At 37.7% G+C, this 72,089-nt stretch overlaps 3 protein-coding genes across 3 annotated transcripts; 1 reads left to right on the top strand and 2 right to left on the bottom strand.

The window, feature by feature from the left end:
- Positions 1–11,433: 11,433 nt before the first annotated feature.
- On the bottom strand, positions 11,434–24,060 carry LOC115229797 (protein FAM204A). Its single transcript, XM_029800091.2, has 7 exons — positions 23,906–24,060; positions 20,578–20,665; positions 20,359–20,467; positions 18,100–18,298; positions 16,997–17,053; positions 14,615–14,664; positions 11,434–11,990 (listed from the first exon to the last, which is right to left on the bottom strand). The coding sequence occupies exons 1-7, from the start codon at positions 23,942–23,944 to the stop codon at positions 11,948–11,950; spliced, it is 585 nt and encodes a 194-aa protein (XP_029655951.1). The 5' UTR covers positions 23,945–24,060; the 3' UTR covers positions 11,434–11,947.
- A 129-nt stretch (positions 24,061–24,189) lies between these two features.
- LOC115232638 (WD repeat-containing protein 54) lies at positions 24,190–47,291 on the top strand. The gene is made up of 9 exons (XM_029802634.2): positions 24,190–24,746; positions 30,530–30,595; positions 32,968–33,028; positions 34,588–34,644; positions 36,173–36,250; positions 37,487–37,622; positions 40,172–40,334; positions 43,449–43,514; positions 45,207–47,291. Exons 1-9 carry the CDS (start codon positions 24,507–24,509, stop codon positions 45,336–45,338), a joined length of 999 nt encoding a protein of 332 aa, XP_029658494.1. The 5' UTR covers positions 24,190–24,506; the 3' UTR covers positions 45,339–47,291.
- A 4,971-nt stretch (positions 47,292–52,262) lies between these two features.
- LOC115231580 (probable dimethyladenosine transferase) lies at positions 52,263–71,924 on the bottom strand. The gene is made up of 12 exons (XM_029801574.2): positions 71,765–71,924; positions 69,421–69,494; positions 66,939–67,025; positions 66,123–66,184; positions 64,840–64,933; positions 63,027–63,076; positions 61,414–61,537; positions 60,187–60,279; positions 58,041–58,105; positions 55,712–55,775; positions 54,972–55,078; positions 52,263–52,351 (listed from the first exon to the last, which is right to left on the bottom strand). The coding sequence occupies exons 1-12, from the start codon at positions 71,820–71,822 to the stop codon at positions 52,309–52,311; spliced, it is 921 nt and encodes a 306-aa protein (XP_029657434.1). The 5' UTR covers positions 71,823–71,924; the 3' UTR covers positions 52,263–52,308.
- Positions 71,925–72,089: the final 165 nt, after the last annotated feature.

Raw genomic sequence — 72,089 nt, forward strand, 5'->3', positions numbered from 1 at the left:
ATAATCATGAAATATAGACATGTGGCTCTTATGTCAAAACAAGTAATAATAATGATGATAAGCTTATTATGTTATATGGTGCTTAGGTGCACTACAACTTATCAGAAAAAGTAGCTAAAAATGCAGGAACAGCATAGAATAATAGTATTTTATTTTATCAATGTAAATCACAATATTAACAAAGTTACATCATAGGTTACCAGTGGCACAATATAGTCTGCTAGAACCAAATGTAGTTGAAATTAAATTATTAGAAGGTGGCAAGCTAGCAGAATCGTTAGTATGCCGGACGAAATGCTTAGCGGTATTTCGTCTACCGCTACGTTCTGAGTTCAAATTCCGCTGAGGTCGACTTTGCCTTTCATCCTTTCGGGGTTGATTAAATAAGTACCAGTTATGAACTGGGGTGGATATAATCGACTTAATCCATTTGTCTGTCCTTGTTTGTCCTCTCTGTGTTTAGCCCCTTGTGGGTAGTAAAGAAATAGAAATTAAATTCAGTTTCCTTCTACCGAATCCACTCACAAGGCTTTGGTCAGCCCAAGGCTATAGTAGAAGACACTTGCCCAAGGTGCCATGCAGTGGGGCTGAACCCGGAACCATGTGGTTCGTAAGCAAGCTACTTACCACAAACACTCCTACGCCTATACTCTGTGTTCTAGTGTATTGAGGAAGTGAATAAGGAATGAGTCATTAAAAAAAAAGGTGGAGGCATCAGGTGGACTGTTGACAAATATCAGGAAGTGGCTAGTTTATTTCATGCTTCAGCAATTCTGAGAATGAAGGAATGTTTCTGAAAGTCATGGGTGCTGTTGTTGTTATTGTTGTTGTTAAGCAACAAGATGGGTAAGGGTGATTAGGTGATGGTCTAGGGCTTAGGGGCGGGAGACCCCAGTCCTTGGAAACAAAAAAAAAAAAATTTGGTCGTCTTGTTGTAGTCGAGGGCTCTTCGTTGATGCCTGACACCACTGGGAGGTGGCCCTTGAAGTCACTGGAAATGGAGATCTCCAGGTCCAAATTCTTGAACGGCAGTCATGGGTGCTTTGTTGATTTTTGGTTTTGTAAATATGTCCACGAGTGTTAGACAATGAATTCAAAAAGGTGCCTAAGGCTGTTGTTGGAAATATGGTGGGTAATCTTGTGGATGTCTACCACTGTTGTTTGGATCATTACTGCTACTTCTATCTTTCCTCAATCCTCCAATACTGTGGAGATCCAACATTAATCACTTGGTTTAATCCTTGTTAAGGCGGCGAGCTGGCAGAAACATTAGCATGCTGGGCGAAATGCTTAGCGGTATTTCTTCTGCTGCTATGTTCTGAGTTCAAATTCCGCCGAGGTCGACTTTGCCTTTCATCCTTCCGGGGTTGATTAAATAAGTACCAGTTACGCACTGGGGTCGATATAATCGACTTAATCCATGTGTCTGTCCTTGTTTGCCCTCTCTGTGTTTAGCCCCTTGTGGGTAGTAAAGAAATAGAAATTAAATTCAGTTTCCGTCTACCAAATCCACTCACAAGGCTTTGGTCAGCCCAAGGCTATAGTAGAAGACACTTGCCCAAGGTGCCATGCAGTGGACTGAACCCGGAACCATGTGATTCGTAAGCAAGCTACTTACCACAGACACTCCTACGCCTATACTCTGCATTCTAGTGTATTGAGGAAGTGAATAAGGAATGAGTCATTAAAAAAAAAGGTGGAGGCATCAGGTGGACTGTTGACAAATATCAAGAAGTGGGTAGTTTATTTCATGCTTCAGCAATTCTGAGTATGAAGGAATGTTTCTGAAAGTCATGGGTGCTGTTGTTGTTAAGCAACACAACGGATAAAAGTGATTAGGTGATGGTCTAGGGCTTAGGGGCGGGAGACCCCAGACCTTGGGAACAAAAAAAAACTTTGGTCGTCTTGTTGTAGTCGAGGGCTCTTCATTGACGCCTGACACCACTGGGAGGTGGGCCGTGAAGTCGCTGGAAATGGAGATCTCCAGGTCCAAATTCTTGAACAGCAGTCGTGGGTGCTTTGTTGATTTTTGGATTTGTAAGTATGTCCACGAGTGTTAGACATAGAATTCAAAAAGGTGCCTAAGGCTGTTGTTGGAAATATGGTGGGTAATCTTGTGGATGTCTACCACTGTTTGGATCATCACTGCTACTTCTATCTTTCCTCAATCCTCCAATACTGTGGAGATCCAACATTAATCACTTGGTTTAATCCTTGTTAAGGCGGCGAGCTGGCAGAATGGTTAGCACGCCGGGCGAAATGCTTAGCGGTATTTCGTCTGCTGCTATGTTCTGAGTTCAAATTCCGCCGAGGTCGACTTTGCCTTTCATCCTTCGGGGTCGATTAAATAAGTACCAGTTACGCACTGGGGTTGATATAATCGACTTAATCCGTTTGTCGGTTATTGTTTGTCCTTTCTGTGTTTAGCCCCTTGTGGGTAGTAAAGAAATAGAAATTAAATTCAGTTTCCGTCTACCAAATCCACTCACAAGGCTTTGGTCAGCCCAAGGCTATAGTAGAAGACACTTGCCCAAGGTGCCATGCAGTGGACTGAACCCGGAACCATGTGATTCGTAAGCAAGCTACTTACCACAGACACTCCTACGCCTATACTCTGCATTCTAGTGTATTGAGGAAGTGAATAAGGAATGAGTCATTAAAAAAAAAGGTGGAGGCATCAGGTGGACTGTTGACAAATATCAAGAAGTGGGTAGTTTATTTCATGCTTCAGCAATTCTGAGTATGAAGGAATGTTTCTGAAAGTCATGGGTGCTGTTGTTGTTAAGCAACACAACGGATAAAAGTGATTAGGTGATGGTCTAGGGCTTAGGGGCGGGAGACCCCAGACCTTGGGAACAAAAAAAAACTTTGGTCGTCTTGTTGTAGTCGAGGGCTCTTCATTGACGCCTGACACCACTGGGAGGTGGGCCGTGAAGTCGCTGGAAATGGAGATCTCCAGGTCCAAATTCTTGAACAGCAGTCGTGGGTGCTTTGTTGATTTTTGGATTTGTAAGTATGTCCACGAGTGTTAGACATAGAATTCAAAAAGGTGCCTAAGGCTGTTGTTGGAAATATGGTGGGTAATCTTGTGGATGTCTACCACTGTTTGGATCATCACTGCTACTTCTATCTTTCCTCAATCCTCCAATACTGTGGAGATCCAACATTAATCACTTGGTTTAATCCTTGTTAAGGCGGCGAGCTGGCAGAATGGTTAGCACGCCGGGCGAAATGCTTAGCGGTATTTCGTCTGCTGCTATGTTCTGAGTTCAAATTCCGCCGAGGTCGACTTTGCCTTTCATCCTTTCGGGGTCGATTAAATAAGTACCAGTTACGCACTGGGGTTGATATAATCGACTTAATCCGTTTGTCGGTTATTGTTTGTCCTTTCTGTGTTTAGCCCCTTGTGGGTAGTAAAGAAATAGGTTTTGAGTACAGGCCTCACTACAGCAGTAATGTTTTCACCATAGTTTCATGCATTTGAATCAAACTCAAACCCCATGGTGGTGAAGCAAACTTTCTTTACCACACAGCCGTCTGCACCAAATATTAATTTCCAACAAAGGCTTTGCACAATAAACCTTTGTATTGCTAAAATTGCCAAGAAGGCTGAGGGTGTCTTGGCATCACTCACCAAGTCCTTTGTGAGCCGTCTCTGGCTATCTATCTGTGGCTGTATATAGCTATGATACGATCTCACCTGGAATTTGCATCATCGGTCTGGAACCCCTATCATGCCCAGGATATTAATCGTCTGGAAGTCGTTCAGCGACGTGCAACCAAGAGAATACCCTCCATCAGGCATTTGCCATATTCTGAATGCCTTACTTCCCTGGGCATGGATACATTGAAACTCTGACGTCTGGCAGCTGACTTGGCAGACACCCATAAAATTATTAACCATCTTACAAACAATAACTCTGAGCACCTTTTCAAACTCCACCTGTCTAACACCTATGGACATGTTTACAAAGTCAGAAAACAGCACAACTCCCATGACTTTCGGAAACATTTTTTCACGCTAAGAATTGCTGAAGTATGGAACAAACTGCCGGCATCAGTTGTTAGTTGTCGGAGCACTGCATCCTTCAAAACTTCCATGCTTCCTGAGATTTGCCAACACTACACCTGATTTTCTCCCCTCCATACACATGCAAGCATGTATCTGACTCATATACTGTTCACTTTCCAGACATTTCTACATTACTGCATGTACTTTATACGCACTGTTTGACAAGTTGTGGTGCACCTGAGCACTGTATACAATAATTTCATTATTATTATATCAATGCATTGCATAATGCTTTTGATATCCTATTAACTGCACTGGTACAAGCATATGATTTACTAATGCATGACATTTGAATGTAATAAATAAAATTTGCAAATAAGTATCACACATGAATTGATAGAATGCACCCTATTGTAATGGTTGACTGATCTTGAATGACTTGCTGGAATATAAAGTTTCATAATTAATATTCTGCAAATCTATCCAACCCATTTTAGTAAAGTGGAGATGTGTATGTCTGTTTGTTTGTGTTTGTGAGTGTGTAAGTGTCTGTGTGTGTATTTTGTGGACCCGGGAAAAATTTGTATGTGGTTAACTAGTAATATATGAAGGTTGCTGTATTAGTATTTTTTTTTTACTACTTTGTTAAATAGGGTAAGGTCATGACCTGATCTTTTTTCTTTTTTTCTTTTCAGGTCTTCCAAGACTGATTGGAAGAAAGGAGGTGATGATCCCTTAAACTGCTGGCCAAGCTCAAATGCTTACAAATAGTTGCAGGCACGGCTGTGTGGTAAGAAGCATGCTTTCCAAACACATGGTTTCAGGTTCAGTCTTACTGCATAGCACCTTGGGCAAGTGTCTTCTAGTATAGCCTTGGGCCAACCAAAGTTTTGTGAGTGGATTTGGTAGACAGAAACTGAAAGAAGCCTATTGTATGTGTGTGTTGATGTTAGTGTCTGTGTTTGTTTCCCGCAACACAGCTGCTTGACAAATAATAAATTTTTTTTTTTCATATATAGGCGCAGGAGTGGCTGTGTGGTAAGTAGCTTGCTAACCAACCACATGGTTCCGGGTTCAGTCCCACTGTGTGGCATCTTGGGCAAGTGTCTTCTACTATAGTCTCAGGCCGACCAATGCCTTGTGAGTGGATTTGGTAGACGGAAACTGAAAGAAGCCTGTTGTATATATGTATATATATATGTGTGTGTATGTGTTTGTGTATCTGTGTTTGTTTCCCCAGCATTGCTTGACAACCGATGCTGGTGTGTTTACGTCGCCGTTACTTAGCGGTTCGGCAAAAAGAGACCGATAGAATAAGTACTGGGCTTACAAAGAATAAGTCCCGGGGTCGATTTGCTTGACTAAAGGCGGTGCTCCAGCATGGCCGCAGTCAAATGACTGAAACAAGTAAAAGAGTAAAGAGAGTATCTCTGTAACTCAGTAGTTTAGCAAAAAAGTCTGATAAAGTAAGCATTAGACTGGTGTGAATTTCTTCATCTAAACACTTCAAGGCATAGCATCAGCAAAGCGCAGGAGTGGCTGTGTGCTAAGATTTGGTTGTTATGACTGGTCTCAGTTACACTTAGTCACTTTGTGTCATTGACCTCACTAATCTGCAGACTAATTGCTTATCTCTGTTGATGCTGACAGGATACAAAGAGATAATCTCTTCCGCTTTTCCAATTCAGTTAATTTATTCCAACCACAAAATTACAGTGAATCGCCATAGCTTCACAAAACAGAGAATAAAAACGAAAGGTCTGTGATAAAGGTTAGAACAGGGGAGCAATGGTGTCAAAGACCCCTTGGGGTTCTTCAAAATAAAACAACAGCAACAACAACATAATGATTGATTATGAAAGTGAAAGCAGAGGTTTTCAATGTAGGTGGTACTGTTCCTAAGAGGATGCTGAGCATGTCGAAGCAAGCATTAGGCTTTAGTGGGTGGTGAGGTAATATAACCAACATACTAAATTTTGCCAATAGTAATAACCTGTAAGGACACTGTATTTCATTATGCCACCATAATATACCACAAAGTACATTAAACGTTGTTATAAGTCAGTACTTTGTTCTACTGTGTTAGCAGTGCTATAATTTCTATAGAAAATCTGTAGAGGTTAACCTTAACAAGTTTACCAATAGTAGTAATTATACATGATAAAACTAGTAATGGTTATTAAAATAAAATGTGAGATAAGTGTTTATCATGGCTAAAGATATGCTTGAAAAAGAATAATTAATTTTTAATGTTATACTAGCAGAATTGCTCAGCGTTGCTCGGGGCTGAATTGCTTGAAAGTACTGTTAATGATTGCACTGAATTATGATGATTATTCAGGCAAATATTGATATAAGTTTACGGTGGGAGATAAGGACTTAACGATCAAACGTGTGCCATTGCATTGTTTTGGGGGAACCAAATTTCTGATGAGCATTATAGGGGCACCAACTTTAAGTTTGAGAAAGTGTGGTGGTAGTCCGGGGTGCTCAAAGGAATTGAGTACCTCTATTGGATAGTTGATGACGTCCTCTGGGTCAGGAGTTGTATCGATAGACTGATATACATAGACTTCCCCAGGAATGAGTTTTAGCATTTCATCATTAATATGGTGAACAGTTTTATTCCTCGGGGCCAGTATAGCCTTTTTGCCAATCCAATCCATATTCTGATAATTAGCTTGTAGATCTGGGAACACTGCATCTCTGAGATCAGAAGGCGTCTTAACAATGTTACAAATGGAATCGATGGCAATATTACCATTTTCATCCCCTGGTATTTTGCCTTCGCCAAGTGCAAGGAGGGTGTGAGGAAATGCTGCTGATGTGATATTACGTCGCATATGAGCACGCATATTGGTGTGAAGTTTGAGAGTTACTTCTCTTTATTAAAAAAATATGCATTAAAATGGAAAAAAATGATGGTAAATTATTTGTAAAATCATAGACTCATCGTAGACGCGCGCTAATACCCAGAAGGGCTCGATATGAATCACAACTATAAGATACCCGGTTTTGGTTAAACTGCATCGCAAAATGTGGGAGTAGTTAGGAATCTAAATCGGAGTAGACAGACACACAACCTTTCTTTTATATATAAATATTTTCGTCCTAAAAAACTTTGTATGGATTGAATGGTTACCTCTATGGAAATATATACACGCACATTATACATACATGTGTGTATAGATGAATATATAAATACATTTAAATATCTATATACACTTTTGGGCGATCTTTCTGTTTCTTAGAGATAACTTTATCCCGTCCGATTCGCTCCAAAATTTACAGGGACATGTAGAATGAGGTGACGATGCTCGTGGGCTACCTTAGAAACCCCTATCTTAAAAGGTATGGTTGCTAGGGGCCATCTTCCTCCAGTACCCTCTCACTCCTCTTCATTTGACAGGCCACTACGGTTATTTAATGTAAAGTCTTCCTCAAATCACTCTCTCGCTATTTACTCTCTTCCAAGAACATTTTCACTCACTCTTATCTCTTAGCTTCCCATACATTTTACTCATGTATCTATCAGCGTCATAGACAGAAACAAATATTACATCGCCATCGCCATCGCATTCTATTGTCTACCTGTCAACACACACACAGTGAATTACTTTCACTTTATTCGTTGCACACTGTGTGTGTGCGTGTGCGTGTGCTGTATCCCACACTAAGAAAAGCATTTGACTCATACACCACAATGTGAGTTTTCTCTAAATTTTGCTTAATTGGGGTTGAAATTTTAAAAAGTGGACCTGGCAAGACCCGATGCATTCTACTCTTAAAAATGCTAGGTAAATTGTAATTGAAGAAATCCTATATTGTAAATTTCTATAAGAGACAAAGGGAGGCAGATAAAATCTGCCTTTTATAATAAGAGATATCAATGGAAATTGCAGTTGTGATACCAGTGCCGGTGGCATGTAAAAGAACCATCCGAACGTGGCTGTTGCCAGCGGCATGTAAAAAGCATCCACTACACTCACGGAGTGGTTGGCATTAGGAAGGGCATCCAGCTGTAGAAACACTGCCAGATTAGACTTGGCCTGATGCAGCCTCCTGGCTTCCCAGACCCCAGTCGAACCGTCCAACCCATGCTAGCATGGAAAGTGGACGTTAAATGATGATGATGATGATGATGATGATGATATTTCTGTCTTGAATAGTATTTTTTAGGTACACCATCTTGCTTGTTTTCTTCGTATATTGTGATTGACATTTGAGTAAAATTTATCAGTTATCATCCATGTTAAGTTATTTCAGTCAGTCATGATACCTACTTAGGTGGGTGCCAAGCATAACAACTGCTTAGAAAGGGCATTACATAAAAAAAATGGTTAAGAACCACTGAGTTAGATTAACACTGATTTACAAAGTAGTGATTTACACAAGAGAGGAGCTAAAAATCTGTGTTCGATGTATAAATGATAAATATATTTTAAAAACATAACAAGTAATAATACATCATTCAATATATAAGAGATCATATGTGTTTGTAAGCACAGGAGTAGGAGGGAAGTTGCAGGAGTGTTGGTGTGAAATGAATGAAGTGAGAAAGAGGGAGAAATTAGTGTTCAAATTAAGAAAAGAAAAAATGTGGAATGTAGGAAGCTGAAAAGTATGGCAGAGGGAGAAAAAACAAACATAGAAAATTTGAGTAAAAAGTAAAAAATAAAGAAAAAAACTGAAGATTCAAAAAAAAATATTAGTAGGAGTAAAAGAAACAGAAAGTTTAACCCTTTCGTTACCAAATCAGCTGAAACCAGCTCTGGCTCTGTAGTACAAATGTCTTGTTTTTATAAGTTTTGAATTAAAATCTTCCACCAAACCTTAGTCACAATTTATGTTCTTAACACTACCTTAATGATTACTAAGTTATTTCACTAAATTCTTTGTTATATTTAAAATTAATTGAAAGAAACACAGAGCATCTCAACAGGAATATGGTAACAAAAGGGTTAACAAATGATTAATTTAACACTTTTGATACCAACCCACCTGAAACTGCCTCTAGCTCTGAGTACAAATGTCTTGTTTTCAAAAGTTCTAATTATGAGCCTACAAATTGTATAAACCATTAGCATTTAACCCTTTTATTACCAACTCAGCTGAAACAGCCTCTGGCTCTGTAGTACAAATGTCTTGTTTTCATGAGTTTTGAATTAAAATCTTCCACCAAACCTTGGTCACAAATTAAGTTCCTAACACTAGCTTAATGATAACTAAGTTATTTTACTAAATTCTTTGTTATATTTAAAATAATCGAAAGAAACCCAGAGCATCTCAACAGAAATATGGTAGGAAAAGGGTTAACAGATGATTAATTTAACCCTTTTGATACCAACCTGTCTGAAACTGCCTCTAGCTCTGTGTCTTAAAATCTTCTACCAAACCCTAGTCACAATTTATGTTCCTAACACCAGCCGAATGATAACCAAGTTATTTTACTAAATTCTTTGTTATATTTATGGTAATGAAAGGGTTAACAAATAATTAATTTCACCCTTTTGATACCAACCTGGCTCTGTAGTTATGAATGTTTTGTTTTCATAAGTTCTGAATTAAAATTTTCCACCAAACCTTAGTCACAATTTATCTTTCTAACACTAGCTGAATGATAACTAAGTTATTTTACTAAATTCTTTGTTATATTTAAAGTAATTGAAAGAAACACAGAGCATCTCAACGGAAATATGGTAACAAAAGGGTTAACAAATGATTAATTTAACCCTTTTGTTACCAACCCACCTGAAACCGGCTCTGGCTCTGTAGTACAAATGTCTTGTTTTCATAAGTTCTGAATAAAAATCTTCCACCAAACCTTAGTCACAATTTATGTTCCTAACACTAAGCTGAATGATAACTAAGTTATTTTACTAAATTCTTTGTTATATTTGAAATCAATTGAAACAAACAGAGAGCATCTCAAAATGAATACGGTAACAAAAGGGTTAAATTAATATAACAAGGGCCTATCATCCATCTTTACATTCTCAGTTCAAATTCCACTGAGGTTGACTTTGCGTTTCATCCTTTCAGGGTCAATAAAATAAGTACCAGAAGAATATTGGGGTTGATATAATCAACTTACCTCCTCCTTTGAAATTGCTGGCCTTGTACCAAAATTTGAAATCAATGTTACAAGGGCACAAAGAATATCTGCATTGTTGCTCATCCCCAACCTACAGAGAATAGCAGCCAAATATACACACATACATATCTATGTATATATATATAATATATATATAGGTATATATATATATATATAGTGAAGGCGCATGGCTCAGTGGTTAGAGCGTCGAGCTTACGATCGTGAGGTTGTGAGTTCAAATCCCGGACTGGGCTGCGTGTTGTGTTCTTGAGCAGTTCACTCAGTTGTAGAAATGAGTTGCGACATAACAGGTGCCAAGCTGTATCAGCCTTTGCCTTTCCCTTGCATAACATCAGTGGTGTGGAGAAGGGAGGCCGGTATGCATGGGTGACTGCTGGTCTTCCATAAACAACCTTACCCGGACTTGTGCCTGGGAGGGTATCTTTCTAGGTTCAATCCCATGGTCATTCATGACCGAAGGGGGTCTCAGCATATATATATATATATATATATGTATATATATGTGTGTGTGTGTATACATATAAATTAGAAATGGAAACCAAAACAATAAATTGAACAATTAAATAATTTAATCATTAAATGATAAATTCAATTCAATTTTATTAATATATACAAACAAATGTGTGTGGTTTTAAAGCTGCTTTACACTCAAACAATAGGGAAACATCCTTTACATCAAGGGAAGCTATTATAAGACAATGGAACATTTTTCTTAACTTATTCATCCAAAATTCTAATGCCAATAATATTATCTCCAATCTCCAGCAAATGACAATCATATGCAGGCCACATATCCTGGATGCCACTTTGAAGGGGGCATAATTTTCGCCAAGATCATTTTCTAATTAAGCCATTCAAAAAATTTTTTTTTATATTGTCAGTCATGGTTTGTTTTGTTTATCACCATCCACGCTACTAGACAGAATAGGTGTTTTTACTTGAGCTCACAAAATGCATGCACTGACCCACTTTTTGGTGAGAGTGGGGGTGGGTGCAATTTTGGTGCTAGCCCTGGGTGCCAGTTACGCCCAGCTATGCCTCTATATGTGGGTACATGTTTTCCTGGCACCAGCACTATATGAAGTGTCTCACTCCAGGCAACCTTGTGTTGCCTCTACTTGATTCACAGAGTGCACTGGGTACTTTTTTCATGGCACCAGTGCTAGTGAGGTTACCATGTTACTCAAAAGACCATGGAGATTTGCACAATGTGAACAACTTACTCAACCGGCCTAAAATAGGACATGGAAGAAAAGTTGTTATTGTGATGCTCTCTGCATCTTATTTGTGACTCTGTCTTCAATAGGGAAGCTGAAAAAAGAAAAAAGGGATTGCTGTGAAGTCACTGGATTAAACAACAACCTGATGAGCATCACGAAGAGACAAAACTGATGCAGTATGGGAACATGTTGGTATGTCTTGCTTAAAAAGCATCTTGTAAGGAATAATTCCAGAATGAAGTAGGGGAGATGAGAAGAGGGAAGGATGGAAGATAGCTTCAACATTAGGATAACATGAACTTCACCAAGTCTCAAAAATAGAGAAAAATTATAAGAAATGGAAAACGTGAATTTGTTGGTCTTCAGAGTTACCCAAACAGCCTATGATATAAAGTTGATAATGATGATGTTATATAGCTGTTATACAAGGCTTAGATTTTCATGAATTCTGAAATAATTTCCTATCATAGGTTTATGTTTTCATGAAGTCATCTTTCTCCTCATCTCAGTGATAGAAGACATGCTTATTTAAGAGTACATCCAGTACTCATAAATCACATTCCATTCTTTAAGATATTCTTGGAATAAAAAACAAAGTAGTCACATATTTCCCTTCATTTCCCAACGTTGTTTGTGTTCAAATCTATAAAAAAAGAGAAAAACTCAAATTATATACATATTGACATGAATAAAACAAAAACAAAAAAAATAAACACTTGGTGTTTTAGGAGGGTCATTATACAAATAACACATGCACTGGTTAAATATCACTTCTTTATTTTTAAACAATCAGTTAAATATTTAATCAACATACAAATCAATTGTTTGTTTAATGTGTTGGTTAAACAAACAATTGATTAGTTTTGTTGGTTAGATATTTAACCAACTGACTAACAATAATGAAGTGATATTGCACAAGTGAGTATGTTATTGGTGCAATGACCCTCCCAAGACACAAATTCACATCAAGAATCTTGTAAACCAAACACAAAAATGAAGTAAACATTTGTTTTGAATGATTTAATATCAGCGAATTCCTTAACAGATGCATTGCTAAAATGTTTTGCAACATTTAATTCCACACCTTTAAGTTACAAACTGAAATCCCATCACTTTTCATTTCTCCAGGGACATTAGAATAAGTAAAAATACACTAGGGTTGAATAAATTAATTACACTGGTATCAACTAACCCTTCCCCTCAATTAACTAGGGTTGAATAAATCAGTTACACTGCTCCCTGGCAAAAATGAGCTAATATCTAAAGGAAAAAAAAGAATTGATAATTGACATGCCAAAACTTTCATACATCCTTCAGTTTACCTTTTACAATCACTCCACAATATTGGTTTCAAATTTTGGCACAAGGCCAGCAATTCCGAGAAGCACCCTTGCCAGCGGAGCATTAAGAGCACCATCTGAGCATGATCGCTGCCAGAGCAACTGACTGGCTTCCGTGCTGGTGGCACGTAAAAAGCACCATTCAAACGTGATTGTTACCAGCGTCACCTTACTGGTACTTGTGCCGGTGGCACGTAAAAAACACCACTTGAGCATAGCCGTTGCCAGTACTGCCTCACTGGCCCTAGTGCCAGTGGCACGTAAAAGCACCCACTACACTCTGTTATAGTTGTTAAGCAACAAGACAGGTAAGGGTGATTAGGTGATGGTCTAGGGCTTAGGGGCAGGAGACCCCAGATCTTGAGAAAAAAAACTTTGGTTGTCTTGTAGTTGAGGGCTCTTCGTTGACGCCCGACACTACTGGGAGGTGGCCGTCGAAGTCGCTGGAAATGGAGATCTCCAGGTCCAAATTCTTGGACAGCCCCACTACACTCTTGGAGTGGTTGGCGTTAGAAAGGGCATCCAGTTGTAGAAACTCTGCCAGATCAGATTGGAGCCCGGTGCAGCCATCTGGTTTGCCAGACCTTAGTTAAATCGTCCAACCCATGCCAGCATGGAAAGCGGACGTTAAACGATGATGATGATGATGATGATGTAGTAAGTTGATTACCTTGGCCCCAGTACTAAACTTGTACTTACTTTATCAACCCCAAAAGGATGAAAGATAAAGTCAACCTTGGAAGAATGGACAAAATACTGCAATGCAATTTGCCTGGTGTGCTAATGGCTCCACCAGCTCACAGCCTTAGAATCACTCAACAATACTAAACAGCTTCCAACAATCTTTCAACAAAAAGTGTTCGGGAGCCCATAGGATGGCTTGTACCAGTAATTCAAAGGTCCAGCTTTGTTCCATACTGTCTCATATGACTCTGCCTGAGAATATGTAAAGTGTCCACAGGACTGTGTGATACTTGACCACTTATCCTCTAATTCTATGAGCCTATGGTTAGAAATTCTGACCAAGTTCCATTTCATCATCATCATCATCATCATCATCGTTTAACGTCCGTTTTCCATGCTAGCATGGGTTGGACGGTTTGACCGGGGTCTGGGAAGCCAGGAGGCTGCACCAGGCTCCAGTCTGATCTGGCAGTGTTTCTACAGCTGGATGCCCTTCCTAACACCAACCACTCCGTGAGTGTTGTGGGTGCTTTTTACGTGCCACCGGCATAGGGACCATGGGGGGCTGGCAAACGGCCACAATCGGTTGGTGCTTTTATGTGTCACCGACACGTTTTCATTATTTCAGTATCAGAGGTTGACTTTGCCTTTCATCCTTTTGAGGTCGATAAATTAAGTACCAGTTGTGTACTGGAGTTGATCTAATCAACTGGCCCCCTCCCCTAAAATTTCAGGCCTTGTGCCTAGAGTAGTAAAGAATATTATCTAAGTATCAGTTGAGCACTGTAGCCGAGGTAATCCACTTACCCCCTCCCCCAAAATTGCAGGCCTTGTGCCAAAATCTGAAGCCATTACTCATTTACTTGTTTCAGTCATTTGACTGCAGCCATGCCATCGGTTGTCAAGCGATGTTGTGGGGACAAACACAGACACACAAACATATACACACACACACACACACACACATATATATATATATATACGGCAGTCTTCCTTCAGTTTCCGCCTACCAAATCCACTCACAAGGCCTTGGTGGGCCTGATGCTATAGTAGAAGACATTTGCCCAAGGTGCCATGTAGTAGGACTGAACCCAGAACCATGTGGTTGGTAAGCAAGCTACTTACCACATAGCCACCAGGCAACTACTGGAGTCAATGGTATCAACTAACCCCTCCCCTCAAAGCTTCTAGCTTCATAACCAAATTAAAGACGATCGTATTTCTAATAATGCAAAATTCTTACCCCCAGTGCAGCTTCTTCTTTTTCTTAGCTTTGACAGTCATTTCCTCATCCTAAACAAATAGAAATGAAAAAAAATTTTACTAGACAAAAATGTCGATTTCTGAGATACAAAACCTTATAATAAATAAAAGCGCCCTTTTAAAGCCTAACCAGGCTCATGAGCCCGGGTTCTCGGTTTCTATGGCGTATGTGTTCCCCAGCTGGATGGGACACCAGTCCATTGCAGCGTTACTCATTTTTGCCAGGTGAGTGGACTGGAGCAATGTGAAATGAAGTGTTTTGCTCAAGAACATAACGCGTCGCTCAGTCCAGGAATTGAAACCATAATCTTACGATCATGATGCTGGCACCCTAACCACTAAGCCACGCACCTCCACTAATGCCCTTTTAAAGCTTAGCCAGGCTCATGGGCCCGGTTTCAATGGCGTATGTGTTCACCAGCTGGACGGGACGTCAGTCCATCGCAGCGTTACTCATTTTTGCCAGCTGAGTGGACTGGAGCAACGTGAAATGAAGTGTTTTGCTTAAGGACACAATGCGTCGCCTGGTCCAGGAATCGAAACCACAATCTTATGATCATGATGCCGACACCCTAACCACTAATCCACATGCCTCCACTAGTGCCCTTTTAAAGCCTAGCCAGGCTCATGGGCCTGGTTTCCCGGTTTTAATGGTGTATGTGTTCCCCAGCTGGATGGGACGCCAGTCCATTGCAGTGTTACTCATTTTTGCCAGCTGAGTGGACTGGAGCAAAGTGAAATTAAGTGTTTTGCTCAAGAACACAATGCGTCGACCGATCCAGGAATCAAAACCACAATCTTATGATCATGATGCCGACACCCTAACCACTAAGCCATGCACCTCCACACAAAACCTTATAGTTATGATGAAAACAGAAATGGGGCATTTATGTCATTAATGCTATTTCTAAAGACATTTGTTTCTTTTCTTGTACCTCAAAAGTTACCAAAAAATATCTTCCAACAGGTAACTGAAATTCCCTTGCAGTACAATAATACTAAGAGCACTTTGTGATAACACTGAATTCTTATCGTAATACAAGATCTCAGAATACACGGGGAAGACAGGAACGAGGTGGTATGATGCTCATGCTTTGCTCAATTGCATAAGGAAAAAAAAAAAAAATGTAATCACAACAACTGGGAAGAAGAACTGAGTGGTAGACTTGATTCATTAACACTCCTTCTCTAGTTTCTTCTCTCTTCTGGGGAATATTAATTTTTTAACAAAGATTCAAAGACACAAATTTTGTGGGGAAGGAATAAAGTCATAGCAGGGATATACTTTATTGATACTGGTGCCATGTAAAAAGCACCTGTGCCAGAACCATGTATATTAAGAATACTAAGAAATTGAAAATAAGTAAATAGAAGAGTCTACATCATTTACATTTGACAAATATTTGTCCTCATCTTGTTTGTTGTTGACACAACGTTTTGGCTGATATACCCTCCAGCCTTCATCAGGTGTCTTGGGGAAATTTCGAACCTGGGTTCTCATTCCTAAGGTGGTCGTCGTTATTGTTATTATTATTACTGTAGCGAAAGAGGTGGTATGGTGGACCCGTTTGAAAGGGCTTAGGTCAGACACTTTCCTCTTTGGCCCAGGCCTCATCAACTTTTTCAAGTTCCACTTGAAAAGGAAGGTGAGAGTAGAGAGGGAAGTGTTGTACGATAGCAAGTTTAGTGAGAGGTGGATAAATGTCACAAGAATGGCCAGTATGAAAGGAGCCATTCAGAGGATACACCTGTGATTAAAAAGGTATTACAAAAGGAGAAAGGGGCTCTCTACCCACCTTTTGACCAGGCTCCCGTGGCTTTTATGGGTTTTTCCACAAGGAACCTTTCGTAACGCCTCCCCCTATTGGGAGTTTTTCATTGTTATAATTTTTCGTTGTTACATTGTTTTTACACGGTTTTTTACAAACGGACAAAACCCTTTGTAACCTTTCGTCTTGTGTTTTGTCCCTTTATGTTATAATTAGTTTTTGTCAGCCCTTGTGGCCAATAAAAGAATTAATTATTATTATTATTATTCAGGTCAATGCCTGGAATCGAACTTGGGATTTAGGGTTAGTAGCCCGCGCTCTTAACCACTACACTATATGCCCGTGGGCAAATGGTTAAGAGCTCAGGCTATTAATCCCAAAATTCCGAGTTTGATTCCTGGCAGTGACCTGAACAGCAACAGTAACAACAATGAGAACCCAGGTTCGAAATTTCCCCAAGACCCCTGATGAAGTCTGGAGGGTATATCAGCCAAAACGTTGTGTTAACAACAAAAAAGAAGAGGACAAATATCTGTCAAATGTAAATAATGTACATAATTCCTCATCTCTTAAATGTAGAAGAGTCTAGTTACCTTTTTCCGTTTTAAGTATTCCCGGGCTTCAAAAGAACCTGTAATTTTTACAGCAAACTGCAAAAGAAAAAAGAACAGCAAGATTAGATCATAATTTGTAAATATATTTGGTTTCTTTTACATAAGTGGTTCTTAACCATTTTTTACCTATGGACTATTTGCTTCCAATTTTACTCAGGTGGATCCTAAGAGTAATTCAATGTTTAAAAAATTCCTCTTATATTTTTACATTTAAATATTATGAGATGTTGTATAAAAATTTGTTAAAATGTTTTGTGTATTCATCATTATTGTCATCACCATCACTGTTTAACATCCGCTTTCCATGCTGGCATGGGTTGGATGGTTCGACTGAGGACTGGCAAGCCAGGAGACTCTCTCTTTTACTTGTTTCAGTCATTTGACTGTGGCCATGCTGGAGCACCACCTTTAGTCGAGCAAATCGACCCCGGGACCTATTCTTTGTAAGCCCAGTACTTATTCTATCGGTCTCTTTTGCCGAACCGCTAAGTGACGGGGACGTAAACACACCAGCATTGGTTGTCAAGCAATGCTAGAGGGACAAACACAGACACACACATACATATATATATATGTATATACATATATACGACAGGCTTCTTTCAGTTTCCATCTACCAAATCCACTCACAAGGCTTTGGTCGGCCTGGGGCTATAGCAGAAGACACTTGCCCAAGATGCCATGCAGTGGGACTGAACCCGGAACCATGTGATTGGTTAGCAAGCTACTTACCACACAGCCACGTACCAGGCTCCAATCTGTTCTGGCAAGGTTTCTACAGCTGGATGCTCTTCCTAACACCAACCACTCCGAGGGTGTATGGGGGTTGTTTTTTACGTGCCACCAGCATGGGAACCGGTTACAACCAATTTATTGCATATAAATTTTAACAAAAACAAAAAAAATTTTAAACAGACTCTCAAATGTCATGAGGACCCCTGATGGTCATATGGGACCCTGGTTGAGAACCACTGATTTACACAGAATATTTACTAGAGGCCTGGTTCTTAGTTTACTAACCCACGATGTGTACCAGTGATCAAATAACATTGAATTAAAACATCAAAGTCTAAGATAATTACCTCCCTTTTTGCTAATCTGTCACTGAGAGTTTCTGCTGTTTCAAAGTCTCCTTTTGCTATAGCTTCGTTAATTTGCTTCTCCAAACCAGATTTAGGAGCTGATGTGGAAACAGGGTTGTATTGTAAATGACTGTTCACATCGAGATATTGTTTTAAATCCTTCCATTCATGCTCACAGTCAGCAACGTCAGAGTTTGATCTGGGGAAACAAAATTGAAACAAAATACAGATACAATTATGAGTGAAGAAGAGAATATTTGACTATGTTTTCGTGTATATGACATCAAACTTACATCCAGAGAATGTGAAAACTTCAGGAATATCAGTTGAAGCGGTCAGCAGGTAAGTTAGCTGTATGCCAATAGTTCATAATCCATCATCTATAGTAAATTGTATCTCAAACAAAACTATTTTATTCTCAATGTTTCAATCCACCTAGATTGAAACAAGGAAGGAATGGAATCACCGAATAAGTCATTTCTGTATTAGCTTCAATTTTCTCTGAGAAAATTATTGGGATTTATTTCACATCTGCTTTATATTTGAGTAGAAGCACTGGATTAACTAGAAATAAACAAGGTCTAGTTTTTTGATGGTCCAATGTTTTGATTAAGAGGCAACTATGGTTTTCTTTTATCTCAAGTCTACTAGGTTGAAGAAATTTTGAGACAATCTTCAAAAAAAAATTTTATGATCCCACAAGGAAAATTCAATATCACTTCTATTTTTATTCAAACAAATCTTAAATGCTGTGACTGTATATTCTATAATCTAACTTTTAAAGAAGTTTAAATATAAATAAGAGGCAAGTGTTGCTACAAAGGCAAACCTATAGAAAGAAAATGAATGGAATTGCTGCCTGTGTAATTTTCAGATATTTGTTTCCATTCCTATGCTGATATATATATATATATATATACATACATATGAGGCCCTGTGCTCATTTATCAAGAGAAAAATATTAGGCTGTTTCACATGAAATGTCGTATTTATTTAAAAAGATAACAATAAAATGTTTCAGAAGTCTTAGAGAACTGATTTATTTAATCCAAGTATGATTCATGTTAATATATGATGTTTACCCAACGTTTCTCTATGTCATATGTTCCATCTTTAAAAAATAATTCATCTTTTGCTGTGATAAACCGTCCAAATGCTTCAATTACCTCTCCTCTATTTAAGAATGTTTTATTGCTTATGAAAAGCTCAAAATGCTTAAATAAGCAATGATCAGTAGGAGAGATATCAGGGGAATAGAGAGGATGTTGCAAAATCTCATAATTCAGGCTTTTGCAACTTTTGGACTGTAGCTTCAGGAGTGTGAGGACTTGCATTGCTGTGGAGCAAAATTGGGCCATCTCTATTCACTCGTCTGGGTGGCTTCTTTTTAAAATTCTAATGCATGCAATCAATTTCCTGGCAATACGAGGTTGCTGTTACTGTTTTTCCTTGTTGCAAAAATGAATAATGAATAACTCCCTTTGCAGACCACCATACAGTGACCACTAACTTTTTAGGGTTTGGGTAGTGTTTAGGTGACTCTCCTGCATCTAATCACTGTCCTGTTTTCCTGCTGTTGTCAAAGAGTATCCATTTCTTATCACAAGTTATGATTTGATGCAAAAATGGTCTTTTTCCAGTTAAGAAAGCAATAAGGAGCACACTTCAAGACATCTGCTTTTTTGAATCTCATTCAATTGATGTGGAACAAACTTATCGATTTTCTTGACTTTTCCAATTTTTTACAGGTGTCCAAAAACAGTAGTGCAAGATGTTTGGAGTTCTGGTGAAAGTTCTCAAACCTTTGTTCTTGCATTTTTACGACCAAATCATTTAATCTATCATGCCAAATAACTTATTTTGGCCTAACCCTTGGTTTATTTTCAAGGCTATCTCACCTGAATGAGAGCTTTGGAACCATCTCTGAACAGTTCTGATGTTAACAAAACCATTACCAAAGACCCGCTTGATATTCTATAGAGCTTCTGTGTCAGAGTGACCCAGTTTGTACTCACATGAGAAAATCACTCAAAATGGTTTGGTTGTTATCATTTTCATAAGGTCTATGGGTAGGAATTTTGTATACCAATATTGTTGGGAAAGAAAAAAAATCAAGATAAAATGCAAGGTATATGTAATTGAGTTTTTAAATTACTGAAATAACAGTTAATTAAAAATGCGACATTTCATGTGAAACAAGCCTAATAAACTCACAGATGAATTAAAAACATTTGTAGAAAAATTATTAAGTAAACTTACGTTTTACAGTTTTGAATTTCTTCATTATCAGTTGAAGGTTTTTCTTCATGAGAATTTACATTTTTCTGAGAAGTAATGGAAGAATCTGGGAGCTTTTCACTGCCATCCTCTAAATTAAAGAAAAAAAATAAAATAAAATTTTGAAAACAAAACATAAAAAGAAGCTAAAAATATTTTGAAAACTATTTCACTGATCAAATTTGAAAAGCAATACTTCACCTTTCTTGTCATCTTCTGAAGTTTTGACTTTTGATTTTGAATGTTTATTCAATAAATCATCTGTCTTCTTTTCCAGCCTTTTAAATTTCTGCGAATGATAAGGAATTTCAGTTATGACTTTGTGATGTCTATTACCATAAACAAAACAAAAAAAAAGATGTACCAAAAAACAACATTTAATCAAAAAAAATTAAAATCTTCAGCATGATACTAAAGACCATCAAGTTATTTAGATATCTTACAAGACAGACATATCTTATAAACAAGGTGGTGCCCCAGTATGGCCACAATCTAATGACTGAAACAAATAAAAGATAATTCTTCTACTGGGTATTTCAAATTCGTTTCAGGGGTGAGGTAAGTACACAACACCAATGAGTAGCAAAAACTGCAAAATATTGATATCTGTCATCCTTGATCATTTCTAGGGAACCTTTCTTTGCCTAACTTTGTTTTTTAACATATCTTCAGAGGGACCTCCCTTAGATGAAATACTGCATATGTATATGCATATATATATATATCATCATCATCGTTTAACGTCCGTTTTCCATGCTAGCATGGGTTGGACGGTTCAACTGGGGTCTGGGAAGCCAGGAGGCTGCACCAGGCGCCAGTCTGATCTGGCAGTGTTTCTACAGCTGGATGCTCTTCCTAATGCCAACCACTCTGTGGGTGTAGTGGATGCTTTTTATATGCCACCAGCATGGATGCCAGTCAAATAAATTGGCCACACTCGGATGGTGCTTTTTATGTGCCATCGGCATGGATATCACAACTACAATTTCCATTTGATTTTTATTTTGACGTTGATGTACTTGACTCAATAGATCTCTTCAAGCACAGCAGGTCACCCTACGATCCAAGGTTAGCACAGTAGGCCGTCCTGCGAGCCATGAACTCACTTCCTTTGTCAGGTTATCGCATTTATATATATATATATATATATTATATGTAGAAAAATACAAACTGGGACAAGAACGTAAAACATTTAGAAGACACTACAAAAAACACGGACGTGACATTCAAAGCCTTCAATCTTCAGTCAAGAACCGGATCATCCTCGCAATTTCGGCTGGCAATCATGCTGAAGCATCACTGTGATTTTGCACTTTTTCCACATCTTTGTTGTTTAGCTAATTTCTTCTGCGTAGTGGGATTTCATACTACCACTCCTGCATGTGCTTTTCCCCCTTGCTTGTTGGCCCATCTGGTGCATGAGGGGATTTGACACTGCTGCTCTCATCTGTACTTCATGCTGGCATGTTGGTTCATCTGTTATCATCGACAGGAGAATGACCAGTTCCGTTTTGAAGGCATCCACATTACATAGGTTTCTTAATTCTTCTGGCAGAGCATTGAATAGCCCTAAGCTATTGCAGTACCTGGTCCTGGCTTTAGATTGGGTGGACAGTACCTTTGGTACAACATAATGGTATCCAGTTTAGGCATTTATATAACACTTGATGCCAAAATTAGGTGCTAACCCATCCATAATTTTCCATGCCGTTGCCAGCGCTGTTCCGACGAGCCTCCGTGCCGGTGGCACGTAAAAAGCACCATCCAATCGTGGCCAACCTCGCCTGGCCCCCGTGCTGGTGGCACGTAAAAAGCACCATCCGATTGTGTCCATTGCCAGCCTAGCCTGGCCCCTGTGCTGGTGGCACGTAAAAAGCACCATCCGACCGTGGCCGTTTGCCAGCCCCGTCTGGCAACTGTGCCGGTGGCACGTAAAAAGCACCCACTATACTCACGGAGTGGTTGGCGTTAGGAAGGGCATTCAGCCGTAGAAACATTGCCAGATCAGACTGGGCCTGGTGCAGCCTTCTGGCTTCCCAGACCCTAGTTGAACCGTCCAACCCATGCTAGCATGGAAAGCAGACGCTAAATGATGATGATGATGAGATTATAGCATATCTCTAGTGTCTTTGCTCCAGGGAATAAAGCTGTAGTTTTTTCAGCCTCTCCCTGTAATTCATCTGTTGCACTTTTACAATCTTCTTAGTGTAGTAGCGTTGGATCGCTTCAAGCTCTGCTGTTAGTTTGGCACTATGTAGTGACTATAGTTAAGAGCAGTAGCCCAGGTGGTTGGGAACAAAGATCTTCCACAGGATCAACATGGTTTCTTGTCTTGAAGGACCTTAGTATCCACCCTGCCAACTGTCTGCACTTGATTGCCATCTTGGTAATGTCTATATTGTTCAAGAGCAACCATATTGACATGATGCTTCCTGGGGCCTGTGAAGAGCTTGGGTCCAGCCTCTACCACCAAATTAAACCACTATATATGAATCATTATAAGCTAAATGAACTGATTTCAAATGAACTTCACATCCCTAATGCCAAATCTACATTTGTATAATAAACATTTTGTTTTTATTCAAAGTTAAGATTAGTACAGGTAATAAAACAGTAATTTATTTGTTGAAGATATCTTTAGTTTCATTGAATTTTTCTTAAACCTTGGCTAATCGACCATTAAAATTTGGCATAACTTCAGATGTATACCCCAATGGTACTGATTTCGTTTCTTCACAACTTTCTGAAAAATGTATATTTTTTTCTAATAGTGTAGATTATGATTATAAGGAAATTAGTTGGGAAAAATGTTTCAGAGGCGTGCGTGTATATTTGTGTGTGTGGGTTTCGGATAATTCACCACTCATGACTTGGTTTCTGTAACTTTCTGAAAAATGAATATTTTAAAATAGAATTTTCTACTAATACATTTCAGATGGTGTACATTATAAATCTGATGTAGAAAAACAAAGTTGGAGGGGAGGTCGGATAATCTACACACCTCGGTTTATTTTGTTTCTACAGATTTTGATGAGGTGTGAATTTTCTGTCCCCACCCAAACGAAAAAGAAAAAAAATAATAACATTTTCATATTAAATTTTGATATAACTGTAATCCACAAAATCCGAAACATATTTGTGAAATATTTTATTAAAAAATAAAATATGCGTTTCTCAGAAAGTTATCAGGACACAAAGTCAGGAGTTTAAACACCTATAATTCTGCTGGTCAGGAAAGGAATTGCCATCTTTCAATAGTTACATTTCATATTTCATGATGAATTCATTTTATCATAAATTATGTGGAAATACATCCCATTATTCGGGACACTAAGAAATAATTAAGTGAAAACGTACCTCATATCTGTTTAATATTAAAATGCTTTGCTTACGATCGGCAAAAATTTAAACTTGTAACTAGTCCACAAAAATGCATCTTAGAATTTATTAATGCTTTCGAAGTAATTTTTAATTTATGATTTAATAAAAAATGTTTAATGAAGTGAATAAAAAGACATTTGACATATACCTCCCACAGGTCGGTGCGAACACTGGCTGGCTTCTCCATGTTGTCATCGGAGCAACTTTTAATTTCAACCGCTTATGTACTTGCAAAATAAAACAAAAATATTTTAGCCTTAATATCATTTAATTTTATATCACAACGAGATATTTAAATTTTTTAATTCATAGCAAAACATGCGGTTAAAATATCTATATCTCTGTTAATTTAAATTCGATGCTAAGAAAATAATAATTTTGTAACTCATAAATTAATTTCTATTCTGCAAGTAATGTGTCGCTTGCGTGCTTGCAGTTGGGTCATATGCACTGTTAACAACAACAACAACAAATCGCTCTTGTGATGTGTCTGCAACCAACTTTGTGTAGTCTTTATCACTGACACTCCTAATTGCAGAATAATATTAATTAATGCATTGATTGTGTCAAATTGCCGAGTTACTACACAACTACATTCAGTGTTATATACATACGTATAAAAAAAATATATATCTATATATATTTAAAAAAGAATTAGAAGAAGCAGTGGAAGCTGTGTGAAGACGTTGGTCAGGAATGTTCCAGGTTTTCATGAGAGATCTGTGAGCTTTTCTAATCGTTTTGCCAACATGAGTACCGAACTATACAAGAAAGAAAAGTCTCTGAAATCTAAGCACAGTGCTTCTTTACTTAGTAATAACTTGACCGTACAAGTGCTTCTGTCCGAAAGTTCTGTTCGTTATGGAATCGTACACAAAACTCTGGTTGACATCGTGACAGCTTCTCTTGACGGCTCCATGGTAACGAGCAAGCAAATTTATTTCAAGGATCCATCGGTGCCAGGTAGCTCTATGCAGACTGTCATGCAGGTAAAAAAAAAAAAACCCTTGCACCCTTATTTATTTATTAACAAGTTGGAAAAGAAACGTAATAAAAAAAAAATGAATGGATGAATGAATGAATGAATGAATGTATGTATGTATGCATGTATGTATGTATGGGTGGATGTATTGTGTATGTATGCATGTATGTATGGGTGGATGTATTGTGTATGTATGTATGTATGTGTAAATGTATTTGTATGTATATACTGTATATGCTTGTGTGTGTGTGTACGTGCACGTGAGTGCATGTAGAGAATGTATGTTAAATGCATACCATTATAGATTGTAATATTATTTGTACACCTTTGTCAAGTTAAAAGAATTGTATGTAATATAAATTCCTTAAAAGTATTCCTATTTCGCGACCAGGATGACAGGGGAATTTGCATTTATATTTAGAATTTGGTACCTCTTTGATATATTCTCAGTCACTTTGCATTCTACTTGGTTTTATTAGCGTTTGTCATTTCTCATCCAACTCCAGTTCACACTCATTCATTACGCAATGAAGCCTTAGTTTATCATATAATATATATGTGTGTGTGTGTGTGTGTGCTTTTGAATATTACAACCAAGAATTATTTATTTTAGACTATCTACTAGCTAACACAATATCGATCCATGGCTCCAATTATGGAAACATTCCCCCCCTCCTCCCCACCTCGCACCGTTTTTACCAAAATTCTTTTGTTTATAATTCTTTGTTATAATAAATGCCACTTAGAAAAGATACCTATTTTATGTTCAGTAGAATATCGTATACATTTAGATTGCTTTCTAATGTCGAAACACCCTCTCTATCTCCTGTAACAGCGATCAGTAATTTTATATACTAGAATGAATACATTTGATATATAAGAAAAGTCTTTCTTTCCTAAAATTTATCGTCTAGTTAGTTACATTTTCAGGATTTACAATCTACTAGCAGGATTTAAAATCACGAGACAGCTATAGAAAGCAGTGGTTCTAGGAAATGTCTTTTCAACTTGTCTCGTTCGATACTTTAACTATTGCTATGGAATTTTTATCGGAAAAATATTTGTTCGACTTTCATTCAATCGTTCCGCTTTTGGTCATACTTTTGCTACTATCACATTTTCCCTGTAGAGCGATTTTTTGCCTCTAATTTCACTCTTTTACTCCGCTTACATCAACCTCAACTTTCAGTCATGCTCTTCGTAGTTGAGTGTGACTACAATCAGATTTTTACTATTTTACTTTTTACATATGCTCCGTTCTCTTTGTGCTGCCTGTCTTTATATATATATATTGGTAGTCTCTTTCACTTTGTCCAAAATTTGTTTGGATAATGTTCGAACCATTATTTTAGAGAGAATTAGTTCTTGTGTTGATTAATCGATTAGAATTTTCAAATTTCTATAATTATCAAATCAAATTACTTGTTAATAATGTTAAACAGATGTGGTCGTGTTCTGAATGAGTTTTCGAATTTTGGACTTTATTTAATTTTATTTTCGCCTGTAAATTAACTGACATCGTCATTTCTTGGAAACGATTCTTTAAGCTCTTGTAAGGTGGGGGATTGTTAGTAATATATCACACATCATTTAAAATTGTTTCATGGAGAGAAACCGTTTCATAGACATGAACTACAATGGAAATTTTAATAAAATTAGATATCTTTAGTGATATTTACAGACATGAATATGTATGTATGTATTATGTGTATGCATGTATGTAGGTATACATGCAATCATGTATGCATGTGTATGTATATGCTTATATATGCAGTTGTGTGCGTGTATTAATATATATTTGCCTAAATTTCTTGAACGTTATCGATTTGGTTTTTTTAATTTTTTAATTTAATTTTTAAAATATTAACCCAAATGAAAAAAATTTTAACTAGTAATAATATACCAGATGCTTAATTATAAGGTATTTAGTTGATTCGTTTTATGGATAATTAGTTACTTTTGGTTACCTAAAACTTTTATATATATAGAATTGTATGAAATAAGTTCAACCTATGAACTTAAAGCACCTGACTCTCTAACTTACCATAAATTATGCAATATATAAATTGTGCAATGTTCAGGTAATATCAGATTTTAAAGAAGATATTTCTGAATACATTTTTTGTGACACCTTTGAGAGAGAAGCTGTTGCACATTCTCTATCAATTGGTAATATTTATAAAGTTGTTCTCTCGTCGCCGTCATTAATCGGTTTCTCAGTACACTTAGACTAACACGTTCAACACCGATGTTCTTAGTCTTACCACCAGCTACCACTATTTTATATATGTATATATATGCTAGTTCAGATTGGAGCTTGGTGCAACCTAGCTTGCCAGTCCTCAGTCAACCGTCCAACCCATGCCAGAATGTAAAGCGGACGTTAAACGATGATGATATATATCAAAACAAACATTTTTAAAATGCTGACATAGAATTAGACTTGTGTTGTTGTTAAACCCCAGGTCAGCTCTGATCAAGTAGCCTTTTGATTAAAGATGTAGTGTTAACAAGTCTACTTTTTTTCCCCCCTCCAAGCTAGTATTTGTCTTAGCTTCTAGTTCTTCATTATTATCAAGTATGTCTTTCTTTCTTTAACAAGGTTGGGTATGATATCTAAGAAATATGTTGTTGCTATTTCAGGCAGTTTGAAGGAATTTTACAACTAAATACAAATTCTTGGTGACAGCTATTCAACCATAAAGAGTAGGGGATAAAGCTATTTTTAACTATAGAAGCAAAATGGTTAAATAGATATAAATAACGGACAATCATAGATTTTGGTTTAAGATCCACTGAGATATGTTGCACCTGGGAAAACTAAATTCTATGTATTTCACGTGATCTTACTATCAGGAATTGGTACCACATCACGTGGGCAGTTCATTCACTGATGACTGCTGTTATATTTATTGGAGATTGTTATTTCATTTGCTAAATATTGTGAAGCCATGGCCCACTAATGGACCCACAAGAGTCCACTGGAGGATTCACTGAAAACATTTACCTGTGTTTTATGTTCCGTTTGCTTGGCCCAGGTGAAAAAAGTATGATATCATCATCATCATCATCATCATCATTTAGCGTCCGCTTTCCATGCTAGCATGGGTTGGACGGTTCAACTGGGGTCTGTGAAGCCAGAAGGCTGCATCAGGCTCCAGTCTGATCTGGCAGTGTTTCTACAACTGGATGCCCTTCCTAACGCCAACCACTCTGTGAGTGTAGTGGGTGCTTTTTACGTGCCACCCACACAGGTGCCAGACGGAGCTGGCAAACGGCCACGAACGAATGGTGCTTTTTACGTGCCACCGGCACGGAGGCCAGTCAATTTCCAGCTGCAATTTCCATTGATGTTGATCGACTTCGATTTTGGTTCTGCTTTCTGATATCTGATTTGATTTGGTTTGATTTTGATTTTGATATATCAACATGATTAACCCTTTCGTTACCAGCCCGGCTGAAACCACCTCTGGCTCTGAGTACAAATGTCTTGTTTTCATAAGTTTTGAATTAAAATCTTCCACTAAACCTTAGTCACAATTTATGTTCCTAACACTAGCTTAATGACAACTAAGTTATTTTACGAAATTCTAGGTTATATTTAAAATTAATTGAAAGAAACACAGAGCATCTCAACAGAAATATGGTAACAAAAGGATTAACAAATGATTAATTTAACCCTTTTATTACCAACCCAGTTGAAACCGGCTCTGGCTCTGTAGTACAAATGTCTTGTTTTCATAAGTTTTGAATTAAAATCTTCCACCAAACCTTAGTCACAATTTATGTTCCTAATACTAGCTTAATAATTACTAAGTTATTTTACTAAATTCTTTGTTACATTTAAAATTAATTGAAAGAAACACAGAACATCTCAAAATAAATATGGTAACAAAAGGGTTAACAAATGATTAATTTAACCCTGAAACCGGCTCTGGCTCTGTAGTACAAATGTCTTGTTTTCATGAGTTTTGAATTAAAATCTTCCACCAAACCTTAGTAGCAATTTATGTTCCTAACACTAGCTGAATGATAACTAAGTTATTTTACTAAATTCTTTGTTGTATTTAAAATTAATTGAAAGAAACACAGAGCATCTCAAAATAAATACAGTAACGAAAGGGTTAAAGGTAAAAATTGTGCTGGTAATCTTTGTGTTTGTTGATTGTATTACAGTCTACATCTTTTGATTGACACCTGTATACGTAGCACTGTAATTGGATCACTAAAATCAACCTGTTCTATACTTAATATGCAATGATGCTTCTTTAGTACATCAATATGCCACCTTGCCTTCCTGCTGAATAATATGGAGTCTGCTTTGTTGCACTCTTTATATTATGGCTCTTCCAAATGTCATGTGTGTTAGTCTTTAGGGCTGCCCTTCTTAAGGTTTTGTGTCGTTTAGCACCAGGTCATCTATAACTGACCAGACTTAGGATCACACGCAGCTTGGATCATGCCTTCATTTTCAGAAACATTGTATCTTGGACAAACCTATTCTGTGTATCCTTCCAATTTGTTAGGATGTCATCATCATCGTTTAACGTCTGCTTTCCATGCTAGCATGGGTTGGGCGATTTGACTGAGGTCTGGCGAACCAGAAGGCTGCACCAGGCTCCAATCTGATCTGGCAGAGTTTCTGCTGCTGGATGCCCTTCCTAATGTCAACCACTCTGAGAGTGTAGTGGATGCTTTTCACGTGCCACTGGCATGAGGGCCAGTCAGGCAGTACTGGCAACAGCCATGCTCAAGTGGTACTTTTTATGTAAAAAAAACACCGTTTTTGTGCCACATAAAAAGTACCACTGCCAGTGCCTCGTAAAAAGCACCTGTGACAATGTCACATATAAGGCACTGGTGCTGGTGCCATGTAAAAAGCAGCCAGTACGCTCTATAAAGTGGTTGGCATTAGGAAGGGCATCCAGCTATAGAAACCATGCCAAAACAGTCAATTGGATCCTGGTGCAGGTCTCCAGCTGATCACCTCCTGTCAGACTGCCCAACCCATGCCAGCATGGAAAATGAACGTTATATAATGATGATAATGATAATTGGCTGAACACAGTTTGTAAGAATACATTTTAACTCTTTAGCATTCAGATTACTTGGTCAAATGTAATACTTATTTATTCATACTGCTTTGAATTAATCATGCACGATATCATAGCATTGAGATTTCAATGATGTGATTGTTTGCTTTTAGAATGACATTGGAGGGTAAATGTGAGAGGCAGGATCTGGCCAATTTGAACATAAAGTAGGCCGAATATTTTGACCAGATATGGCCAGTTTAACCCTTTTGATACCAACTCGGCTGAAACCGGCTCTGGCTCTGAGTACAAATGTCTTGTTTTCATAAGTTTTGAATTAAAATCTTCCACCAAACCTTAGTCAAAATTCATGTTCCTAACACTAGCTTAATGTAGACTAAGCTATTTTACTAAATTCTTTGTTATATTTATGGTAACAAAAGGGTTAACAAATGATTAATTTAACCCTTTTGTTACCAACCTGGCTGAAACTGCCTCTGGCTCTGTAGTATAAATGTCTTGTTTTCATAAGTTCTGAATTAAAATCTTTTACCAAACCTTATTCACAATTTATGTTCCTGACACTAGCTGAATGATAACTAAGTTATTTTATTAAACTCTTTGTTATAGTTAAAGTAATTGAAAGAAACACTGAGCATCTCAAAATAAATACAGTAACGAAAGGGTTAAATGCTAAAGTGTCAAAGCCTGCTGTGCAATGTTAACTCAATGTGATGTTTCTGTTTTTTGTTTTCAGGCCAAATGGGTAACATTAGGTATCCAGAGAACTATTTTGGTGATTACTGCACAAAGAGGTATTCAGGTATGTCGTTTTGGATTTGTTATTTTATTATTTTACTTGTTTCAGTCATTTGACTGCGACCATGCTGGAGCACCGCCTTTAGTCGAGCAAATCGACCCCGGGACGTAAACACACCAGCATCGGTTGTCAAGCAATGCTAGGGGGACAAACACACACACACACACACACACACACATATATATATATATAATATATATATATATATATATATATATATATATATACAACAGGCTTCTTTCAGGTTCCGTCTACCAAATCCACTCACAAGGCATTGGTCGGCAAGTATAAGACACTTGCTCAAGGTGCCATGCAGTGGGACTGAACCCGGAACCATGTGGTTGGTTAGCAAGCTACTTACCACCCAGCCACTCCTGTTATGAATGTGTTTTTTTTTTAATGTCAACCACGCAAATATGATCTTACCTAGAACTGTTGGAATAAAGATTTTAGTGGGTTGTTGGGTCACTGCTCTGAAAATGTTTACCTCTGTCTATTCCTCTGCAAGCTGAACTGCAAAGCTGTTTTTTTTATGGTGAAATCATAACTGCAAACTAGCAAAACACTTTTCAGTTGTAAAGTTGGCTAGGTGGACTGGACCATTTGAAAGTTAAATGTCTTGGCCAAGTATCTAGTGTCACAACATTAGCTACCAATATATCAAATGGTTATTCTTTTACTCCTTTACTTGTTTCAGTCATTTGACTGTGGCAGTGCTGGAGCACCGCCTTTAGTCGAGTAAATTGACCCACGGGACTTATTCTTTGTAAGCCTAGTACTTATTCTATCGGTCTCTTTTGCCGAACCGCCAAGTTATGGGGATGTAAACACACCAGCATCGGTTGTCAAGCGATGTTGGGGGGAAACAAACACAGACACACAAACATATGCACACACACACACATATATATATATGTATATATATATATATATGTATATATATATATATATATATATATATATATACGGTGGGCTTGTTTCATTTTCCGTCTACTAAATCCACTCACAAGGCTTTGGTCGGCCTGAGGCTATAGTCGAAGACACTTGCCCAAGGTGCCACGCAGTAGGACTGAACCCGGAACCATGTGGTTCGTAAGCAAGCTACTTACCACACAGTCACTCCTATGCCTTATATATATATGGAATATATATCAACTCAGATCAGCTGGAAATTATTGCACAAAAATTACTCATAATATCAGGCAAGCAATTACAAAATGAAAACCATAACTTCTGGTTTCATTTTTTGTTGTAAGAGGAACAATGTGCCATGCTTGCATTGACTGCACAATCTATCTTGCAGTGCAGGAGTATTATGCTTTGCAGACAATGCCTGAGTAATATAGGAGCTCTGTGCCTTGCTTGCAAATGTGAAGCAATTTGTGTTGCTTGCAATACATAGGTAATACATTGCTTGAAATGTGTAAGCAATGTGCCTTGCTTGTTGCATTTTGAGCAGTGTCCTAGCAATGTCTGGGCAATGTGCCTTTTATGTTTAATGTGTGGGGATGTGGTCTTGAAGCAACAATTTTTATTTTTTAATGTTGTGCCTTAATTAATTTGCCAGTATATCCTATTCTTGTCAAACTGTCCAACCCATGCCAGCATGGAAGACAGGCATTAGTAATGATGATGATGATGCTGTTGTAGTGGTGGTGGTGGTAGTAGTAGTAGTAGTAGTAGTAGTAGTAGTAGTATCCTGAAATACTTGATTCCCACTCGGCCAATTTCTGTGTATCTTCAAGTGCTTTTTGTGTTTCTTTTGGTATTTGTGTTTTTTTTTGTCTCAATAGTTGTTTTTTTTTATTCTTTTACTTGCTTCAGTCATTTGACTGTGGTCATGCTGGAGCACCACCTTTAGTCAAACAAATCGCCCCCAGGACTTACTCTTTGTAAGCCTAGTACTTATTCTATAGGTCTCTTTTGCCGAACCATTAAATTATGAGGATGTAAATACACCAACATCGGTTGTAGGGGTGGGGAGACAAACACAGACACATACACAAATACACTCCCCACCCCTACACATATATATATATACATACGACGGGCTTCTTTCAGTTTCCATCCACCAAATCTACTCACAAGGCTTTGGTCAGCCTGAGGCTATAGTAGAAGATACTTGCCCAAGGTGTCACACAGTGGGACTGAACCCAGAACCATGTGGTTGGGAAGGAAGCTGTTTACCACACAGCCATGCTGCATCTATTAGTAGATATCGATTTATTTGACGAAAGAGTTGGCAGTCCAATTCCTTATTTACTACATTATGGATTCTCCAGTACAACAGTAGCCATTATTGGCAATGTGGAATTTATGTAAACGTCTAGTAATGTTCAGAAATTTATTTTTAAATCTTTGTTTTTCTCTTCCAGTTCTTTGAACCTGATGGAACTTTATTGTTTTGGCATAACTTAACTGCAGATGAAAGTGAATGTAAGTTACGTTTCTTTTATTAATGAAACAATGTCAAAAAAGAAAAAAAAGGGACAAATAGAAATTATATTCTTAAGTATTTAAAATTGATCTGTATGTTCTAAGGAAGTAATAAAATTGGCACAAAATGTAATAAAATTGAATATTCTTTTGGGCGACATGGAATTGGGGTGCTGATGTTTTGTGACATAGTGAAAAGAAAGTGATAGGTTGTGGCTTGGCATTAGGAAGGGTATCCTGAAGTAAAAACCATACCAGAACAGACAAGGAAGCTTTGTGCAGTCCTTTGGCTTGCCAGCTTCTGTCAAACTACTCAAACACATGCCAGCATGGAAAACAGACAATAACTGTTGATGATGATGATGATGATGATAATGATAGTGATGATGATGATGATGATGATGGCGATGATGATGATGATGATGATGATGATATTGAACTTTTTCTTTGTGAATTAATTGTCAGAATATTTAAATTTGTAAGCATCTTTTAAAACTAGAGATAGCATTACTTGCTTTAGGGATGTCACAAATAAATTATTAGATCAAATATCATGAAAGGGATCTATGTTAACCCCAGCAAGTCGAAGAGTATGCGGGGAAAGGTTAACCTTGAGAAGAATAAGGAAAGTACTTTTGTCATTTCACCATGAAATTGTGAAAATATTAAAGAAAAAGCTTCTTCCCTATGAATCTGGTACCTTAATAAGTGAGATAAAGACAACTTTGTGGAATGGAAAAAACAACTGCCTCCTACTATCCTCAATAACAATGGAAATAGTGGCAAGTAAACAACTGCCATCTGGTATACAGGGTGTCCCAGAAAGATTTACCCATTGATATTTCTTAATTATTGAAAACGAAATTAAGGTAGGATAATGAAATTTGGGACACATATTCTAATGTAAATTATCAATCCATTGCAGTAATTACATTTCAAAATGACCACCTTTCAGCTTGATCATAGCCTGCAAACGAGTGGTCACTGAGATGCATGAGCGCCGTACCACCTCTTCATCCAACTTGACCCATGAAGACAGAAGGGCTTTCTTCAGATCTGACACATTTGAATAGGAGTGAGCAGAAACATTAGTCTCTAAGATGGACCAGATAGAAAAGTCCATGAGATTGATGTCTGGACTTGAGGAAGGCCCACTTAAAAAACACCCATACTAGAGCCACGTAAAAAGCACCCAGTGCACTCTGTAAAGTGATTGGTATTAGGAAGGACATCCAGCCATAGAAACCATATCAAAACAGACAAATGGATTCTGGTGCAGCCTGCAGCTGGTCAGCTCCTGTCGAAAAGGTCCAACCCATGCCTGCATGGAAAACGGATGTTAAATGATGGTGATGAACATCAGTCACTTGGCTGTGAGCATTATTTTTCAGATTGCTACACTGAAGATAATAGAATACGGTGTCCTAAAACAATACAATATGGTAAAGCAGAATAGAATGACTGCCAAAAAGTGATATCTAAAAATTGCTACTGCTGTATCTCATACAATTCTCCATAAAAAAAAAAAAAAATTACATCTCTAATCTTTTAATTTCTAGGTACAAGCATGTACATGAGAGGTATTGCTGCTGTTGGCTCAAATTTTGTATGTGTAGGTAAGTTGTCTCAGTTGTATCTTTCTGTCCCTGCTTCTAAACACCCTCAAAGGGGATTTTATTACTTCTCTTGTCTCCAAGACCCATTGCTGTAAATCTAATTAGTTTTTCCTTGTTCTCCTTCAAAATATCCAACTTTAATCATTCAAATGGAGCTTTAATCATAGTAACTTCTTCCTTTAATACTCTTATTTATATATATATATATATGATAGATCGTTAGCTACTACACACATTTTCTTTCTCTCCTTGTTTTTTTCTGTGTATCTTTCTGTAGAAGAGCGTAGGCTCGAAACGTAAAAGACTTTTTCTATTCCTGAGCGTTATACTAATACATCTGTTTGTTTGTACACCACCTGCCTTTGTCTTTTGTTTATTTTCGTAAACTTTCCCTTTATATATATATATATATATATATATATATATGTGATGATGGACTCTCTCGTCATTAGACAATATATGAGGGTTCGACAATTTCTTACTGAACAACCACACAGATAATTTGTTTATAGTGATCAAATGTCTGTGTAGACATAAGCTCACTTGCTCCATCAGATCAACATTACCTGAACAGGTGCCACATGTCAATAATTATTACTCAAACATTTTCTCGCACCGTCTCTGATGAAGAGATATATAGAATATCCCAGAAACAGCTGTAAGACCTTTTCTTTATAAATGTTCTGAAAACTATTCACAGCCTTGGATTTTTTATCTCATTCTGTCAATTTATATTTATATATATATATATATATCAGTTTGTATGCTGTACTTATAGATAGTACATACTAATATATACAAGCTAGTAGGCTAGACCTGCTAACTTAGTAGCTAAACTTCCTGCTGTCTTTAAAAGTAGGTTCCTAGCAAATTTTAATTTAATAAAGATAGACTTGAAGAATGCTAAGAAATGTGTTCAATGTAGAGTGATGTACCTCACATTTTATATATTCCAGACATGACAAAGATATAACATGTTTGGTTGTATTGAGCTTACAAGCCATTCTGAGTTCCTCAGTGAACTGTCTCTATGGTACTGGACTAGAGATACTCAGTAAGAGCAGCATTACCAGGAGGCGCAATGGCCCAATGGTTAGGGCAGCGGACTCGTGGTTGGAGGATCGTGGTTTCGATTCCCAGACTGGGCGTTGTGTGTGTTTATTGAGCGAAAACACCTAAAGCTTCACGAGGCTCCGGCAGGGGGTGGTGGCGACCCCTGTTGTACTCATTTGCTCAAAATTTCAATCACTCTTTCTTCCTGATTCTTGTCCCCGACTTCCTACGCAACCGCTGAGCCTGGATGCGCATTCATCCATCCGTCGATGCTCTCGGTGTCTGTGGTTGACCTGCTTTCTTCTCTGCGGGTCTTACGAATAGCAAAGGACCACGTTTCGGACTTCTCCCAAGAGGACGAAGACCGCTACGCTCAACAACAACAATAGCAGCATTACCAATAACTGTGTTCTGTATGTTTTAAAGAAAAATAACTTGTTTTCAATCATAACCGGTTCAAATTTGTTTTTCATAGGTTCACATACAGGAGAAATTCTGTACTTCAAAGTTCCTCTGAAGGGAAAGACAATCACTTATTCAGGAAAAATATCAGGTATGTATTCATTGAAACTATTGGATGCCATGTTTGAGTTGATAAAAAAGTGCCAGGCTTGTGCTTACTGATTAACCTTCTTCAAAACTAACCATTGAAGTAAGTAAGTTTGTTCTGTGTCTTGTAACCCCATACAAGTTGGGTGTATTGGAAGATGTTACATTTTAACTTCGCATGCAACTGTTTTAAAAAGCAAATATTTATCATTTCTTTCGTAAATCAGAGATTTGTAGAATTAGTACAACAGTAAATTGAAAACCAAATTGCTGAATAGTGGAGTAAGCATCACAGCTTAGTCACAATCATTTCATGTGATTGGTTGATTAACTGACTGATTGGCATTGGGCCATCATGATTCAACCTGTTAGACCCTTCTAATGAGGCTTATATAAAGACAAAATTTTGGCACTAACCTCAGAATGTCAAAGTTGTTGTGATGGTAATTCTGGATTCCAGTGCCGCTGGACTGACTCCTGTGCAGGTGGCATGTAAAAAACACCATTTGAGCGTGACTGTTGCCAGTACCGCCAGACTGGCCCTCGTGCTGGTGGCACATAAAAGCACCCACTACACTCTCGGAGTAGTTGGCATTAGGAAGGGCATCCAGCTGTAGAAACTCTGCCAGATTAGATTAGAGCCTGGCGCAGCCATCTGGTTCGCCAGTCCTCAGTCAAATCGTTCAACCCATGCTAGCATGGAAAGCGGACGTTAAATGATGATGATGATGATTCTCCAGTTGTGCAGAATGAAGGTACAGATTCACCCTGAATTTGCTCGGTATTTCTCCAACTGTGATGGCCTAATCACAGACCTATACAGGCCAGCTATGTTGTAGCCATCAGAGTTTGTCTCTCTTAGTGTGTATATATTGTTGTTTGCATTCTTCATCCAAAGACCAACACAGAAAATACCAGGTGCAGTAAATAAAGTTGTTTGTGAGTGTTGTTTGTCATTTATATTCAACCACCATAGACGAACACCTCACATGTGACAGTATTTTCCTTCAGCATGGTTTCTACAGCTGGATGCCCTTCCTAATGCCCACCAGTTACAGATTATACTGGGTGCTTTTTGGATGCATTTGTACACGTTGTTGGCACAGGTACCTTGTATGCGGCACCAGCATGGGTGCTTTTTTATGTTGCCCTGGCATAATATTTTGAAACATCTCAATAATCATCGATCTTAAATAAACCTTGTATACGTCTTTACTAAAATAATCTCATCTGTTTTCAGAACACAAGGCTGGCATTTGTTGTTTGACTGCAGCAGATAATCTTATGGCTAGTTGTGATATGGAGGGAAACATTTTCTTATGGAAGCTGTCGACTAATGATGTTTTTGTGCCTATGTTTAGAATCCCAGGTTACAGGTACGTAAATTATTGATTTCTATTAACTCGTTTCAAAGCTGATTTTCTAAGGTAAATACTAATATAACTGATTGAATCATCTTCCCAGTATATGATCCGTGGTATGATGTATTTTATTAATACTATCAATATGAAAGGACGAGTTGATAATCACAGGAGAATTTGTATTTGAAACTATGAGGTACTGGACAAGAGTGAAAAAAGACATCTACTCTAGGGTTTTACTGATTTAACCAGGTGTAAAATATTAGTTTCAAGTTTGGATGGAAGGTGTAATTTGCAGGGACTTTGGCTACTATACCCAACAAGTTAAGTAACCATGTGGAGATCCTCTTGTTGGATTTTATGTTGGTTCAGAGATAATTATTGTAAGGGACATATACAGTCTATGGGATTGTCTCCAAACATTGAAAATGACAGGTGAGTTCAACCCGAGAAGGATTTAAACTCAGAAGAAAAGGTGATTAAAGTAAATATTACTAACACCATTAACTTGGTGCTATGCTGTCTTGCTTCTTTCTGCTGCACTAAAATAGTGTGAAATATTTTGATCTCAGTTTAGAAGCAAAGAATACAGTAAATGAGCGAGTCAGGGGAGGTAAGGCTTGATGGACCACAATATGAATGTTATTTTCATTGATCTACTCATTACTAACTTTTGTTTGTTCCTTCTCGAGCCATGCCTGGCTCATAAGGGCCAGTTTCCCAGTTTTTTGGCGTATAGGTTCCCCACCTGGATGGGACGCTGGTCCATCGCAGGTGAGCTGCAAGATGCAGGACGAAAGAGTGAGAGAAAGTTGTGGCGAAAGAGTCAGCAGAAGTTTTGCCATTACCTTCTGCCAGAGCCGCATGGAGCTTAAGTGTTTCGCTCATAAACACACACATTGCCCGGTCTGAGATTCAAACCTGCAATCCTTCGACCGCGAGTCCGCTGCTCTAACCACTAGGCCATGTGCCTCCACATTGCTAACTTTTTGACTGCACCTCTGTATATGACCCTCACAAGCCATTCATCTGCACTTCCTTATCAGCCGTTAGATTACAGAAGATAAAACCCTGACAAAGATGCTCCCCAGGTTTACAAGTACTAAGTACAGCAGCTTATTCCTGGCTAAGTACTTCTCTTGTACTAGAAGAATGGCACCTGTGGTATCCCCACCTGGCACGAAGCTAAACTGCATTTCATCCAGGCTAATTCTTTTCTTAATCAGTTACACTATAACTCTTTTAGTAACTTTCATAACCTGGCCTTTCAGTTTGATGCTGATGTAATCTCCTCTCTTTAGTGTACGCTCTTTGCCTTTGTAGCAGTTTATGGTGATAGTACTATGCCAGTCAGATACAGTAGAATGTAGTAGTAACAAATAATTAAGCTTAGACAACACTCAGTCATTGGCAACAGTGATGTCTGCATATGCACCACAGTCAGGAGACAGACGAGCAAAAGGACCATTTTTCTATGATGCTGTCTTGCAGACTGCTACTTCTAACAGATAACATAATAATATAATAATGAAATTATTGTATACAGTGCTCAGGTGCACCACAACTTGTCAGAAAGTGCATATAAAGTACATGCAGTAATGTAGAAATGTACTTTATTGACTTTATTATCATGGCTGGTGACTTTATTGGCAACACCATGATGGCTAATCTGATGTACTTGGAGGCTATTGTTATGGTACACAGAATGAAGTGGGATCAAGGCTCTTGGAGTTTTGTGATGCAAAAGACTTGACCATTTGCAATATTAACTTAAGGAAAGTTAGATGGATATGCAAATTAGATAAATGTTTTACTCACCAGGAATATGGAGTTTGTCAGATGGCTGTTAAAACTTAAGTCTTTCACTGGCAAATGCTCTACATAGACTGTACATCCTCAACTGGGGTCTGTATAAATATTTGGTGGGGTCCACACAAGCATAATAGTAAATTGGGGTCATACTAATATTTTAAGGCTTCATGAAAAAATTTGGCTGTCATCATCATCATCGTTTAACGTCCGTTTTCCATGCTAGCATGGGTTGGACGGTTCGACCAGGGTCTGGAAAGCCAGGAGGCTGCACCAGGCTCCAGTCTGATCTGGCAGTGTTTCTACTGCTGGATGCCCTTCCTAATGCCAACCACTCCGTGAGTGTAGTGGGTGCTTTTTATGTGCCACCGGCACAGGTACTAGGGGAGGCTGGAAGCGACTATGATTGGTGCTTTTTACATACCATCGGCACAGAAGCCAGTCAAGGTGACGCTGGCATCGGCCATGTTGGGATGGTGCTTTTTACGTGCCACCGGCACAGGTATCGCAACTACAGTTTCCATTTGATTTTAATTTTGATGTTGATGTTGATGTACTTGACTCAATAGGTCTCCTCAAGCACAGCAGGTCACCTTATGATCCAAGGTAAGCACAGCAGGTCATTCTGCAATCCAAGGTACTTTGGATGGGCTGGGGCTGTGCAAATTGTGTTATATTCAATGGTTCTTAGAGAGCTGTCTTTAAATATTTGTCCTTGATAAAAATAAAGCCTCTTGTATTTTACTGTATTTCAGGAGTCCTTGTAGTACTATTGCAATATGGAATGAGTGCATAGTTGGCGGCTATGGCTCGGGGCACCTGAGGGTTTTCTGTGCCAAAACTGGAGCACTTGCTGCTGAAGTAGCTGCTCATACTCGCTGGATCAATGCTGTTGACATTGCACCAAAAACTGGCTTGGTGAGTTGCTACACCTGTAGTTTTTAAAAATCTCTTTATGCATATATTCCCATTGAATTCTTACACTGTTTTCTATTTTGGTTAATAATAATAATAATAATAATGAAATTATTGTATACAGTGCTCAGGTGCACCACAATTTGTCATAAGTGCGTATAAAGCATGTGCCTTAATGTACAAATGTCTGGAAAGTGAACAGTGTATGAGTCAGATACATGATTGCGTGTGTATGGAGGGGGAGAAAATCAGGTGGAGTGTTGGCGAATGTCAGGAAGTATGGAAGTTTTGAAAGATGCAGTGCTCCGACAACTAACAACTGATGCCAGCAGTTTGTTCCATGCTTCAGCAACTCTCAGCGTGAAAAAATGTTTCCGAAAATCATGGGAGCTGTGCTGTTTTCTGACTTTGTAAACATGTCCACGGGTGTTAGACAGGTGGAGTTTGAAAAGGTGCTCAGAGTTATTGTTGGTAAGATGGTTAATAATTTTATTTAACAGTATTTTTTAGAACTGCTACATATTTTTTGGTTTCTTTAGTATTAAGTGGATGGGAGACAAAAGTCTTCCTGGAAAAATGTTTATTAGTATTAGTCTATTGTAGGTGAACTTTAAAAATTCTATATGCATATTTCATGTTTGTTTTTTTTTCTATTTATTCCCTATTAGTAAGTTGAATTAAGTGTTCCACATGTAGACTCAAAAAACCAAAGTTCCTCTTATAGGCCTCTTCTTCTTCCCTACTTTTAATCCTTTCTCAGAGACAAAATTAATATATTTTTCTGAAGAAATTCATGATTTGATGCATAGATTAGCATTTAATTTTCATATTTCTTTGTCAAGCTAATAAAAAGATATCAATTTAATTAAGTCGAGTGATTTGATTTTGTAATTTATTATAAGTGTATTTACAGTTTTAAAGTACAAACATCACCATGAAATGTAAACAAGAGTACTTTCATTTTCTACTCACAGATTGATAGCTTCGTCATTGTTTAATGTCCACCTTCCATGCTGTCATGGGTAAGATGGTTTGACAAGAGCCAGCCAGGTAGAAGCCTGCACCAGACTTCTGCTTGTAACTGTTTATTTCAGACATAATCCAGGACTCAGCTGGAATGACATAAATAAGCTAGAAGTTACCAATTTCACTGTTAGTAAAAAATAAAGGTACAGGCATTCCATCAATTACAACGACGAGGGTTCCAGTTAATCCGATCAACAGAACAGCCTGCTTGTGAAATTAACATGCAAATGGCTGAGCGCTCCACAGACATGTGTACTCCTTAACGTAGTTCTTGGGGAGATTCAGCATGGCACAGAATGTGACGAGGCTGGCCGTTTGTATTACAAGTATAACCCATTTTCACCTGGTGAGTGGACTAGAGCTACAAGAAATAAGTGTCTTGCTCAAGGGTGCAATGCACCACCAGGAATTGAACTCTCAACCTTACGACCATTAGACAAATACCCCACTCACTAATCCATGTTCCTTCACATATTTCTCAGAATCTCCAAAAAGAGATGAAAATAGTTTCCATGGAGAGATTTAAAATATTTGTTTACATTTCATAGTGAAGGTTATAATTAAAAAATTGAAGGTAAGGTATACTGCTATGCAGAATTAACTAATTGATTTAGCATTGTTAGCTAATTAATTGATTGATAAATGAATTTAAATATGCATCTTCAGTTTAAATCTACTGTAGATATTTTGCAGTGTATTTGAGTGTATGCACCATTTCAATTACCTGTGGGAAGTACCATAAATCCTCAAGTAAAGTCTGCCCTTGAGTATAATACGCAGGGAATTTTTAGGGGGCTGTACTTCTGAAAAGCGTAAGCCTTCTGTATAATACGCACTTCTTCTCTAACTTGAAGACACACTTCCGCGCACGCGTAATACAATAATGGTGATGTTCTTAACTGTTATATGGGAATGTAAATATGTTTGCAAATTGTTTTTGTTACATGTTATTCTGTGTACTGAATACTTTTATTTTAATAAATGTTGCTTACTGCAAGTTATGGATGATTCTTTTATGACTTCATTGCTTTTAGACTTAGCTTAATGTATTTTCGCGCCAACATCACAAAATGTCTGAATAAACATTGCCGGACAGCAAATAGACACTCAGACATTGCTTAGAAAATATTTTTCACTTTTAACCTTGTATATAGTACGCACTAGGTATTTTAACCTTTAAATTTTGGGAAAAAAGGATTATACTCGAAGATTTATGGTACTTAGTAAATGTTCTGAGAGTCTTATTTGCAATAAGAGTTGTCAGAGCCAAAGGTAGCAATTGACATATGAGAGAGTTTCTCCAATAATGCTGTTTGGGTCTCTTGCACAGTTCTACAACTTATTGAACACTTACTGAAATTAACTCCAACGTAAGAACTATTATGCATCTGGTCTTGCAGTGTGCACTGAAGATGCAGAGGAATATGCTCAGCTTTGGCTAAATCATCATCATCATCATTTAGCGTCCGCTTTCCATGCTAGCATGGGTTGGACGGTTCAACTGGGGTCTGGGAAGCCAGAAGGCTGCACCAGGCCCAGTCTGATCTGGCAATGTTTCTACGGCTGGATGCCCTTCCTAATGCCAACCACTCCATGAGTGTAGTGGGTGCTTTTTACTTGCCACCGGCACAGGTGCCAGACGGGGCTGGCAAACGGCCACGGTCGGATGGTGCTTTTTACGTGCCACCTGCGCGGGGGCCAGGCGAGGCTCGCAACGGCCACGATCGGATGGTGCTTTTTACATGCCACCGGCACTGGTATCACAGCTACAATTCCCATTGATGTTGAATAAGTTTTAATAATATAAATATAATGTAATTATTGTATATAGTGCTCAGGTGCACCACAAAAAAATGATGAACAACCTTAATTGATTTTTGAACCTTATTGAGTTCTCATCAGAGGCGTCTACATCATTTTTGGTGAATGTGAATTGGACTTATTAAAAACTTACAATAAACTGATAAGAATCTATCTTTTATTTGTTTAATGCTATGAAATCAGATCTAATCCTTTCAGAACTCATTGGTGACTTATTTAGTTATTGCTGTTAAATTCATTTCATTAATTAGCTGACCATTTCTTTTTCAGGTATTATCTGCTGGAGAAGATTCATTTGTGAGGTTGTGGTATTTGAGTAAAGATCCATTCCCACAGGTAAATTCAATAACTTTATTTATTTTATATATTTTTTTTTAAAGTTTGGTAAAATTTTAAATATTATTTTAGAATTTTAATTGTGTAAAAAGGAATTTCAAATATTAGTTTCATAGTTTTAACTGTAGTATTCTCTTTTATTTCTATCTTGTAAACTAGGATGGTTAGAAAAACATATTCTTCCATTTGACCAGCCTAACATTAAAAAAGATTCATTCATTTTTCATTAATAGTTTTATCATTGTTTAAAGTAGCAAAATGGCAGAATCATTAGTATGCCAGGTAAAATGCTTAGCAGCATTTCGTCTGCATTTATGTTTTGAGTTCAAATTCCGCCGAGGTCAACTTTGTTTTTCATCTTTTCAGAGATGATAAAATAAATACCAATTTGGTTTGTCGGGCGACATGCCATGCTTGAGGAGACCTATTGAGTCAAGTGAAATCAAAATCAAAATCAAATCAAATCACAATCAAATGGAAATTGTAGTGTGGCCAATGCCAGTGCTGCCTGACTGGCTCCCATGCTGGTTGCACGCAATAAGCACCATTCATGCATGGGTCGTTGCCAGTGTTGCCTGACTGGTTTCCCGTGCCAGTGGCACGTAAAAAGCCCCATCCGAACATGGTTGATACCAGCCTCCTCACCCCGACTGGCTGCTGTGCTGGTGGCATGTAAAAAGCACCATCCAAGCATGGCTTATGCCAGTACCACCTGACTGGCTCCCATGACAGTGGCACGTAAAAGCACCCACACCCACTACACTCTCGGAGTGGTTGGTGTTAGGAAGGGCATCTAGCTGTAGAAACTCTGCCAGATCAGACTGGAGCCTGGTGCAGCCTCCTGGCTTGCCAGTCCCCAGTCAAACCATCCAACCCATGCCAACATGGAAAACAGGCATTAAACGATGATGATGATGAACACTGGGGTTGATGTAATCAACGAGCTCCCTGCCAAGAAGTTGCTGGCTTTGTGTCAAAATTTGAAATCAGTATTTATATTATCATCTAAGTAAAATCGCTGTCTTCCTCACATACAGTCTTGTCCATTCAGGTCCCAGTGCCACATAAAAAGCACCCCTGCCAGTGCTCTGCAAACACACCTGGACTGGTGGCATGTATAAAGCCCCCAAAACACTTATTTCTTTATTGCCCACAAGGGGCTAAACGTAGAGGGGACAAACAAGGACATTAAGTCGATTACATCGACCCCAGTGCGTAACTGGTACTTAAATTTAGGTGGCACGCAATACTACAGTTAAAAATACTTAAAAAAAAGGCGGCGAGCTAGCAGAATCGTTAGCACGTCGGGCGAAATGCTGAGCGGTATTTTGTCTGCCACTACGTTCTGAGTTCAAATTCCGCCGAGGTCGACTTTGCCTTTCATCTTTTCGGGGTCGATTAAATAAGTACTAGTTACGCACTGGGGTTGATATAATCGACTTAATCTATTTGTCTGTCATTGTTTGTCCTCTCTGTGTTTAGCCCCTTGTGAGTAGTAAAGAAATAGGTACTTAAATTTATCGACCCCAAAAGGATAACAAAGTCGACCATGGCAGAATTTGAACTCGATTCTGCCGGCTCACTGCCATTATAATGATGATGATAATAATAATAATAAAATCAACGATATTGATCTGATGGTATGAAGGAAAACAGTAAAGTTAATTTTTAAATTTATTTCAATAATTTCAGATTTCTGTTGCTGGAAGCCAGTACCATGTTGACAGTCAAATAGTTGGAAGTTGTTTCGTCCAAGATGAAGGGAAAGTCATAGCTTGTACAGCTTATGATAAAAACGAAATTCTGTTCCTAGTCTCTTCTTAGTCTTCATTGAGAATACCATATGAAGTTTAGTAATTTTTGTCAAATTTGATAACTGTTGGCAATTTCTTAGACTCACTAGGAAATGATCAATTCTTTTTTTTTTTTTGAACAGTTATGTATAATTTCAAAGAAGGTCAAAATTTGAACCAAACTATTAACTGTAATTTGTCATTATTTGGAGTAATTATTACACAATGTTATCATAGTTTGCTGGAAATAGTTCTTGCTAGATGTTATAACTCTTGACAATAGCAAATTAATGTCGAGTACGTAAACATCCCATATACAATGATTGCATTAACTCTGGGTTTCTTTATTTTTTTAGTTATTTGTTGTTTTTTGCTGCTGTTTTCCATGGTTTTTTTTTTTACAATTTTTTTTTTTAATTGTGGAAATTTATTTGGTGCACACATGACACAGCAAAATGAATGAGATTTCAGAAGATTTCAGAAAATATGAGCAAAAAACTAAGTTAAAATGTTTGAATTCATTACAGTTCATATGTTAGAAAAATATCTAAGATAATATTTTACTAGAGTTAATGAGTTAATTGATCGTTTTAAGATATTGAAACAAACCAAATTTTAAGTTTCAAGATAATCCATTTAAATCTCAATTTAATCTCCTCCGAGACGGGAGAGAAATTTGTTTGTAATTCTGTTTTTTACAATCTGATCTGTTGTTTCTAAATATTTGTTAATTGCATAATTCATTATAGAGTTCAGTGTTGAGTTTAATTACTATTCATGCTGATTAAAACAATTGAATACCATTGATGAAAACTTTAATCATCATCAGTTATACTGCTGCTTAGATTCTCTGGGGAGGGTTTTTGTTACATATCACGAAGAACTTAATCTCTTAGACTCAGTTTTGAAACAAAAAAAAAAAAACAGAAAAGAAAAGAAAATATATCCGTCCAACTTGTGTAACATGAATCTTTATTTTGATGTTATTTTTTTATTTCTTTTTCCGTCCATTGTATCTCCGACAGCTGATAGAAAGGACATCCTTCAACTTGTTTGTATTTACTTTTTGATAAAAAAAAATTCTTTCTTTTATTCTTTTTTACTGGTTTCAATCATAAGACTGCGACCATCCTGGGGGACTGCCTTTTAAGGGTTCTCAGTCGATCATATCAACCCCAGTACCCATTTCAGTCTGGTATTTGTTTCATTACCTTTTGATGTAAAGAGGTGCAGCTTGATGTAAAGAGATGCAACTTGATGCATCCTGAAGAGAACATGATTGTTTGTTTTTTTTTTAAATACTGTTCAGTTTGATCTCAATGTGTTTTTTTTTTTTTTTTTTTTGATGTAAAAATTATTTCAATATATTACTTTCATCCTGAAAAATTACTTTAAACTTTGTTGAATATCCGGGGAGCTTTGAATTTACATTGTTAAACAAATATAGACATGGTTTTCTTTGAAGTAGGTTTTTTTTTTCTTTTTTATGGTTAGGCTGGTTTTTCTAGATTTACCATAAAATTCTAACTGAATTATGGCACACAAATGATAGAGGAATTATCTTAATTTTTCAGCATTTGGATTTACTCTGTCAAATATGATGCCAATTTATTCACATTGTTTTCAATTGATCATCCATTATCTCATAGCTTTGAGATTTTGATGATGTGGTTGCATTTTTTTAGAATGATATTGTAGGGTAGGTGGGAGAGGCTGGATATGGCCAGTTTGGACGCTAAAGGGTTAGACAATCACCATCCACGTCATTACAGCATGTAGAAGTTTTATCCTAAAGTTTCAACACTCAACATATTCTGTCTTTTATAAAATATAACTTTGTAATGCTTCATCTTGCAATAACAGGCAGTTCTGAGTAATGGCTTGGATTAAAGTATCTCTTTGTATGTAGCTCCAAAAACAAGAAAAGCCCCAACAAATATACTCAGACAAGGAATAAACAAACTAGTGCTAAACACACAAAAAAAAATATAATAAAAAGCACTACAAGGCTGCATAATATTATTGAAAAATTGATTTAAATAAAGGAAGAGCAGATTAAAACTAAAAGATGGAGTATGAAGATGGTTTGTGAGGGACCAATTGGTAGTTATGGCTACAGATGTATTAACTGAAAAGTTTTTCCAGTTATGACTGTTTTCATTTCCTTTAAAATGTTATGGTTACAAGACTTTAAGATATTTTAATATCTTTCACAAAATATCATTGTTGGTTTTTCAGTTACTGTTGCTTATTGTTATTCATTTCATGTATACACCTTATGCAAACTTACGAGCCACAAATAACAAAATCTTATTTCTTTTGATATACATACCATATTGTTTTCTTTACAATTTTTTTTTTATGTGTGTGTGTGTTAAAATTTTTTATGAGTTACATTGAATAACTATATTTTGTAAGTGACTGTAAAAATTGTTCATATCTAAATGGATTTTTTTCTTCCTTAATTAGAAGTTATAAATAAATTAGATATTTACCTGCAAGTGCTTATTGATCCTATGTTTGTATTTCATATTCGGATTATAGAAATAACATCACTTCAATCACATATAGAACTACATCAAAAGAATGTTCCGGCAGAAAATTCAGTTGTAGTAGATGAATGTTTCAAGAATGAATATTTATCATTATCTTCCCTTTACTTCATTATTCTTCTATTTTATCAGTTTGGTACATTAACCAATTATGCTACTAGTACATGGTATCCATTTATTATTTCCCTATTTTCATAAATAACATGGATGTAGAAAATTGTCCATGAGAATGGTAGAAACACTTCAGAACTGGCTGATTGCTATTCGTCATTGTCATGGTTTAAATTATCAAGAATAAAACACTATCTGTTGAAAAATATAATTATTAAATCTCTTTTAAGAAATTCAAGTCAATAAACTAGAGCAGGGTACTTATAATATTTCTTTTACTTAAGGGAGCTAGCTGGCAGAATCATTGAGATGCTGGATAAAATGTTTAGTGGCACTTTGTCCATCTTCTTGTTCTAAGTTCAAATTCTGCTGGGGCTGACTTTGCCTTTCATCCTTTCGGAGTCGATAAAATAAGTACCAGTTGAATACTGGGGTTGATGTAATCGACTTAACCATCAAACTTGCTGGTCTTGTGCCAAAATGGGAAATCCATATTTCTTATACATACACAGTGACATTTTCCTGAACATATTTAAAACAAGACATACATATATATATATATAAATGTAATATGCGACAATTATTCGGTAGCCATGATAAAACTCCGAGTTTTGGATGCCGAAATTTGAACCCTGGAAACTCGGAATTTTATCATGGCTACCGAATAATTGTCACATATTACATTTACAGATAAATTCCTCTATTTACATAATATCGAGGTCTGTTTCATTCTTTTGTTGTCTTACCATTTTTATCAATATATATATACACACGTATGTCTAAGTATATCTCCTTAAAATTAATGCAAGTTTTAAATGGAATTCAAACTCTTCAAAAGTCATAAATTAAGCTTTTGTTGACAGTATATATTTTTTCAATATGATCTCTTATCAAGAAATACAATTATAGGTCTTCTTATCCTTATCTACCTGCACATTATTTCTATATCTCAAATCCTTAAAAGTGTCTATAATTATATGAATCAGCTAATCACATTGATTGAAGTCTAATGATGCAGGGAACCAAACATAGAGTAGCTGAAACTGAGGAAAAATTATTTGCATCATCCTGCATCACAGTAGTTCAAGGTAAATGTTCTTGAAGTATGAAAAATCTAGCTTTCACCATCCATGGAATCATTAAAGTCAAAGAAAGAAAGAAGGAAAATTTTTAATGACGTTGGATATTTCTTGGTGAAAATTCCATTCATAAGAGTACAGTTTAAAAATTGTTTCTTTTCTTTTAATTACACTTATGCAAATTTGCAGCTAATCCAAAATTCATCTAAAAAAATCAATTTGATGAATTTACTCAAACGTTTAATTTGCATGAATTTCGAGATTATATATATATATATATACTTTATTTAAAAGCAGCAGAAATGTAACAAAAGCTGTTACTTGGAGTTTCACGTTCCCGTTCGTCAGACAGTTTTGTTAAATATTTAACAAAACTGTCTGACGAACAGGAACGTGAAACTCCGAGTAACAGCTTTTGTTACATTTCTGCTGCTTTTAAATAAAGCATATTACTCTACCTCTGGTATTTGAGTACTCTTTTTTCCACCTTGTTTCATTCACATTTATGTGTTTACTCCAGTATATATATATATATATATATATAGTCTCATTCACATAGACATATATGAAAGATATCATAAGATAGAATAGAATAGAAATATTTTAATTTGCCAATATGGTAATTGGTTTTATGAAGATAAATCTTTTTTTCTTTTCAATCACCTATAGCATTCAGATTTCATTTTTTTTCATTTTTCCATCTTGCTTTATATTTCAAACGAGAAAAGCAGTGTGATCTGTTTGAAGCAATAATGTCATGTGCACATCTTTTTTGTTAGTTATCATTAAAAGTAAATTTCAAAAATGAAGAAAAGAAAAAAAAAAAAAACAAAAAAAAAACACACAAACAAAAAATTAATAAAAAAAAAAAACACTTAATGAAGACTATCCATTTGTTATATTAGAAAACTATATATATATGAATATACAAGAATATATTGTATAACAAACAGTATGAGCATTGTAAAACAAAAAAAAAAAGCTTAAAAATTATTGAGATGAATGTTTTTAGCATTCTAGTTATTGTTATGCATGGCTGTGGTTTTACGAGAGTAGGATAGAAGTTTTCATTCTGAAGGAACTCCGATTTGAAAATAATGAGAAATGACTGTTATTATAAAATAAATTACATGAATACTGACATAACTAAACAAACAACATTGTATTGATTCTATCGAATGATATTATTATTGTAGCTAACGAGCACCCCACCCCCAAGTAAAACTGCAAAAAAATACAAAAAAACTTAACTGATCCAATTTAAATTACCATTTGTGGTCTTTGAGATTTTTTTTTTTTTTTTATGAGAAACAATCGTTACAAAAATATTACAATTTAGATTTTTTTTTTATGAGAAACAATCTTTATAAAAATACTACAATTTAGATCTTTTTTTTTTCTTGATAGCTAGAATATAATTATAGCGAACCATTAGTTCCATGAATGTAAAAATAGACTGTACTTACTGAATCTTGCATAGAAGTTTGGCAATTCTGCACTCTGTGGTTAGGGTGTTTGTTACTCATAATTATTTATAAAAGTATATCTTTTGAGCCCCTCCCCCCCCAACTTCCCATATCATTACCATTTACATCATTCCAATGTCAGTATGTCTTTAGACCTATTCTTCATGTCATACCAACTACAATTGATGTTTATGTATTAAGTATTGTTTGAAGATGGCATTCAAAATAAAATCATTGTTTATAAAACCCTACTTTGGCTCTGTTCATTTGTTTATCTCTCGTCTCTTCTATATTTCTGATTGAACATTATTGACTTGTTTAACCCTTTTGTTACTAACCTGGCCAAAACCGGCTCTGGCTCTGTGGTAAAATGTCTTGTTTTCATAAGTTTTGAATTAAAATCTTCCACCAAGCCTTAGTCACAATTTACTTTCCTAACACTAGCTGAATGATAACTAAGTTATTTTACTAAATTCTTTGTTATCATCATCATCATAATCACCATTTAGCGTCCGCTTTCCATGCTAGCATGGGTTGGACGGTCCAACTGGGGTCTGGGAAGCCAGAAGGTTGCACCAGGCCCAGTCTGATCTGGCAATGTTTCTACAGCTTGATGCCCTTCCTAATGCCAACCACTCCGTGAGTGTAGTGGGTGCTTTTTACGTGCCAGACAGGGCTGGCAAACGGCCACGGTTGAATGGTGCTTTTTATGTGCCACCGGTGTCATATTTAAAATAATTGAAAGAAACACAGAGCACCTCAAAATAAATACAGTAATGAAAGGGTTAATGCTTTCCAGCTTGCACACAAGAATGTAAGACCCATATTCATAATTTAACATCCCTTTTCCCTGCTGGCATGGCTTGAACAGTTCAATCGGAGCTGACATTTACAGAGTGTTCTGGGTGCTCTTTACATGGCACTAGCAAGGGTGCTTTTCAGCTCAGTTGGGAGAGTGACCCCCTAAAAGGATGTAAAACAAAGTTGATGGGATTTGAACTCAGATTGTAAAGAACTAGAAATAAATGCCACTAGGCAATTTTTCTAACTCTAACAGGTCTACTAAACCACCATTCTAAGAATAAAAAGAACACTCAGAGAGTGCAAACCACCGCCAAGGCAACATCAATGTCCTCTCAACGGATTAGCCGGAGATGTTTTTTAAAATGAGAATATCTGAAATAAACTCGACTGCTCCCACAAACAAGAATACTAGAAATAAACCCGACCGCTCTCAAAAATTAAGTAGAAAAACAGGAAAATTAATCCAGAATCCTCTTTCTGTACGAGATTGATCCCAAAATGTAATCAGTTTATGCCAGTAACGAGGCCAAACATCCCTGAAAGTTTCATCCAAATCCATCCAACAGTTCTTGAAATATCTTGTCCAGGGTCAAACAAACAAATGTGACTGAAAACAATACCCCCGCCTTTGCTAAGGTGGGGGTAATAACAATGACATTTGAAATGGTTACAAGATCAAATATTTGGAGGGGGAAGGTACCAACATTTGGAAAGCTGCTGCTGATAACTCAAATACTGGGCAATCCATAATGACAGGATCTATGTAAAACCATTCCTCTGAGTATATTCTTCTGAATACACTTTGAATGTATTCTTCTGCACCCAAAATAAAGTTTTTAATTTACTCCACATTAAATGACTGATACTTGATACATAGAGGAAAAAATGTAAATACTTTGTCCAGACCTAAAGTCTTTTCGTAAGAATAAAAGAAAGCAAAATGTTTAGTATTTTTATACATAATTTATTTACATAGATTTTACCTTCTTTCAAGAGAAATGGAATCCTTGTTCATTAAATGCTAGCAACAAACTGAAAATAAATAAAATTACGTGTCAAATAAAGAATTAACAAATAGCAATTGGAGCTGACATTATAATGCATCTCTATGATGATATGTGAAGGTGCATAGCTCAGTGGTTAGAGCATCAAGCTTACAATTGTGAAGTTGTGAGTTCGAATCCCGGACCGGGCTGTGTGTTGTGTTCTTGAGCAAGACACTTTATTTCATGTTGCTCCTGTTCACTCAGCTGTAGAAATGAGTTGTGACATCACAGGTGCCAAGCTGTATCAGCCTTTGCCTTTCCCTTGGATAACATTGGTGGCATGGAGAGGGGAGTCTGGTAAGCATGGGCGACTGCTGGTCTTCCATAAAACAACATTGCCTGGACTTGTGCCTGGAAGGGTAACTTTCTAGGTGCAATCCCACGGTCATTCATGACTGAAGGGGGTCTCAGCAAATGATGATGTATCTCATTTGCTAAGGAGGTAAAGAGTAGAAGTCATACTTAAACTCTTAACAGATTATCCCATATATTTTCATTCAGAGATGTCTAGTAAATATATATTTGAACGAAAATATACGTTCACTGCACTCTGAGGATATTTGCCACTTATTTGTAACCTGAAATACTTCGTTCATGATGTTATTCCCTTTTTTCTGTCATTATTGATCAGTAACTATCATTTCTATCAGTAATCATCATCATCATCGTTTAACGTCTGCTTTCCATGCTAGCATGGGTTGGACGGTTTGACTGAGAACTGGCGAACCAAAAGGCTGCACCAGGCTCCAATCTTGATCTGTCAGAGTTTCTACAGCTGGATGCCCTTCCTAATGCCAATCACTACGAGAGTGTAGTGGGTGCTTTTACGTGCCACCGGCACAAGGGCCAGTCGGGCGTTACTGGCAATGGCTACGCTCAAATGGTCTTTTTACATGCCACCTGCACAGGAGCCAGTCCAGCAGCATTGGCAACGACTTCATAATAAATCATAACTGATCCAAAATAATCTTTTGTACTTATTCTTCCAAATATCCAGATTCAAAATAAATAATTAAAAAATATATTTTTTGCATAGAAATTGAAGCAAGATATGTATGTTAAATATAACTTTTATTGGTCTGTAAGTGTCTTTCACTATATTCTGGGTCAACCAATAACTTATGAATGAAGTTGATTGACAGAAAGTGCAAAGAGACCCATCACGTGTGTGTCAAAGCACGTAAGGTCACGAGATCAATTCCTGGTGGCACATAGTACCCTTGAGTAAGACACTTCATTACACAGTACTCCAGTTCACTCAGCTGGCAAAAACGAGTTGTACCAGTAATTCAAAGGGTTAACCATGTCAATCTCACTGAGACCTATGTTAAAAGTATGAGTGTCTGCAGAGCGCTCAACCACTTGCACATTAATTTCACAAGCAGGTTGTTCTGTTGATCGAAACGACTGGAACCTTTGTTGTCATAACCGATGGAGCGCTAGTGTGTAGCATTTACCTGTTGGTCTAATTAATTGTGTCGAATTAAGGTGGCGAGTTGGCAGAAACGTTAGCATGCTGGGCGAAATGCTTAGCAGTATTTCGTCTGCTGCTACGTTCTGAGTTCAAATTCTGCCAAGATCGACTTTGTGTTTCATCCTTTCGGGATTGATTAAATAAGTACCAGTTATGCACTGGGATCGATATAATCGACTTAATCTGTTTGTCTGTCTTTGTTTGTCCTCTCTGTGTTTAGCCCCTTGTGGGTAGTAAAGAAATAGGTCTAATTAATTGTGTCCTAGAGAATAAGGTAACAGGGTTACACACATTATGATTACGAGTTCAAAGTTTTATGACATCATTGTGTTGTACGCTTAGTTAAGATAAATTACTTAGTCTAAACCATGAAGTAATGAGTTGTAAGGTACTATTCTGATTTCATTATTTAGTTCGAGAAGAGCTTCTATTTGTGAATAAAAAACACACTTGTTACAGCAATGTGGAAAACGTTAAAATTAGTAAAAGTAGAAAAACCAATGGATATGTCATCACCATCATCTAATATCTGTTTTTTCTGCTGGTATGGTTTGACAGGAGCTGGCAAGTCAGAGGTCTGCACCAGGCTCCAGTTGTCTGTTTCGGCATGGTTTCTATGGCTGGATGCCATTCCTAATGCCAACCACTTTACAGAGTGTACTGGGTGCTTTATCTACATGGCACCAAGCACTGACAGGGTGAAGAGTGGAGATCTTAAGATTAGTATTAAAAGAGATTAAGTATACATGGTTCCGGGTTCAGTCCTACTGTGTGGCATCTTGGGCAAGTGTCTTCTGCTATAGCCTCAGGCCGACCAATGCCTTGTGAGTGGATTTGGTAGACGGAAACTGAAAGAAGCCTGTCGTATATATGTATATATATATATGCATGTGTGTGTATGTTTGTGTGTCTGTGTTTGTCCCCCTCGCATTGCTTGACAACCGATGCTGGTATGTTTACGTCCCCGTCACTTAGCGGTTCGGCAAAAGAGACCGATAGGATAAGTACTGGGCTTACAAAGAATAAGTCCCGGGGTCGATTTGCTCGACTAAAGGCGGTGCTCCAGCATGGCCGCAGTCAAATGACTGAAACAAGTAAAAGAGTAAAAGAGAGAGAGTATACAAGTACAAACCTGAGAAAGTCATCAATATCCATAGTTCTTGCACGCTTCTTGTCAAAACCTGACTGTACGAGGATATCGTTGATTTTCTGTTTAACATCAAAGCCTTCTGGAATTGGCTGCATTAAAAAACGGAAAAACGTTTACAATTCTATAATATTAATGACGTGTAGGGACATCATATTTCATTATAATATACAGCAAAGTCTATTAAACGTTTTTATATGTCAGTTCTGTGTTCTACTGTGTTAGCAGTGTTATTACATCACTTGTTAAGGTTATCTCAACAGATTTTTGTATAGAAATTAGAGCTAGCTAAGGAAGGCAACTCTGCCTGAACAATCTTTATCAACACTCAATTTCATAACTAATGTAAACACGCACACATATTAAGTGCAAGAATGACTGTGTGGTCCAGAAGTTTGCTTCCCAACCACATGGTTCCATGTTCAATCCCTCTGCATGGCACCTTGGACAAGTGCTTTCTACTATAACCCAAGTCCAACCACAGACTTGTGAGTGGATTTGGTAGATGGAAGTGTTGTTCATCAGAAAACGACTGGAAAACATATTTTTAAAGAAGAGTTGTTTGCTTCATACTCCGCCTGTGCTGATTCTGCCCATAAGAAAGGAACAAATAATACAATGTGGCTGTAGGTCATAACATCTGAGCAACACCGGGGTGCATTGATAATAAATAAAAAATACATTAAAACCAGAAGTTGATAAAAATACAAACAATATTCATTTACCTTATTTTTCATAGAACAATACATTTGGTAATTTTTCTGAAGAGAATCGACCACACAAGACACTCTGAAAGTAAGAAAATTCACCTGTTTTCAGTGAGGAAACTATAAACACACACTCATGCATACATATATATATATATATATATATATATATATATACACACACACACATACACATTGGTAGATAAATATTCTTTATTTGTGAGTTAAGAAGGTTACCAATGGTTTCGCGTAAACAGAAATCTCTTAACAATTACAAAGCCAGTCACATGGGAACTTTGGTACTCGTCTCCATATATATATGTATATACGTATGTCAGGTAACACTTGAAGGCTACTGGAAACATGTAACTAAGTACAATCTGTTGAAACTAAACTGGCGACTCCACCTAGCAGGTTTGATGGAAAGAATGATTTTTGGACACCCTGCAGCATAAAAAAAAAATTAAAGGGTGGATGGATTCATAAGAGCCAACAATCACCCAATTGTGCACAAATTTTTCAAATCCTTACCTACTTGTAGGTATCCGTTGGTGGAAAACGTCCAAGAGAAGGCACTCTGAAATCAAACCAGCAGTTGATATAACAGCCAGTCTTCTTGAAGTGTTTGTCATTAGATCCCAGCTATGAATACTTAAAGTGTGAGATAAATGTTGTAGAAGTATGTTATTTTAATCCGATGATGTACAGATGTCTCACTATGTCTGGTTCATGTCTCTTTATTAAAGTTCCGTGATGATGGCTCAGAACACACAGATGTGATGGAGATTAATGGGATGATGTAATTTGATTGAGGCAGCTATCACCATCATCATCCTAAAAATATGTAAGTACATATGTATATGTATATATGTACACCATCATCATATATATATATCATCATCATCATCATCATCATTTAATGCCTGCTTTCCATGCTAGCATGGGTTGGATGGTTCGACCAGGGTCTGGGAAGCCAGAAGGCTGCACCAGGCTCCAGTCTGATCTGGCAGTGTTTCTACAGAGGGATGCCCTTCCTAATGCCAACCGCTGTGTGAGTATATATCCAAAAACGAAATATATATATATATATAGATATAGGAGCACTCAGTCGGTTACGATGACGAGGGTCCCTGCAGATACAATCAATGGAATAGCCTGCTCGTGAAAGTAACATGCAAGTGGCCAAGCACTCCACAGACACATGTACCCTTAAAATAGTTCTCAGGAAGATTCAGTGTGACAAGGTTGGCCCTTTGAAATACAGGTACAACTCATTTTTGCCAGCTGAGTGGACTGGGGCAACATGATGAAATAAAGTGTCTTGCTCAAGGACATAACGCATCGCCAGGAATTGAACATACAACCTTACAATCATGAACAGAATGCCCTAACCACTAAGCATCGTGCCTTCATATGTGTGTGTGTGTGTGTGTGTGATACCATCATCATTGTTTTAATGTTCAGTTCTCCATGCTTGCATGAGTCAGATGGAATTTGTTGAAGATTCTCTATTGCTAGATGCCACTCCAGTTACCCAACCTCATCTGTTTTGAATATACAAAGCATATATAAAGTAAACCTAGCAAAAAAACAAGAACTAATGTCCCCAAGCCGTTTGAAATCGTAGCTTAATTGCTGCTGTTCCATGTATGAAGCTGATAAAAAGATAAACCTTTCTCTGTCTATTAAGATTGCAGTCTATTGCAGTAAACATTTCCAGATGATGATGATCATCATCATCGTTTAACATCTGCTTTCCATGCTAGCATGGGTTGGACGATTTTGACTGAGGGCTGGCGAACCAGATGGCTGCACCATCTTGATCTGGCAGAGTATCTACAGTTGGATGCCCTTCCTAACGCCAACCACTCCGAGAGTGTAGTAGGTGCTTTTTATGTGTCACTGGCACGGGGGCCAGTCAGGCGGTACTGGCAATGACCTCGCTTGAATCTTTTTACACATGCCACCAGCACAGGTGCCAGTAAGGCGACGTTGGTAACGATCACGCTTGAATGGTGCCCTTTTACGTGCTACTGGCACGGAAGCCAGTTGGCTGCTCTGGCAATGATCACGTTGAGATGGTGCTCTTGGTAACCTACAAGCACAGGCACAGGTGCCAGTAAGGCAATGTTGGTAACGATCACGCTTGAATGGTGCCCTTTTATGTGCCACTAGCACGGAAGCCAGTTGGCTGCTCTGGTAACGATCCTTATTTCTTATTCCTGGCAGCCAAACATTCACAATGTAACCTAATACACACACAGGGACTTGTGCTACTGTAAACGATTTTATAAAAAATTCAATTTAAAATACTAAAGAATTTAAAGAAAACGGTGGTTTTACTTACTTGAATGCTGCAGAAAGTGTTTTGTTCTTTCTACAAAAACAGATTTTAACCATGGCATCCCACTCCTAAGAAGGAAAGAAAAAAAAAAAGGATAAGAATCTGAAGAAATGACTTAAGCTTTTCTGGCATCAACCTATCTCTATTAACCATTTAGGATTCAGATTATTCTCTCAGATATAATGATTATTTCTCTTTTATTTTTTTATTTGTTTCAGTCTTTAGACTGTGGCCATGCTGGGGCAGAGCCTTGAAGAATATATTTTGACCCTAGTACTTTTTAAAAAGCTAGTATTTATTCTTTTAGTCTCTTGGTCAAAGTGTTAAATTATGTTACACTGGTTTGAATTAATCATGGCTTATCTCATACTTGTGATATTTCAATGATGCGATTGTTTATTTTTTAGAATGTCATTGTAGGGTAGGTGTGAGAAGCCAGTCGTGGCTGGTTTGAACATAAAATCAAGTAGAATATTTTGGTTAGATATGGTTGGTTTAAACACCAAAGGGTTAAAGCAGAGAAGTTTCAAATATATTCTTGGTCTGAAAAAGGATTCAGACATGAAATAGATTTCAACATGTAAAAAATTCAATTAATGATATAGGCACAGGAGTGGCTCTGTGGTAAGAAGCTTGCTTCCCAACCACATGGTTCTGAGTTCAGTCCCACTGTGTGGCACCTAGGGCAAGTGTCTTCTACTATAGCCTTGGGCCGACCAAAACCTTGTGAATGGACTTGGTAGATGGAAACTGAAAGAAGCCTGTCATGTCTCTCTCTCTCTATTTACATATGTATTTGTATGTCTGTGTTTGTCCCCCCCACTTGACAACCAATGTTGGTGTGTTTATGTCCCCGTAACTTAGCAGTTCGGCAAAAGAGACCGATAGAATAAGTACTAGGCTTATAAAGAATAAGTCTTGGGGTCGATTTGTTCAACTAAAGGCAGTGCTCCAGCATAGCCACAGTCAAATGACTGAAACAAGTAAAAGAATAAAATAAATTATTTAATTAGTTATTTCAGTCCAATCCATGCCGGCATAGGAAAAAGGATGTTAAATGCTGATGAAGATGACTTCACTAACACTCACATAATTCTTCATTATCTTTTATCTTTAACTTGTTTCAGTCATTAGACTGTGGCCATGCTGGAGCATCACCTTGAAAAGCAAAGTCGACCTCAGTGGAATTTGAACCCAGAACCTAAAGACAAATGAAGTGTTGCTAAGCATTTTGTCTGGTATGCTAATGATTCTGCCAGCTTGCTGCCTTTTATTTTGAAAATTAAAACACAAAGGCAGTATTCTTGTAAAAAATACATCAACAAAAACACAAAAACACACTGAGTCATACAGACTGTCTGCAAATGCACACGTGCATTCAACTGTCAAGGGTAAAATTATCTCCATCCAATCAAAAAACAGCTGGCAGTCTATTGGTGTATCTAGCTGTATGCATGCACCACATACAAATTTCTATGTCCTAGCGATTTTGAATGGATAATGCCCATAACTTATGGGTATAAGGGGACGGTTTATCAATTTTCTAATGGCTTTCTAGGGTGACTGGGGAAATGAAAAGATCTTCACGACCACCCTCAGACAGTTTTGAAAGCCCATAGAAAATGTGAGTCTTTTACATGAAAAACTGTGGATTTGTATAAAGGACACACAAACATTTTGCCGTTTATAGCTATAGAGATGACCAGACATGTCTTCAGAGGAGACTGGAACAGAGGGTACTGCTTGCATGACAATGATACTCGTTAACACCTATCATACAAAATCAAGGTGAGAATGCAGTAACACACACATATGATGTGGCGGCGAGCTGGCAGAAACGTTGCCCTTAGGTTCCGAGTTCAAATTCCGCCGAGGTCGACTTTGCTTTTCACCCCTCCGGGGTTGATAAATTAAGTACCAGTTACGCACTGGGATCGATGTAATCGCCTTAATCCCTTTGTCTGTCCTTGTTTGTCTCCTCTCTGTTTAGCCCCTTGTGGGTAGTAAAGAAATATATATGATGGGCTTCTTTGGTTGTCCCTAGAGCGATAGTAGAAAACACTTATGCAACAGTAAAGTCTTTATGCAGAAACTGATGCACACAAACCATACGTGCAAATGTATAGAGTATAAAGAACCAGGTACAAACCTCAAAGTTGATGGGTGGTGGAGGAACTTTCTGTTCCAATCTTACAACACAAGATTCAACTTTTGGTGGTGGCCGGAAATTGTTTCTTCCAACCTAATAACAAACATAAGAAGAATATGTGCTGTTAATCCCTGCAATACCAACTGCTTTGTAGCTAATTTCAGAGAGTTAATCTCTAGGATATTTTTAAATATGAAATATTCAAGACTGCAGAGGGAGGTATAAGGAATTAAGTGAGAAATGGGATAAATGGATGTTTTATAAAAAGAATTAAAGACAAAAAGCAATAGGAATTTTATGTGCAAATCAATTTTGTGAAATAAAGTAAATATTTTAATTATCTGAAGAAAGAAAGTATGTCAAAGAACCATAAAGTGGGAAAATGTAGAGAGAAGCTGAACTATTTAGATAGAAATTTAATTTCATTAAAAGCTTCATACATTATTTAATTAGGTGGACTTTTAGTTTATATATATAAGCTAAAAGTCTACCTAATCAAATAATGCATGAAGATTTTAATTCGTATCATCATCGTTTAATGTCCGTTTTCCGCACTAGCATGGGTTGGACGGTTTGACTGGGGTCTGGGAAGCTAGGGGCTGCACCAGGCTCCAGTCTGATCTGGCAGTGTTTCTACAGCTGGATGCCCTTCCTAACACCAACCACTCCGCAAGTGTAGTGGGTGCTTATTACGTACCAGGGGAGTCTGGCATCGGCCACGATCAATTGGTGCTTTTAACGTGCCACCGGCACGGAAGCTAGTCAAGGCGGCGCTGATATATATATATATATATATATAACATTGAAAAATACCTTAGGAATGAGAACCCAGGTTTGGAATTTCCCCAAGACACCTGATGAAGGCTGTAGGGTATATCAGTTGAAACGTGTTAACAACAAACAAGATGAGGACAAATATCCATCGAATGGAAATAATGTACATAATTCCTCATCTCTTAAATATAGAACTGTATAATTCCTCCAGTCCTCCTCTCCTAAAACTGCATTCCTCAGAAACTCGCTTCTCATGTTTCTCCTCCACTAACCATTAATCACAAACTGAGCCATAACCTCATCTACTTGTCTCTACTCAAAATCCTAAGCAGGCTTTAAAAAAGGTCATTGCCATAACCTGTCTGCCTCAAAATAACAAACACACACACAGAGAATGGGCCAAAAGTAAGTAAACAAGCTAAACAAGATGAAGTGAAGAATAAGAACTGTTACCTTCATAAGATGATGGACGGTTGCTAAAAGCTGTGTATTTACAGAGAGTCGACAATAAAGCTTGCTTCCAGGTGTTGCTACCAATCGGTCAGCAAATTCTTTCTGGAACATCAGTACAGCACACCTTTGGGAAAATAACAGAATGTAATTAGTTATTTTATTTCTGAAGCAAGGTATATGAAGAATTATACAACAATATCATCATTATCATCACTATTTGATGTCAGCTTTCCACGCTGGTATAGCTTTGACAGGAGCTAACAACACCAGGGATCATACCAGGCTCCATTGTGTGTTTTAGCATGGTTTCTATGGCTGGATGTCCTTCCTAACACCAACCACTTTACAGAGTATACTAGGTGCTTTTTATGTGACACCAGCACTGATGCTGTTTATTATTTCTTTATTGTCAACAACGGGTTAAAGATAGAGGGGACAAACAAGGACAGACAAAAGGATTAAGTCGATTACATCGACGCCAGTGCGTAACTGGTACTTAATTTATTGACCCTGAAAGGATGAAAGGCAAAATCGAGCTTGGCGGAATTTGAACTCAGAATGTAGCGGCAGATGAAATACCGCTAAGCACTTCGCCTGGCGTGCTAACGTTTTGCATTGATGCTGTTTATGTGGCACTCACTATTAGGGTCACACATGAGGATCACATCATACAGTGTATGTTCCTAGGTTAGGCCAACCAGAAGACCATTTGTCTCCAAATTATATTTCTGGTAAGATCTGAACACAACATGTAAAGTATATGCACAGATTGAAGAGCCTCATGTAATACAAGAAAATGAACTTTGAATAAGCAAATCAGCTTTTTAAGAAAATCTCTATAAGAGGTGAAAGCAGTAACTAATACTGAGAAGTAATGTTTATCGCTGCTTAAACTTGTCTGTTCCATAGGTACAGATTAAATCAAATAACCAGCTGGAGGAGGCGTCCTCCTGGAGTTAAAAATAGCAGCAATGTCAGTTCCTATGGAACAGCTATGTTTAAGTGGTGATAAATACTACTTCTCGGTATAGTTACTGCTTTCGTCTCTTATAAGAGACGAAAGCTAATTTCTCTTCTCCACACTCTTATTGTGCTCCACTTTCTGGACCGTCTACTAAACAATTCCTCCGGTCTTCCTCTCCTAAAACTGCATTCCTCAGAATAGCTAATTTGCATGTTGCAAGATCAGTGACTGTGTATCTATTTTTCTATATACTGCAAGCTGTGGGGGTGAACTACTGCTATCTCTAGTGGACGAGTATTCAACACAAGGATGACCACAAAGAGGCTGAAACTGTACAGGCTGGTGTTGTTGTAGCTGGAAGACGGTATGGGTTCACTCCCCTGCTTCCAATATGTATTGGGTGCAGATTGCCTTGAATAACCAGCTGGGAAAGGCATCCTCCTGAGGTTAAAAGTAGAAATAACTTTGAATAATCATGAATCATGGATTTGTTTGCCCTTGATGATTTCTAAAACTATTTTCTCAAGAAAACTGGAGCTATGAAAGCTGAACAACTCTGGGAAACGTGCATCTGGTTCATATGGCTCACAATGCAACAGTAGACTAATTTGCCGATGCGGAGAAAAGAAAAGAGTAAAAAGATTCTCACCGGAAAAAAGGTCTGTGCAATAATAATTTGAATACAAAAGGAGATGAAATCTGAAATATAAATAAGAGAAAATAAATTAATAAAGAAATACAAAAAAAAAGACAACATAGTGTCTATTTCGACTTGGTTTCTGAAAAAAACTCTTTAAAATAATAATAATAATAAACATTGTGTACAGTGCTCAGGAGCACTACAACTCATCTAAAGTGCATATATAATCAGGTGTAGTTTCGACGGATTTCGGGAAGCATGAGGGCCTTAAAGGATGCAGTGTCATGGCAGTCAACAACTGACGCAGGCAGTTTATTCCATGCTTCAGCAACTCTGAGCATGAAAAAATGTTTCCGAAAGTCATGGGAGCTGTGTTATTTTCTGACTTTGTAGGCATGTCCACGTGTGTTAGACACATGGAGATCAAAAAGGTGTTCAGTGTTGTTATTGGTGAGGTGGTTGACAACTTTGTGGGCGTTTACCAAGTCCGTCGCCAGACGCCGGAGCTTCAGTGAATCCATGCCCAGAGAAACAAGGCGCTCAGAATATGGTAGGTGTCTGATGGAGGGTAAACGTTTGGTTGCACGATGGAGGGTATGCGTTTCTCTGCAGACAATATTTTAGTGGATTCTTTTATATTCACATTAACCTTTTTGTTCTGTGTTTCTTTCAATTAATTTTAGATATAACAAATAATTTAGTAAAATAACTTTGTTGTCATTAAGCTAGTGTTGGGAACATAAATTACAACTAAGGTTTGGTGGAAGATTTTAATTTAGAACTTATGAAAAGAAGATATTTGTACTACAGAGCCAGAGGCTGTTTCAGCCGGGTTGGTATCAAAAGGGTTAAGATTCTACCAAACTACACTTTGAAGGAAGACAACAAAATTCAAACGAAACATTAAATTTCTTAACAATTATATTAAGTGCATTATTTTTTACGTAGAACAAATGGCTGCTCAGTTTGCAATCACACAGTCCTAGGTTCAATCCTAGTGTGTGGTACCAGGGCAAGTTCCTTCTATTAAAGACTTACAAGAGAAATTTGGTGGACATAAACTGAGCAGAAGGTCATCAGACTCACACTCAAACATAGTATGTTATGTTATATACATTTAAGGCAGCAAGTTGGTAGAATTGGAAGCATACCAGACAAAATGCTTAGCAGCATTTTGTCCATCTTTACATTCTGATTTCAAATTCTGCTGAGGTTGATAATTACCAGTTGAGCACTGGGGTCATTGTAAATGACTTGCCCTCGCACCACCAAAAGTTTCAAGACTTATGCCTATAGCAGAATGGATCATATTATGTGTGTGTGTGTGTGTGTGTATATATATATATATCTGTGTGGAATGCATAATTGATATGTTGAATAAAAAGAGCTTGAAATTTTCCTTTCTACCGCACTTACCTCCCTTTACGTCTGGTTGATTTTGTTTGTTTTCGTTTGTCTTCCCTAAAGAAACCATCATCTAACGTCCATTTTCCGTTCTGGCATGGGTTGGACGGTTTGACAGGAGCTGGCCAGACAGGCAACTGTACCTGGCTGCAACTGTCTGTTTCGGCATAGTTTCTACAGCTAGATGCCCTTTCTAACACCAACCCCATAACAAAGTGTACTGGGTGCTTTTTATGTGACACCAGTCCAGGTGCTGGTGTCCTGCAAAACAGATCTAATCAAATTCTAATCCCCTTTTTTTCCACCTAGAAGCAGCCCTCCAGCTTGGCCACAGTTCAATGACTAAAAACCAGTAGAAAAACAAAAGGATATTCAAGAACATTTTGAAAGTTAGCCATCACAGTGAAATAATTCTTACCTGATAAGGAAGATTGGCAACACAGATGTCGAAATAAGGCAGATCACTCTTGAGGACATTACCAATTATTAAATGTAATTTATTATACAAAGGTCTGAAATGAAAAAAATATTTATTTCATGTTAATCATACTTCAAACTTTGAGCAAGAAATCTATAATGATATCATCCTGTCATGAGATGTTAATAACTTGTAGATACATGGTTGATGTCTCAGATACGAAATATCGTAACAAAATCAGTGCCAGTTATAATTTCTATTGAAAATCTGTAGAGATAACTGTAATACTTGTTATGACAATTTTCCCATGCTTGCATGACTATTATGGGTCTTCTCCATTTGTAAAGAAATTTACACTTACACATTTTACCCTCAGTGGAATAAACAAATCAACTGGCAAAGAAATAGAAAAGAAAAAAAGGGGGTAGAATCGGGTCAGTGTGGAATTTATACAGAACTAGGTCACCTGTTTTTAGCCATCAACTTTGAGTTGCTGTTCTCATGGTCAGTGGCAGACCATATAGAAAGAATAGTTGATAGCTAGAAAGAGATGACTTAAGTTAATTTGCAGTACCTGCTGTCTTTACATTTACCCCTATCTTGTAAATCCAGCTGCGAGCTTAGTACTTACAATACCTGAGCCATCTACAACCAATAAGACACTCATCTGACTGGTCCAGTGCCGATTGCATGTAAAAAACACCATTCAAGTGTGGTTGTTGTCAGTGCTGCCTGACTGGCTCCCATGCTGGTGGCATATAAAAAGCACCATTCAAGCGTGGTTGATGCCCGTACCGCCTGACTGGCATGTTAAAAGCACCCACTACACCCTTGGAGTGATTGGTGTCAGGAAGGGCATCCAGCTGTAGAAACCTTGCCACATCAGATTGGAGCCTGGTACAGCCTTCTGGCTTGCCAGTCCTGTCAAACCATCCAACTCATGCCAGTATGGAAAGTGGACATTAAACGACGATGGTGATGATCTTCTTCAACGGCCACAGTCTTTTTATTTCCCAATTTTTTTAATTAAGTCTTATCATCAAGGTGGCAGAATCGTTAACACAATCAACAAAATGCTTAGCACCATCTCGCACCTTTATATGTTATGAATTCAGATTTCACCACAATCAACTTTGCCTTCCATCCTTTCAGGGTTGATAAAATAAGTACCAGTTGCATACTGGGGGTCAATGTAATTGACTAGTCCCATCCCCCAAAACTTCAGGAATTATGCTTATAGGATTATTATAATTATTATTAATAAAGAACAAATATAAACTTACGTTCCTTGAATACGTTTTTGTAATTCTGCTGCTAGTCTGGGATCAACTTCACATGCAGTGACCTGAAGAAAATTTAATAAAAAATGTTTTTAAATGCAATAAGAGAAATAATGAATGTCTTAAACAGTGGATTTTACCATCAAAATCCATAAACTCTATCATCTGTGGTATCTATTTATAGATGCAATGCGATGTTAGTAACATCATCATGCTAGCATGGGTTGGACGATTTTGACTGAGGGCTGGCGAACCAGATGGCTGCACCAGGCTCCAATCTTGATCTGGCAGTTTCTACAGCTGGATGCCGTTCCTAACGACAACCACTCCAAGAGTGTAGTGGGTGCTCTTTACATGCCACCGGCACGGGGGCCAGTCAGGTGGTACTGGCAATGACCTCCCCCGAATCTTTTTACACATGCCACCAGCACAGGTGCCAGTAAGGTGATGTTGGTAACGATCACACTTGAATGGTGCCCTTTTACGTGCCACTGGGACTGAAGCCAGTTGGCTGCTCTGGCAACGATCACGTTGAGATGGTGCTCTTGGTACCCTACTAGCACAGGCACAAGTGCCAGTAAGGCGACGCTGGTAACGATCACACTCGAATGGTGCCCTTTTATGTGCCACTGGCACGGAAGCCGGTTAGCCGCTCTGTCAATGATCACACTCATATGGTGTTCTTTGCACCCCACTAGCACGGATGCCAGTCATCGAATTTGATAACAGGATATATGTAGCCTTCTACATTTTACAATCCAATTTTGTCAGCAAGAGATATCTTTCTATGAAATACAGGTAAAAACAACAGCTCCATACCTTCTTTGCACATTCCAATAATTTTACAGTCATGTTTCCTGTACCCGGACCAACTTCAAATACAGTGTCAGTATTTCGAATGGCAGCCTATAAATTGAAAGGAAAAACAGATAAAAGGCAATGATCATAATAGTTGTAGAGTATCATAGGTGCAGGAGTGGCTGTGTGGTAAGTAGCTTGCTTACGAACCACATGGTTCCAGGTTCAGTCCCATTGCGTGGCACCTTGGGCAAGTGTCTTCTACTATAGCCCTGGGCTGACCAAAGCCTGGATTTGGTAGACGGAAACTGAAAAGACCCCGTCGCATATATGTATATATATGTATGTGCGTGTATGTTTATGTGTCTGTGTTTGTCCCCCTAGCATTGCTTGACAACCGATGCTGGTGTGTTTATGTCCCCATCACTTAGCGGTTCAGCAAAAGAAACCGATAGAATAAGTACTAGGCTTAAAAAGAATAAGTCCTGGGGTCGATTTACTCAACTAAAGGAGGTGCTCCAGCATGGCTGCAGTCAAATGACTGAAACAAGTAAAAGAGAGAGTATCATACAAGTAATATTCTGAGCTGGCAGGATTGTTAGTAAACCAGGCAAAATGCTTAGCAGCATTTCATCCATCTTTAATGTTCAGAGTTCAAATTCAGCTGAGGTCAACTTTGCTTTCATCAATTCGGGGTCTGTAAAATAAGTACCAGTTGACCACTGGGGTGAGTGTAATCGACTTAACCAGCTCCCTTGAAATTGCTGGCCTTGGGTCTAAAATTTAAAACCGTTATTAACAGAAGCCTTTATAATCCACTTGTAACTAAACCTCACCTTATCATTATATCATCACAGTGCACAATTATCCACAGAACTAAATCAAATAGCTTTTCAAAACAAACATTAACCTGTTAGTGTTCACATTCTGCCAAAATTAATGCTTCTTTATCCACATTGTTTTGAACTAATCATGCATTATCTTGTAGCTATGAGATTTTGATGAGGTAAATGTTAATTTTTCAAACGATTTTGATCTTGATTAAGATCAAAATCAAAATCTATCAACATCAATGGAATTTGTAGCTGTGATACCAGTGCCGGTGGCACGTAAGAGAACCATCCGAACATGGCCGTAGCCAGCGCTGCCCGACTGGCTTCTGTGCTGGTCGCACGTAAAAAGCACCATCCGACCGTGGCCGTCTGCCACCTGTGCCGGTGGCACGTAAAAAGCACCCACTACACTCACAGAGTGGTTGGCATTAGGAAGGGCATCCAGCTGTAGAAACACTGCCAGATCAGATTGGGCCTGGTGCAGCCTTCTGGCTTCCCAGACCCCAGTTGAACTGTCCAACCCATGCCAACATGGAAAGTGGACGTTAAATGATGATGATAATGATATTGTAGGGTTGGTGTGAGAGACCAGATCTGGTCAGTTTGAACATAAAACAAGCGGAATACTTTTGGCCGGTTTAAATGCTAAAGGGTCAAACTGATACTTGGTTTAATCCTTTAGCACTAAAACTGGCCATATCCAGTCCAAATATTCTACTTGTTTTATTTTCAAGCTGGCCAGATCCAGCTTCTTAAATCTGCCCTACAAAGTCATTCTAGAAATAAACAACCCCATCATCAAAATCTCATAGCTATGAGATAAATCCACCATTAGTTCAAAGCAATTTGAATAAATAAGCGAGAAGCTGGATTGAGGCTAGAACAGTGGCAGAAAACAGAGCTGGTTAGAGAGATTGTGTTTCATGGCATGGAAAGAACTGACTAACATTTGACAGGGTAAACTGACTGTCAAAGGATTATAGTACAGTAAGACAACAGGGTAACACCATTAATATGAGAAGTAAGGAAGGTAAAGAAGGAGAATGAAGTAAGGGAAGTTAAGAGGAGTATGAAATACTGTAAGTGAATACAGTAAGGGAAGTTGTAAGTAATTAAGAACAAGACAAAACCAAGACAGCACATTAAAGGATTCATCATCATCATTGTTTAATGTCTGCTTTCCCTGCAAGCATGGGTGGGACAGTTTGACTGAGGACTGGCAAGCCAGGAGGCTGCACCAGGCTCCAATCTGATCTGGCAAGGTTTCTTATTTCTTTACTGCCAACAAGGGGCTACACACAGAGGGGACAAACAAGGACAGACAAACGGATGAAGTCGATTATATCGACCCCAGTGCGTAACTGGTACTTATTTAATCGACCCCGAAAGGATGAAAGGCGAAGTCGACCTCGGCAGAATTTGAACTCAGAACATAACGGCAAACGAAATACCGTAAAACATTTCACCCGGCGCGCTAATGTTTCTGCCAGCTTGCCGCCTTAAAATCTGGCAAATTTTCTACAGCTGGATGCCCTTCCTAATGCCAGCCACTCCAAGAGTGTAGTGGGTGTTTTTTACGTGCCACTGGCATGGGAGCCAGTCAGCATCCACAAAGTTAAAAAATTACATTTGGAAAACTCAAGACAAACAGAAGATTTTACTTGCATTACCTTTTCCACCATGGTTTTTACTACAAGTGGATTCTTTAGGATATGCTGTCCAATAGTTTTATTGAATGCAATTCCTGAAAGAGAAGAATGTAACAGAACATAAAAACTGAACCGAAAAGTGTTAAAGTATACAGAAAAATTACAATCAAATGTTTGGTTCCTTTAAACATTTACTATATAGAAATATTTTTTAAAATTAGATAACTTAGTTGCAAATATTTTTAAATTCCTTTTTAGTGCAGGCGTAGGTGTGGCTGTGTGGTAAGTAGCTTGCTTACCAACCACATGGTTTCGGGTTCAGTCCCATGGCGTGGCACCTTGAGCAAGTGTCTTCTACTATAGCCTCAGGTCCATCAAAGCCTTGTGAGTGGATTTGGTAGACAAAAACTGAAAGAAGCCCGTCGTATATATGTGTATATATATATACGTATGTGTGTGTATATGTTTGTTCCCCCAGAATTGCTTGACAACCGATGCTGGTGTGTTTATGTCCCTGTAACTTAGTGGTTTGGCAAAAGAAACCGATAGAATAAGTACTAGGCTTACAAAGAATAAGTCCTTTGCTCGACTAAAGGCGGTGCTCCAGCATGGCTACAGTCAAATGACTGAAACAAGTAAAAGAGTAAAATGTCTTTTATACATAATGTCAAGTTATAAGCCAGATTCTTCCACTTACATTGTTAATTCTCTATCTCTCCTGTTTCTTTTTTTCCCCAACGTAAATACACTGCCAAGCTCTAACTCTGAATTAATTAACCCTTACTGAAATTCAAGGCTCCGCTCTATCACTACTCTAGAATATAATTCAATAAGTCCAAAATTTAGAGGCATTCATTCAGATTTACATAGATATCATTCCTGTCATGCCATTAAGGACATATTCTTGTCACCAATGGCATGAGAAAAATCCTTGCACATCACATCTTATTTCTTTATAGCCCACAAGGGGCTAAACAAGGACAAAGGGATTAAGCCGATTACATCGATCACAGTGCGTAACTGGTACTTAATTTATCGACCCCGAAAGGATGAAAGGCAAAGTCAACCTCGGCGGAATTTGAACTCAGAACGTAACGGCAGACATAATACTGCTAAGCATTTCGCCCGGTGTGCTAACGTTTCTGCCAGCTTATCATATCGGTCCCTATTGCCGTAAACACGTTTGTCAAGCGATGCTGGGGCGTGGGGGGAGACAAACACAGACACACATACATATATATATATATATATATATACACGACGGGCTTCTTTCAGTTTCTGTCTACCAAATCTACTCACAAGGCTTTGGTTGGCCCGAGGCTATAGAAGACACTTACCCAAGGTGCCACGCAGTGGGGCTGAACCCGGAACCATATGGTTGGTAAGCAAGCTACTTACCACACAGCCACTCCTACGCCTTTATATATATGTATGTATGTATGTGTGTGTGTTCTTTGGAAAATCCTATCCTTTTAAAGAGTATTATTGATGATCCCCATTTACTAAAATTGAGTATTTTCAGCAAGTTGGACGACGTTTGTGTCAGTAATAGTTACACATCAGTAACGCAATGTTTACATACTCAGCATACGGGATCTTTACATTGAAGAGTTGTAACTTATCTAACAATGAGTGAATGTAAAGAGTAAAGTATTTCAAAGTGATTTTTAAAAAAGTTTGAATGTAAAATTTTGTCGATAAGAAATTAAAGAATAAGTTTGCATCTATGAGACACATGTCGTGAAATTAGTCCATCACAACATAATCGCAGGGCTTGGTAAACGTTGGCAATGCCAACGCAAAGATTTCTCCATCTCAATAAATAAGGCATTCTTTCGTTAGGAGTGTCTGTGTGGTAAGTAGCTTGCTTACGAACTACATGGTTCCAGGTTCAGTCCCACTGCGTGGCACCGTCGGCAAGTGTCTTCTACTATAGCCTCGGACCAACCAAAGCCTTGTGAGTGGATTTGGTAGACGGAAACTGAAAGAAGCCCGTCGTATGTGTGTGTATGTGTTTGTTCCCCCAACATCGCTTGAAAACCAATGCTGGTGAGATTACGTCCCCGTAATATTAGCGGTTCGACAAAATTGACCAATAGAATAAGTACTAGGCTTACAAAGAATAAATCCTGGGGTCGATGTGCTCGACTAAAGGCGGTGCTCCAGCATGGCTACAGTCAAATGACTAAAATAAGTAAAAGAGTATACCATAAATAAATACATTGTTTGAGAAAACTAAATTTAAATTCGAAGAAATAATTGAAATGTCGCAGGTTTTTTTCGTTTCATTCATTTAGAAATGTTGGGTAATAATAACGTAGAATTGCCGGCCACATTATGAAGTACAATTCATTGTTAAACTCACCTTGCTTTTGAATTTCTTCATGTTTTCGAAACTTCTTTTCGGGTTTAACTTTAGGCATCGCAATTAAGCAAAAGGTGAAACCAATTAACAAACAACTTCCTAAACACGTGTGGGGGAAAAGTATTAAAAGCTGAATGTAACATTTATCGCCTTAGTTACGTAGTTTCTTCTAGCTTCATGTCATCGCTGTTATTAGTTGCGTAGAAATCGCTCTCTTCAGTCATAATAATAATTATTAATGAATAGCAGTATAATAATAATAATAATTGTGTACAGTGCTCAGGTGCACTACAACTCGCCCGGCGTTGCCCGGGTTTGTAAGGGA

The sequence above is a fragment of the Octopus sinensis genome, linkage group LG2, assembly GCF_006345805.1.
Source record: "Octopus sinensis linkage group LG2, ASM634580v1, whole genome shotgun sequence".
Taxonomy (NCBI): Eukaryota; Metazoa; Mollusca; class Cephalopoda; order Octopoda; family Octopodidae; genus Octopus; species Octopus sinensis.

Bases quoted from the DNA above. Each gene is read 5' to 3' on its own strand.
- LOC115229797 (XM_029800091.2), bottom strand. From the start codon at position 23,944: ATGGAGAAGCCAGCCAGTGTTCGCACCGACCTGTGGGAG. The intron at 20,666-23,905 runs GTATATGTCAAA...TATCATTCGCAG, and splicing joins TTCGCACCGACCTGTGGGAG to AAATTTAAAAGGCTGGAAAA. The intron at 20,468-20,577 runs GTGAAGTATTGC...TCTTTAATTTAG, and splicing joins TTCAGAAGATGACAAGAAAG to AGGATGGCAGTGAAAAGCTC.
- LOC115232638 (XM_029802634.2), top strand. From the start codon at position 24,507: ATGAGTACCGAACTATACAAGAAAGAAAAGTCTCTGAAATCTAAGCAC. The intron at 37,623-40,171 runs GTACGTAAATTA...ACTGTATTTCAG, and splicing joins TTTAGAATCCCAGGTTACAG to GAGTCCTTGTAGTACTATTG. The intron at 43,515-45,206 runs GTAAATTCAATA...CAATAATTTCAG, and splicing joins GTAAAGATCCATTCCCACAG to ATTTCTGTTGCTGGAAGCCA.
- LOC115231580 (XM_029801574.2), bottom strand. From the start codon at position 71,822: ATGCCTAAAGTTAAACCCGAAAAGAAGTTTCGAAAACATGAAGAAATT. The intron at 61,538-63,026 runs GTGAGAATCTTT...ATTTTCCCAAAG, and splicing joins TTGCACAGACCTTTTTTCCG to GTGTGCTGTACTGATGTTCC. The intron at 52,352-54,971 runs GTTTGTACTTGT...ATTTATTTTCAG, and splicing joins GATATTGATGACTTTCTCAG to TTTGTTGCTAGCATTTAATG.